This window comes from Neovison vison, chromosome 1, assembly GCF_020171115.1.
Source record: "Neovison vison isolate M4711 chromosome 1, ASM_NN_V1, whole genome shotgun sequence".
In the NCBI taxonomy this organism is placed as follows: Eukaryota; Metazoa; Chordata; class Mammalia; order Carnivora; family Mustelidae; genus Neogale; species Neogale vison.
The window spans coordinates 181,738,490-181,799,437 of NC_058091.1; the positions used below are offsets into that span (position 1 = coordinate 181,738,490).

At 43.4% G+C, this 60,948-nt stretch overlaps 1 protein-coding gene across 1 annotated transcript; it reads right to left on the reverse strand.

Annotated features, from left to right (window-relative positions):
• Positions 1-13,671: 13,671 nt before the first annotated feature.
• Positions 13,672-60,492, reverse strand: ALDH7A1 (aldehyde dehydrogenase 7 family member A1). The gene is made up of 19 exons (XM_044264075.1): positions 60,271-60,492; positions 58,896-58,949; positions 58,271-58,336; positions 50,701-50,781; positions 50,249-50,372; positions 46,801-46,933; positions 44,431-44,475; positions 39,388-39,465; positions 36,464-36,561; positions 31,875-31,916; positions 30,520-30,614; positions 27,951-28,035; positions 26,144-26,250; positions 23,576-23,692; positions 22,182-22,279; positions 21,900-21,973; positions 17,262-17,337; positions 15,817-15,873; positions 13,672-13,904 (listed from the first exon to the last, which is right to left on the reverse strand). Exons 1-18 carry the CDS (start codon positions 60,460-60,462, stop codon positions 15,819-15,821), a joined length of 1,620 nt encoding a protein of 539 aa, XP_044120010.1. The 5' UTR covers positions 60,463-60,492; the 3' UTR covers positions 13,672-13,904; positions 15,817-15,818.
• Positions 60,493-60,948: the final 456 nt, after the last annotated feature.

Sequence of the window (60,948 nt, forward strand, 5' to 3'; positions counted from 1 at the left end):
AAATATTTTGAGCTGAATCCAAGTCAGAATCTTCCTCTAATCTGCCTAAAAGTATAAACTTCCCTTATAAAGGTACCCCCCCTCTCTTGTACCTGGAAAAGAACAAACAACTTCATAACCAGACACAGAGAGACAAAGTGCTGAGATGAGTCTGCATATACCTTACCAGGTAACTTTACCTTCCATTAGTTTCCCTCATATATTCACCTTTCCACAGCCTACCACCCCGAAAGTCCAAACCCCTTTTCCTTTGTCTTGTCATTTCTCAACAATTTATCACCCTCTGTTAAAACAGTATGTAAGCCCCCAAGTTCAACCACTTCTTTTGGTTTTTACTTCATTTTTATGAAAGCATCCGTGCACATAAAAATTAATAATAAATACAATTTGTATTCCTTTTCTCTTGTCAATCTATTTTTTTTTTCAGTTGGATTCACAGGTCCCAATTAATGAACCTAAGAGGGTAGAGTATAATTTTTTTATTCCCCTATACATACAAAAAGAAGCCAAAATCTCCACAAAGCATCCATTTATTTGCTCATTCAAGAAACATATACTGATTCCATACTGTGTACCATGCATCCCATTAGATAACAGGAGAGAGCGAGCTAGACAGGTTCTGCCTAAGAGGGACAAGGTCTTGACCTCAGAGAACTTTCATTTACTGAGGGAAATAAACAGTTGAAAATAACGATGCATTGTACCTGCTGGGGGCAAAAAGAGAGACAAGTCCATTTGACCTTGGAGTGAAGATGCTCATAAAAAGTTTTCTGTAGGGGCGCCTGGGTGGCTCAGTGGGTTAAGCCGCTGCCTTCGGCTCAGGTCATGATCTCAGGGTCCTGGGATCGAGCCCCGCATCGGGCTCTCTGCTCAGCAGGGAGCCTGCTTCCTTCTCTCTCTCTCTCTGCCTGCCTCTCCGTTTACTTGTGATTTCTCTCTGTCAAATAAACAAATAAAATCTTAAAAAAAAAAAAACAAGTTTTCTGTAACCTTCCTTATTGTTAAGGGATACTCACAAGACAAAAGAAATAACAATGAACCAGAAGTAGATCTTGCAAGTGTAAGAAGAATCCTAAAGCAAATTTCCTGTAATGATTATGAGTCACAGCGCGGCGGGCACTATGTTGCTTGATGGTAAACAGGTCAACCGGGGAGTCTTCGCTGGAGGGAATGGTTGGACCAGTTAGAAAGCCCCTTTTCTTTCTGTAAGCTACTAAAAATTCAAGCCCTTCAAGTCATTTAGGCAACTCTGAGGGAACAATTGGGCTTTTGCCCACTTCACAGAAACCATGTTACAGAGAAGCATTCTGTTGGGAGAGAGAGGAAATGACATACTGATGAGGTTATTTATTTATAAAGATGCAAGACAACGATGACTCCAGCCACTTAGCCTGAGAGGCACATGGATGGTAAAATCCTCATGGTGGGGCACCTGCCCTCTTGTAGTGGGGAAGTTCTGGAAGCCAGAGTGGAGAGAGCTGCTGGGAAGGCCGCACCACCTGCAACCCATGTGGCTCTGTGTTTTCTATAAGCAAGAATACTACAAGATCCCTCAAGGAGGAACAGAGGCCGTGTGATCATGAGAAAGTCATAGTTAAATGTGCAGGAGTCAAAAAATACAAATGGGGAATGAGGCTGGGAGGCTCTCAGCTTACCTGAGCTCACAGAAAATACTAGAATGATCTGTCATTTACTTGGTAGCCGAGAATGGCAGAGGGAGGCAGAGTTGGGAAAATGTCTTATGATGTCCGACTCCTTGCATAGAGCAAACTATGAGACTAAAAATTCAAGTCATTTGATTTAGAATCTATAGCCAACAGATTATAGAAATGTCCTGATACTTTTTCTTTAAAGATTCTTTTCCATCTCAGGAGATTAAAATCATTCCATCACTCTTTGGGCATCTGGAGTCAGGGTTAAACACACCACAGAAACACCACAATGATTATGCCCAATTTTTTAAGTTGGAACAGATCATTACTTCAAGGCAAGAAAAAAACTTTTCAGTGAATCATCTTATTTCCAAAATAGTTTGTCATATTTTAAAATTAAAGCTATTGGGGCACCTGGGTGGCTTAGTGGGTTAAAGCCTCTGCCTTTGGCTCAGGTCATGATCTCAGGGTCCTGGGATCGAGCCCCACATCAGGCTCTCTGTTCAGCAGGGAGCCTGCTTCCTCCTCTCTCTGCCTGTCTCTCTGCCTACTTGTAATCTCTGTCTGTCAAATAAATAAATAAAATCTTTTTTAAAAAATTAAATTATATTAAAGCTATTAATACTCAGGAATATAATATAAAATGAAAAACTTATTCTCCAAGCTGCAGTACAAAATACAAGATGCATCCCTGGGACGCGGTCCCCTTCATACTATCCCCAGAAAAGGCAATGTGACTCTTCAGCTCTGAAAAAGGACAGAGGCAAGGCTTCTCTCACATGCATGGTCTAAGTTTGTGAGCAAACCTCACCTTCCTGGCTCACAGTGGAATGTCCTCAGGTTGACCACCCATTCAGATGACATACTATGAAATGCAAAATATCTCATTCCACACAGGAAATTTTCACAGCTAAAAGCCAACCAAGCGAATATGCATCCACTGCCTCAAACCAGGTCAGGAGCAGAGACAACCAGTTCTATGGCTACCTGGCTCTCAGCAATCCAACATCAGTTCAAGCCACACTCCTTGGGCTGCTGCGCCCATCAAAGGCAGCTCTGGGGATCCCACCACAATGCCATTGCCCAGACTAAGGTGTTTCTGACTACACACCTGAGACATGCTCATGTTCTTCTCTACCTTCCCAGACAGGTAACTACTCTGAAGCCCAGGTCCTGAACCTGACAAAGAGGGCCCCAGCCCGTCCAGACCATGCCCTCTCCCCTAGATCCTGTCTGCTGTAGGAATGACCTTTCAATCAGGGTGACCCTCTCTTAACTAAATCCAGGCCCCTGGGTCCACCCAGGCAGGCCTAGATGAATTCCACAGAATGTAGAGAGTTTTACCACATCTCTCAATATCTTTCTATTAGACGTTGTACATACAATTTGCCTATTTGACTGTGCATTTGTATTTCATGATAAGTGTTGGGAAAAGCAGCCTGAAAGGAAAATTGTGCCTACAGAAGACAGTGAGTCCTAGAAGAGATGTGGAATCAACTCTAGCCCTTCTGAAAGCCTCATTGTGACAGATTATGAAACCACGGAGCCCCAGAGCAGGAAATGGGAGCAAAGAGGCCACACTAGTGGAAGCTCCTGTCCTGGTTCCTGGGTTCCCTTCTATTTCCTACTCCTCTTTCACCAGCACCACCTTCTCCCAGGGTTTGCTCTTTCTCTTCAGCCTGGTGTCCCCACAGGGTTTCCCACCCACCTCTGCCAACCCTGGTCCCAGTGTCCGACTTGTCCAGGCTTCTCTGTTCCACCTTCTGCTCTTTCCTAACCAACTTCAAAAGTTCCCTTATCAGCTGCTTTGGGAAGCTCACCCCCTCCACTTCCTACTAAAGGATAAAGGATGGGAAGCCCTCAGGGATGAAGACAGAATCTAAATGCATTCTTAATTGGCAGGGTATCCACATAAAGCAGCAAAATGACATGTGACAGAGAATATTCCAGACAGTAAGCAGAAGGGAGTCTTTTAATAAACACGGAGTTGGAAGGCGTAATTTTCCAATATCCCTTCTGTCCTCTCAACATAATGCCATACCCACGTTTTGACGGGCTATCTGGGTCCCAAGAATAAAGGTCTGGGGGCGCCTGGCTGTCTGAGTCCGTAGAGCGTGCAACCTTTGATCTCAGGGTGGTGAGTTAAAGCATAGTGATTACTTTAAGGGGAAAAACAAAGGAATTAAAGGCTTCTCAACCTCTCATTGGTTGTGTCTGCTGTGTGATTAAGTTCTACTTCTGTAATGTGAGCGGAGAGGACATGTGCAGTGTCTGGGTCACAGGCTTCAACGGAAGAGCGCCTTCCTTGCCCTAACGAGCTGAAATGTGAGGTGGCAATGACCCACCTTTCACTACGTGGAACAACAAAGAAGCCTAAGGCCTGGACCCTGTGGGTCACTGACCTACCCTGGACTATTCACACCTGAATTCTTAAATCAGAGAAAACTATTCTGTTTAGCCTTTCCTCTCGGTAGTCTCTGCTCAAGCAGTTAAAATAACATCCTTAATAATGCCAGGGTCCTAACTTAACTCCAGATAAACTTCTCACTCTTGGTGGAAAACCTGTGCTTAGCCAAGGGCTTTTTGAAGTATGCCTAATTCATCAGAGCTGAAAGAATAAAGCCACTGGGAGTCCCTGGGTGGGAAGAAAATGTATGAAACTGGGTAAGATCATGGTTGTGGCCAACCGCGGTGAATTAGAGTACACCACCTATGCTTTCAAAAAATTTTGAGTTTTATAAAAGCTAAATTCCAAACAAAAGAGGCACCGGGCCAATTCTGGCTCACAAGGCACTACTTTCCAGCCTATTCACTTCATACGAAAGAGTTAGGGCCAGACAGATAAGGAGATTCCTCAGAGCCTTCACCCCACTAGAAACAGAGCTATCCCTAGACATGGACCTTCCGCTTCCAGAGCTTACTTCCCTGGTCGTCCAGTTGAAGCCCCAGGCATTTCTGTTCCCTGGCAGTCAGGCAGGGTGGGGGGCACCTAAATACCATTCGGAATTAGACTCGAAACTGCACATTTAAGAGGAGGTCAGGTCCTCTTTGTCTCTCTTCCTCAACAGTGCAATCCTAAAGCCATTCAGTGGGTAAGAAGGATGTCCTCATGTACGAAGTAGCTGTGGGTAGGTGTCTCGGGCTGAGCTGGGTGAGGAAGATGTCCATGGTGAGGGCAAGTCCAGTGCCCTGAGAAGCAGGGTGAGGTGAGCAGGGTGTCCTTGGGGGAAGAGGGGGTTGGTGAAATCAACCAGAACAAGGATCGAGGGTCCTAGGAAGCAGGTTTCTAACTATTAGAGACAGAAGCAGCAAATCCTGGAAGGGCGAAAACTGAACAAGCACTGTGATGTTGGACTGGTTTGTGAAGTTCTGATGTGACCCCATGGTTGTCCAGATGTAGAAAGGTTGTACGTCCATGTACTTCCCAACTCTGTCCACTGTGAGGACCTGACAGCACTGAAATCTTCATGTTGATACGTCTTGGCTTCTAAATAGGTTTCTTGACTAAATGGCTTGAGAAAATGGCTGATTCCAGGGCTGGGGCAGGTAACTACAAGAACCACCCAGAACATCTTGCTTCAAAAAGGAAAGCAGGGACTGAAGAAGAATGAGAACACATCAAGAGAACACAGAAGCTAGTTTCACGGGTATCCTGCTAGCCAAATCAGGTATCAAAATTTATTCTGAGCATGTAACTTATTGGCTAAAAGAGGAAAACATAAAAACATACAAATGTAAGTAAATAAACATAAAATCTGAGGGAAAAACAGGCCACGTACATAGTTTCAAAGTACCTCCCCACGAAAGACATTCATGTACAAAGGATAAAAGAATTGTTTTACAATGGAGAATGCCAGCAGACAACACCCTGTGAGAGCTACATGGACATCCTCTGTAACAAACAGATGGCAACCACACCCCACCTATTAAGATGCAATGAGGCCACTACTGTGTATTACCCCAAGATACAAATGTAGTAATCCGAAAGGGCACGTGCACCCAAATGTTTACAGCAGCAATGTCCACAATAGCCAAATTATGGAAAGAACCTAGATGTCCATCAACAGATGAATGGATAAAGAAGATGTGGTATATATACACAATGGAATACTATGCAGCCATCAAAAGAAATGAAATCTTGCCATTTGCAATGGCGTGGATGAACTAGAGGGTATTATGTTAAGCAAAATAAGTCAATCAGAGAAAGACAATTATCATATGATCTCCCTGATATCAGCAATTTGAGAAGCAGGGCAGCGGGTTGTGGGGGGTAGGGAAGGAAAAAAATGAAGTAAGATGAGATTGGGAGGGAGACAAACCGTAGAGACTCTTATCTCACAAAACGAACAGAGGGTTGCTGGGGCGAGGAGGGTATGGAGAGGGTGGCTGGGTTATGGACACTGGGGAAGCTATGTTATATGGTGAGTGCTGTAAAATGTGTTAAACCTGACGATTCACAGACCTGTAACCCTGCGGCAAATAATACATTACATGTTAATAAAAGTAATTAAAAAAAAAAAGATGCAGTGAGGCAAACACAGCATCACTTCTGTGATTGTATTGCTCTACCAGTTTTTTTGTATATTTTATTTACTTGTGTGCAAGAGAGAGTACATGAGCAGGGGGAGAGGCAGAGGGAGAAGCAGACACCCTGCTAAGCAGGGAGCCCAATGTGGGGCTTAATTCCAGGACCCCGAGATCATGATCTGAGCCAAAGCAGATGCGTAACCCACTGAGCCACCTAGGCGCCCCTTACAACACAAACCTTAAGCCCAAATATTCTCATGAGCAAACACCAAGTTCAGGGGCATTCTACCAAGTAAGTTGTAATTTCTAAAGCATCATGGTTGGGATGGCTGGGTGGCTCAGTCAGTCAAGTGCCTATCTTCAGCTCCAGTCATCATCTCAGGGTCCCACAATTGAGCCCCCTGTGGGGGCTCTCTGCTCAGTGGGAATCTGCTTCTCCTTCTGTGCTCTTCCTCTCAAATTAATAAAATCTTAAAAAAAAAAAAAAGTGTTGGAGTGCCTGGGTGGCTCAGTGGGTTAAGCCTCTGCATTCGGCTCAGGTCACGATCCCAGGGTCCTGGGATCGAGCCCCACATTGGGCTCTCTGCTCAGCGGGGAGCCTGCTTCCTCCTCTCTCTCTGCCTGCCTCTCTGCCTACTTGTGATCTGTCTCTGCCAAAGAAATAAATAAAATCTTATTTAAAAAAAAAAAGTGTCATGGTTATAAAAGCAAAAAAAAAAAAAACAACCAAAGAAAAAGTAGATAGAATAACACAGTTCCTTTTGGGTATAAAGGAGATTACTGATACAAGGGGCTAAAGTAGAACAGTATCTGAGAACAAGATGTAATGTATCAGTAGTTCCCTGATTTTGATGGTGTGTAACAGTTACATAGGAAAATGTCATTTGTAAAAAATATACACTCAAGGATTTGGGGTGATGGGAGGGGTCAACTACATTGTCTCAAATAGTGAAGGAGAAAGAAGTTCTTTGTATTGTACTCCAATTCTGAAGTTTGTGAAAATATCAAAATAAAAAATAAATAAAATCATAGAAGAAAAAATGAAGGGACAGCGATTAAAAAGAGGTAGGCAAGGAAGGAGAGCATTAATTTTAGATGACTCGTTACTACAGCACTACTAACTCTGGAGCCAGACTGCCTGGGTTCAAATTTCACCCCCACCATTTATCAGCTGGTAGACTTGGGGAAAAGTTACTCACCCCCGTTCCTCCATTTCCACGTTAATAAAATGTGGATTATCAGAGTACCTATTTCATAACTTGTTATGAGAATTAAACGGGTTTCCATTTGTTAAGTGCTTTGAAAAGTGCCTGGAACATAGTAAGTATCATAAAAGTTCATAAAAGTGTAAGTAAAAGAAATAAAATGTCCTCTGGAGTAGTTCAAACTGGAATAACCTCACACATAGGCTCCACTAGGGACAGGCGGGGAGTAGATGGAAAATGAAACTTAATAATGTTTCTTAACTTAAAACAAAAGATAACTCCTGTGCAATTACGGCCCAAATACTATTTTTTCACTGACATTCCAGTGCTCAGATTTTACCCAAAGTCAATCACCCACGGAAGCTCAGGTGATGTGTCATTAGCCGACCAGAGGTAGGAAATGGGGGTTACCAATGGTGCTGGAATGTAAAGCATTTCATACAAGCAGGGCATGGTGCTTAGCACATCCGTCTTCAGAATACAAAACCTTTTCACATGGTGACTCCTGGCTACGACAGTCAACACAACTTCCTTCCCTGCCAAACTAGGGCATTTGCTCTGAGCAGCAGCGCCACCTACAGCTCAACACCGTAAAGACAACTCCATAGTATGAATCCTGGTCAAACCTCCCCAACTCTGGAGTTAGGGGCTAAAAGACCTTCACCAGCCAAGAGCAAATGTAAAGTACTGACAGGATCTGTGTTTCCATTTTTTTTAAATAAAGACTTAATTTATCTAACACAGAGAGAGAGAGCGCGCATGCACAAGCAGGGGAAGAAGACAGAGAGAGGGAGCAGCCAACTGCCACTGAGCAGGAAGCCCCATGTGGGGCTCGATCCCAGAACCCTGGGATCAACCTGAGCTGAAGGCAGACCCTTAATGGCCTGAGCCACCCAGGTGCCCCCATGTTTCCATTTTCAAACCTAATCCACCTTAGAAAGTCAATTCTATGTAATAACTTACACATATGGAAAGGGAACTCTCACCTACAACTGGAATCTTAAAATACACAGGCGGGGCTCCTGGGTGGCCCAGTGGGCTAAAGCCTCTGCCTTCGGCTCAGGTCATGGTCCCAGGGTCCTAGGATCGAGTCCTGCATTGGGCTCCTCTGCTCAATAGGGAGCCTGTTTCCTCCTCTCTCTCTGCCTCCCTCTCTGCCTACTTGTGATCTCTGTCTGTCAAATAAATAAATAAATAAATCTTAAAAAAAAAAAAAAATATATATATATATATATATATACACAGGAATAAACTTAAAAGACAGATGAAATGCATTGCAAAATTTTGTGAGGAGTCATAAATATTTGAACAAATATATACATAACAAGATCACCTGGGTGGCTCAGTGGGTTAAAGCCTCTGCCTTCGGCTCAGGTTATGATCTCAGGGTCCTGGGATGGAGTCCTACATCGGGCTCTCTGCTCAGCAGGGAGCCTGCTTCCTCCTCTCTCTCTGCCTGCCTCTCTGCCTACTTGTGATCTCTGTCAAATAAATAAATAAAATCTTTTAAAAAAATCAATAAAATCTGAGTGCTATGAAGTTGTTCTCTATTTTATTGATAAATTTAGTTCCAACGAAAAGCCCCCCAGAACATCCCTTTTCAAAAACATGAAATATCCTTCTACGTTTCTTTTAGGAAAATATGGAAAACACTCTAATAACAGTGGTCAACATCTACGGAGCCCTCACCATGTGCCAGGCAGTGTTACTTCTTTTTTTTCCTTAAAAATTATGGCAGGAATTATTACCGCCCTGTTGAGTAGAACATATTATTTTAGCAGACCATCACCCACATTTCATTACAAGATAATATCATTATTTCCAAATTCTGGGAATTATGCTTCCTTGATTTCAGCATTCGATTAACACAGTGATTATGCTCTTCCTCAAAACAACGAGCAGATCACATACCTGACAGGCAAAGGATCCACGCCAGCCCAAACACATGCTGCTTCAATATTTTATTTTTTTTAAAGATCTTATTTATTTATTTGACAGACAGAGATTACCAGTAGGCAGAGAGGCAAGCAAAGAGAGAGGGGGAAGCAGGCTCCCTGTTGAGCCAAGAGCCCGATGTGGGGCTCGATCCCAGGGCCCTGAGATCATGACTTGAGCCAAAGGCAGAGTCTTAACCCACTGAGCCACCCAGGCGCCCCAAGATTTTAATTTTTAAGTAAAGGAAAATAGTAATAGTAAAGGAAATAAAAGGCCCCCAAACAGTTGAGGTTCATTCATTCTGGCAGAATGACAAGACAGTTCATTATTATCTGCTTCCCAGTTATGTCTGGGGAATAAGGAATTGAGGAAGGTGACAAACCCAGGAAGCACCAACACAATGCCACTTGCACCTGGAGAACGAAGGGCAAGAAATAGGTACGGTGTTGCCAGAATCCTGTGTCATCACAGCAGAGGGGACACGACAAGGTCTATAGTCACAGAAATAGGACTAAAACCACTGAGAGTAACTATCAAAGGCTGACAGAGAGTGGGGAAATGGATACTCTGACCTCTAAGCTTTGATTTTCTACCACTGGCCAAACAATCAAAAACCAGAACACAAAGAAAGCCCAGGTGAAGGAGTCCAGAGGTCAGCCCTGAGAGACACACTGCCAGGACAATGTTGGAAAATGAATCTGCAGGAGCAAAGTGAGTGTGACCACCGTCCTTTCTAATTTTTGCTAAAGGCAAAATGGTTTATTTTACAGCTTATAACAAAGCAGCCAAACTGGCAGACCCCAGATTATAGTTAAGAAAATTAAGTTCAAATAGGTTAGCTGCTTGCTGAAGGTCACACAAGTTATCTGTATGGGACTCTACAAATAAACAAAAAAAAAAACCTTTAATAACAGAAATTTAAAGGCCTGGCCACAGGAAGAATTGGGCACCTGGATGGCTCAGTCAATTAAGCAACCAACTCTTGATTTCAACTCAGGTCATGCACGATCTCAGGGTAGAGATCAAGCCAGACATTGGTCTCTGCGCTGGGTGGGCTCTGGGGCCTGCTTGAGATTCTCTCCCTTTGCCCCTCCTTCCACTCTCTCCTTCTCTAAAATTAGATAAAGACCACAGGAATTAGATGTATCATATTATAAAAGGCAAGAGTGAGGAAAGGGAAATTCATTCATGAAATCTGGGGTGAGTACTAAATATCTGAAGGGGAAATCAATTTAGATCAAGTCATAACATACACCCTAAGGCCAAATGGATTAAACACCGATAGGCCAATCCCACAAAAACATTTATGGGCCTTTTCCAATGGGTGGGGAAAAAAAGTCTCTGTATTTTTAACCCAGAACACTAGACTGAACCTTCCATTCAACATGGGGAATGCCCTTCCCAAGATTCTGCAAAAACTGCCTCCAAGAGACCCCTGGCTGGCTCAGTGGGTTAAGCCTCTGCCTTTGGCTCAGGTCATGATCCCAGGTCCTGGAATTAAGCCCGGCATTGGGCTCCCTGCTCAGTGGGGAGTCTGCTTCTGCTTCTCCTTCTCCTTCCACTCCCACTCATGCTCTCTGCTCTCTCTCAAATAAATAAAAATGTTAAAAAAAAAAAAAAAAAAAAAAAACCTTCTCTTGGGGCACTTGGGTGGCTCAGTGGGTAAAGCCTCTTGGACTCAGGTCATGGTCTCAGGGTCCTGGGAACAAGCCCCGCATGGGGAAAATCTGTGCTCAGCAGGGAGCCTGCTCCCCTACCTACTTGTGATCTCTCTCTGTGTCAAATAAATAAATAAAATCTTAAAAAAAAATTCTCTTCTCTAAAAATAAAAACAAAACAAAACAAAACAAAAAACTATCTCTGAAATTACCAGTTGGGAAGTTTCCACAGGATGTGCTCCAGCATGACTAGAGTATAAAGCTATAGGACAAAATACATGGGAGCCAGGAAGATCGAGAGTCTCTAATGCAGAAGAGCAGCAAAGGAAAGGGAAATCTGCAGATGTCATTTGTATGCTAACCAGGAGCAGCCCATCTCACTGAAGCAGAGAACAAAGAGCACTGGGACAGGGGATCCCAGGAAGAATAAAAACAGCTTCCTGAGTAACTGGAAAATATTAATAGGCATGTGACAGAATCCAGGCATTTTGAAATAATTAGTAATGGTCTATTTTTATGAAATATCCAGAATAGGCAAACCCTGAGACAAAAGCAGACTGGTTGACAAAAGGGACTGGAGAATAGGGTGAAAAGGGGAGAGTACTGGTCAATAGGTTATGGGGTTCCCTCTGGGGATGATAAAAATGTTCTGGAACCAGTCAGTGGTGACTGCTGCACCAATGAGTGAATGTACCAAATGCCACTGAGCTGCACACTTCAAAAATGGTTATGCCGTAGTTTAACACAATTAGAAAAACAAAACGAAACAAAAAAAACAGATGCAGAGCACATTAAGCAACAAGCGCAATTACAAACTCCAGGAAAAAGACAAGATAAGAAAGCAGGCATGATTTGTTGCCTTTTGCACAGTCGTAATTAAGTCATGACTACAGACTATGACTACAGACTTCACATACACAGTATGTATGAAGAGATGAGAGGAATGCAGGGAAAGCGGCTTTATGTCTGGGGAAATGCTAATAAAAAAGTTAATCCTCACCTACTGCACTGAGAACTCTGCATTTAATATCTGAACTGATTTGCTGAAAAACCACAGTAGGAGCTTATTACTTAGGAATGAGCAACAGCAAAAAAGGTGAGGATGGTCGTTCCAGTCAAGAGTGGGGGGAAAAGAGGAGGGAACAGTGTTTTCAGCATTCTAGGCTCATTGTATTTTTAACTGTGTATAAGTATTTAAAATACACTTAACTTGGGGGCGCCTGGGTGGCTCAGTGGGTTAAGCCACTGCCTTCAGCTCAGGTCATGATCTCAGGGTCCTGGGATCGAGTCCCGCATCAGGCTCTCTGCTCATCGGAGAGCCTGCTTCTCTCTCTCTCTGCCTGCCTCTCCGCCTACTTGTGATTTCTTTCTGTTAAATAAATAAATAATCTTAAAAAAAAATAAAATAAATAAAATACACTTAACAAACAAAAAAAAAGCAGAGGAAAAATTGATAACCTAACTTTCTAAACTTAAGGAGGAAAAAGATCAAGAGATTTGGGGCATCTAGCTGGCTCAGTCAGTAGAGTATATCTCTTGTTCTTGGAGTTAGGAAGTTTGAGCCCCACCTTGGGTACACAGACTACCTAAAATGATTTTTAAAAATTCAACAGATTTGATTGCGTGAGAACTCCAAAACTTCAGTACATCAGAACGTATCAACACTTTCTGGGGCTCAAATGCTGTGGCACCTAATGTCTTCATACAAGCCCTTAAAAACTTTTAAGGCCAACAAACACCTAGGAGAAAACCAAACATGAGCAGTTAAGTGCAAGACAAGAGAAGTGTGAAAAGGATAGAAATTGCGAACAGTTACCAGTGCAAAGGTCTACAGCAAATAGGCAGATAAATAAAATTACAGCAAAGCCAAGAGGAGAAAAGATCTGAAGTGCTGGGGAAGGGGTGAAGAGCAAGCACACGGACTCCTCAGTCCCTTCAGCATTACCAGGGACAAAGTATGCCATTAAGAATATTATGTAGTTGCACAGCATTGAAGAGAGAAGTGGAAAAAGTAACAGCATCCCTATTTGCTTTGAGAAAACTGCCTCATCTCTATTGTGTGAGGTCTTCATCATGAGTGCTTGCCTCCCAAAATGGAGGCCAGGACAATCAAGCATTCCAATGCCTGCCTATGGAACTCCAAGAGTCAGGATCCTGGGGTCAGTCACTGGGATGCTCTCTCCAGAGACTGCAGAAGTACAGGAAGATGCCAAGACACTTAAGATTCACTGTAGCGGTGAAGCTGGCATGCTGACCACAGCTCCCAACGGGGGCTGGGAAATGGCAGTATGGCTACAGTACCAGATGCAAGCAGTCAGGAGGGGCTCGACGGAAACAGTGATCACAAGAAGCAGTACAGGGTCCCTAGCGCCTTAAAATACACAACCCTAACACTACACACAAATGTACATTTCAACTTCCTTGGTTAAAAATACTAATAAGCGGGGCGCCAGGGTGGCTCAGTTGGTTGGACGACTGCCTTCAGCTCAGGTCATGATCCTGGAGTCCTGGGATCGAGTCCCGCATCGGGCTCCCAGCTCCACGGGGAGTCTGCTTCTCCCTCTGACCTTCTCCTCACTCGTGCTCTCTCTCACGGTCTCTCTCTCAAATAAATAAATAAAATCTTTAAAAAAAAAAATACTAATAAGCAATGTTTATTTTTTGATTCACTAAAAAAGAACAGAGAGGGACAACTGTAGCGCAAATTTTTTTAATAAGCATTTTGACAAAAATAGGTCCTCATAATTATTAGAAACATGTAGAAAAATTATGAATTAGTCTCAAAAAAAAAAAAGGCAATCAATCAGTTTTACTCAATTTCTGTATGTTAAGACTAGATCTACCAGTCACCCCAGCATGCTAGAAAATTGGCCACCGTATCATGACTTTACCAGATACACAGGAGGATGGAGAGCCTCCTTAAGAACCTAAAAGAAAGAAATTATAAATGTAAAAAACTTTAAGTTAAAACAAACACAGTGATATAGCTTATATCTTAAAACATTTGTTTAAAAATAATATGCTGGGGAAACCAAGGATTTAAGAAAATATTTCAATCAAAAATCACCTTGAACAATTTCACAAAGTAATAATGGCCTATCAGTATGTGATTCCTCAAAGTGTTTTAAATGGTGCTTTACTTTCTTCAGATAGGACTATAGTCCCTAAGACAGGGCTAAAATACTTAAACAATGAAACGTAAAAAAAGGGAGGGGGGCAAAACAAAGCCATAGCAAGATTTTTAAAGTTAATGTGCAAATTCCATGATCTTCTTAAGGAACCACTTATTTTAAAAGGAAAGATATCGCAATATGGCATAATCCAGCCTATGATAGACTTTAAAAAATGGAGAAAACTTGGTCTTCAGTAGGATCATTTCATGAGATGTTTCAAGGTCACCTAGGTCAATAGAGAGCACAAGTGTGTGTACAACAGAGAGTACATACAAGTGTGTGTGTGTGCTCTGGGCAAGGGGATGGAGGAAAGAAGGTCTGGAAATGAATGATTCCAAGCACCTCGTTCTCCAACATCATTTTTTTTTTTGTGGGTTTTAATTTTTATCAAAGTTATATATTTTCTTGACTTGAAGAATCAAACAGTTCTCTAAGATATGTTCTGATAAACAGCCATCCCTCCTATCTCCACACCTGACCTCCCACTTGCCCTTCTGAGACAATGCTTCTTCCAGAATTTACCTCCCTACCTCCATCAACCTTTGTTACTATTTCTTACTTCCAGGACACAATATGAATACCTTTCTCACCGTGATAAATTTTCAATTGCTTCATTTTTTTCATTTGCTTACTTCTTTGTCATAACTCAACCCAGTCTTTACCAGTTGTCCAAATCTCTCCATACATCCTAATGCATCCGATTACCTACAAATACAATCTTCTTGGAAGGTTTCTGCCCAGGTCTAACCCAGCCGGGCAGTATAGATGGCCAGGAAGACAGGAGACCTTCAAGAGCCAATGTGGGCTCAAGAGGCAACCTTGGGCTGAAATGAACCACTCCAAAGGGCTCAGTTTCCCAAGAGAAGGAAGCAGATTCTGCTTTGCAAGTTCTACATGAGAACTTCCTTTCCTCCTTTCACAAAAACCACACACTGCCACATACATAGTGGTCATTCTCCCAGAAAAAATCCAAGGGCAACCACACAAATATAATAGTTATAAAGAAAATGCCCTAAGATTGTATAAGAAACCCAGATGATACTCTCCATAAACACAGGCAGGTGCAAAACCTATGTCCACCGTGCTGTATCTTTTTTGTGGTGACACAAAGCCAGTACGAGCAAGAGAAGCCATAATGGTGATGAACACCCTTAGTCATTTCAAACACAGCAAGTCATACCATATCGATGCTGTTCTGTGCTAATCTACAGGCAAGGAACACAAACATACTCCCTGCAAACACGCATTAGAGGCTAATGTCAGTCAATACTCACTAAAGCAATCTCTACTCACACTCAGATGTTCCTGCATCTACCGAGACTTCTATTTTCTTCCCTTTTCTATTCTGTGTTTTTCCAATTTCCTCCTATTGCATCTACTCCTTTTTTTAAAAAAAACTGTAATAAAAAATTCAGGAGCTCATCAACTACTAGTAAAAAATTCATCCTACCTTTTATTAAATATGGCTATATCATGACAATTTAGTTTTATTTTTTTAAAAATTAAGTCTCTTGATTTAAGTGGTGCCTAGGGTTAAGAGACTAGCCACCGTCATAATCAAAATGATGCATTTATTCAGGACAAATCTTAACTTCCTTCATCTTCTTCAGAAGAAAGAGGTCCAAGAATACTTATATGATCTGAAGTAATACCAATTTACTGTCACCTTTACTGAAACTTGATTCCTTGAGCCAGAGGAAGGTCCTTACTGTAGTTGATGGTACTAGAAGGAAAAAAAAAATTGAATGAAGGGCAATATATACATAATATAGAATATTTAATGTCATTAAGAAAATCTATTATATACACATACCTGTTATATACACATCTGTGTATATAACAAGGTGCAATGTCCCAAGATACAAGTTGGTAAAGAAAAAAAAGTTAAGATACAAAACAAGGTTAGTACAGATCCAGTTTCAGGAGAGAGAAAAGACAAAGGAGAGAAGAGAATCCGGAAAAACACCTTTCAAATACGTTAGTCATGGTCTTTGGGGCACAATATGGGGATCCACTCTAAATCTCAGGTGTGCAACGAAAGTAAAAGAACGTAACTGACTTTGAAGAACAGGTACCAGGAAACAAACAAAACCCACAACAAAGCACTGGAACCAGGAGAGGGTGCGTATGTCTGAGACTTAAAGCACAGCCGAAAGCTCCTCAGAATTTCTAGACAGACATCAAGTCACTGAAGCTCTAAGGGACTAAGGCTGAGAATCCACCTGAGGTTAGAGGGCTAGTGAGAAGCAATGAGACCAAAATGAGCATCCTGGGATCCTCAACCTTTGCTCTGTAACATCACATGGGCCTGACCCACATATTGTTTTAATACACTTGGTAAAATCATTTCTATCTAAGGGAAAGAAAAAACAGCATAAAAGCAGGGCACTTGGGTGGCTCAGTTGGTCAAGTGTCCAACTCTTGATTTCGGCTCAGGTTGGGATCTTGGGGTCATGAGATCCAGCCCCACACTGGGCTCTGTGCTCAGCTGGAGTCTGCTAGAGTCTCTCTCTCTCCTTCTCCCTCTGCTCCTCCCCCAGCTCGTGTACCCTCTGCCCCCCAAAGTAAGTTTTTAAAAAACATATAAAAAAATAAAAAATAGCATACAAGTAGAAGAACCAACTCCTAGTAAAATCCTCCCTGAAGCAGTCTCCGGCACCAGCCACCAGTGTGTGCTGAGTAAACAAGCTAAGGCACCGTCAAACGCCATGCTCACTACTCTGGCCTGCAAGGGCCCTGCACACTTCCCCTCTGCTGCTGCCCCTACCACCTATAGGGGGGGTGGCCATACCCAAGGAGAAAACCCCAAGTACAGCTTCTCCCACTTTCTCCTACTGGCTGACCCTCCAATGTCCTGCTCTTCTGGTGTCTCCAGACAGAAACCACAACTGAGTTGGTTTCACGGTCGAGCCCTGGGCACTAGCTGAGGTGGGACAACCAAGGGAGACAAGTAACAGTACAGGACAGATGCCCTGGGAGGGGACAGCTGCGTTTCATTACAAAACCAAACTGAAGTGAAGCAGTACGAAGAAAGAGCATACAGTAGAAAAGCAGAAAAGCACGTTCCAATGGCGCAAAGCTCAAACCCACCCTCCCAAAGCCTTTTCTTACCAAGTGGATCTTCTCATGTACTGTTTCCAGGCATCGCTACCGGACTCCCGGCCACCTCCAGTGTGCTTTTCTCCTCCTAGAGAAATACACGAGAAGTTCACAAATCATGAGCAGTTTTTCTGGGTGGAGCACCTACTTGGTAGCATGGAGAGAAACATACCAAAAGGAGACTAGAGCTAGCAGACCAATGAGTTCACATTTAGCTCAGAGTATAGGCCTCCTCTATAAAAAAAGGACAAGAGGGGCACCTGGGTGGCTCAGGGGGTTAAGCCCCTGCTTTCAGCTCAGGTCGTGATCCCAGGGTCCTGGGATCAAGCCCCCCATCAGGCTCCCTGATCAGCAGGGAGGCTGCTTCCCCCCCTTTCTCTGCCTGCCTCTCTGCCTACTTGTGATTTCTCTCTGTCAAATACATAAATAAAATCTTTTTAAAAAAATTAAGAAAGATAAGAGACGAAATAAACAGCAAAAAAGAACTAAGGCGGCAGGGGTGGGGAGTGGGGGGGGGATGACACACAAAAGGCATATAGAGGCAATAAATCTGCCAGAAGCAAAAGAAAACCAACCTTACCACTGGACCAGATATTAAGATGAAAAATTTCGGGACAGTGAAAATATAATTTCACACTTAAGCTCAGCTATATATAATTTTCAATAATAACTATACACAGCTTTTACAATGTTCTGAAAGGTTACATTAATGTCCTTATAACATAAGAAGGTAATGATTCCATAAAATAAGAGAAGGGTATTATGTACAAGTGTGCTATCAAAGCACAAGAAATAAGTCTTGGTAGTGTTTTTAGTAACAGCAGAGGAGAAAACACTTAACAAAAGAGCTACAAGAAAGATCTGAGGGGCGCCTAGGTGGCTCAGTGGGTTGAAGCCTCTGCCTTCGGCTCAGGTCATGATCCTGGGGTCCTGGGATCGAGCCCTGCATCGGGTTCTCTGCTCAGCAGGGAGCCTGCCTCCTCCTCTCTCTCTCTCCGCCTGCCTCTCTGCCTACTTGTAATCTCTGCCTGTCAAATAAAATCTTTTTAAAAAAAAAAAAAAAGAAAGAAAGAAAGATCTGAGTAGGTATCAAGCTGGCTCAGTTGGTGGAGTGTTTGATTCCTGATCTCAAGATTATGAGTTCAAGACCCACACTGGGGATAGAGATTACTTAAAAATAAAATCCTATGGGCACCTGGATAGATCTGCCAGTTAAGCATCCAACTCTTGACTTTTGGCTCAGGTCATGATCTCAAGGTATTGAGATCGAGCCCTGTGTTGGGCTCTGTGCTCAGCGGGGAGTCTCCTTGAGATTCTCTCTCCCCTCTCCCTTTGCCCTTCACCCAGTACACATGTACTCTCTAAAATAGATAGATATTTTTATAAAAATTAAAATATGTGAAAATCTGAGGAAATTGCCCATATTTTAAAAAAAAGATGAAAAATAGAAGGGAAAAGATAACAAAATTAGATGATTCTTGAAGAGATAAGATATTATTCAAATAATAGTTCTAGTCATTAGAAAAAGTGAATAATTGCGGCACCTGGCTGGCTCAGTCCATAGAGCACGTGACTCCTCATCTCGGGACTTTAAGTTTAAGCCGCATACTGGGTACAGAGAGTACTTTAAAAAAAAGGTGGGGGAGGGTGCCTCACTGGCTCAGTCAGTTAAGCATCTGACTCTTGGTTTTGGCTCAGGTCATGATCTCCAGATAGTGAGACTAAGTCCCGAGTCAGCCTCAGCATGGAGTAGAGATTCTCCCTCTCCCTCTCCCTATGCCCCTCTACCTCCACACACACTAAATAAATAAAACCTTAAAGAGAGAGAGAGAGAGAAAGAGAAAGGGGAAAACACTGTCAAAAAAACACCCAGCACTGAAAATTATAAGCCCCAATACTCTAAAGCTAATCACTGGCCCAATGTCTAAGAAAATTTTTTACAAAGATCTCAAACCTAGGAAACCTCGTATTTTTTGAAATAGGAAAAAAAAAAAGAGATCAGAAATTGAAGTGGACTGGGCTCTTCAACCATGACACCAGCCATAATGCAAATGAATTAACAACTTCAAACGTCTGAGGAAAAACTGCTGCAAACTGTGCAGGACAGGCAGAGAAGGTCTGTCGGCAACACTGCAGCATGTAGGAATCCAGCTGCTGAAGAGTGCCCTCCATGGATAGCAAACTGCCCCTCAAGGATTAGTGTCTTACTGGGCCTCAGCTGTTCTGGTACAATGTGGTTTATGTGAAACCCCTCCTTTCCTTCAGGGAGTCTGGAGTTTCAGTATGTGCCAGGGAAAGGAGGCCTCAGCGACCAGCCTCCAACAAAAGCCTGGGATGCAGAGCCTCTCCTAAGTTTTCCTGGTAGAGAACATGTCATGTTTGTCATCCCAACCCGCTGCTGGAAGAAGGAAGCACATCCGGTGTGACTGTGACGGGGAGAACACAGAAGCGTGGTTGCTTCCTCTGGTTTCCTCCTGACCTCACCCGGCAAAACCTCATGCTACACACACAGAAGATGGAGGCTTAAGAAGGTTCACCTATGCTAACAGAGGGTCAACAAACAAAATGTCTACAACGAGAAGAGTAAGCAGCTGAAGCACACTACTTTGAAAGACTAAAGGAGGGGCTCCTGGCTGGCTCAGTCGAGGGATCACGAGGCATTGGGGCACAGAGCTGTGAGTTCCGCCCCGTAGTGGACGGAGATTATTTAAAACTAATAAAAAACAAAACAAAAAAACTACAGTGAATTAAGGTAAATTTCCTTTTAGTAATTTCCAAGTAGCTGCCTCTGGGAATGAAGCCGGAAGAGAAAAGTGGGAGAACCCCCTTTCCCATTTAAAAATTAACTTGTGGGGCGCCTGGGTGGCTCAGTGTGTTACGACTCTGCCTTCGGCTCGGGTCATGATCTCTGGGTCCTGGGATCGAGCTCCTCATCATGCTCTCTGCTCATCAGGGAGCCTGCTTCCTTCTCTCTCTCTCTGCCTGCCTCTCTGCCTACTTGCGATCTCTGTCAAATAAATAAATAAAAATAAAATCTTTAAAGAAAATTTTTAAAATAAAAATTAACTTGTGTGGGCTTCAGGGAGTAAGAGTCAGGTGCACAAAGTAGTGTGGGCCACAAACAGGCACTAAAGCCCTGCAGGGGGAGAGCTGGACACGGGGGCACACAGCCTACTCAAGAGCACAGCGCAGGGGTGAGCCTGAAGGAAAGCAGGAACCTTTCCTCAAAACTGATGTAATGAATAGTAAGTACAGCAAACACTGGTCTGAAAACACTAAAAAGTGCCTCGAATTATTTACAATGTTGGAGGTATTAACACATGCGTGTTCTGCTCTATACATATATAGATATATATGTAAGTATAAACAAGGTAATCTGTTTTTACTATACTTTCACTCATTTTTAGTTGAAATGCTTAAAACCCAACTGCTGGCTGGGTTGACTTCAAGAAAAAACCAAACTACTACTTAATTTAAGCATTAAGAACTCAAGGCTTATTAAGAGAAAATACAAGCAGGGCGCCTGGGTGGCTCAGTGGGTTAAGCCGCTGCCTTCAGCTCAGGTCATGATCTCGGGGTCCTGGGATCAAGTCCCGCATAGGGTTCTCTGCTCAGCTGGGAGCCTGCTTCCCTCTCTCTCTCTCTGCCTGCCTCTCTGCCTCCTTGTGATCTCTGCCTGTCAAATAAATAAATAAATAAACTCTTTAAAAAAAAAAGAGAGAAAATACAAGCAGAACCCAGTGGAAGAAAACACATTAGTGTTTTATCTAAAATAAAAACTAATGTTTAACACCACACCCCTTTGCAACTAAAAACCAGAATTTTTTGTGTGACAAAATCTGGCTTATCTCTAAAGCCAGGGGTTCTTAAATGTTCTTTGGGTCACTGACCGTCTTCCCAAAAAAAGAGATGTCACTGCTTCAAGGGGTCACATATCCTAGGCTAAGGGCCCTGGCTCCAATGTGATGCAGCGTTTGAGAAAAAAAGAGTCAGATTCTGGATCATCACTCTGAATACGGCAGTAAGCTCCTCTCAAGCATGTTAGACCGGACAATTACCAAGTTCTATTATTTCGGTTTCTTTTTTTTTTTTTAAGATTTTATTTATTTGACAGAGAGAGAGAGATCACAAGTAGGCAGAGAGGCAGACAGAGAGAGCCGGAAGCAGGCTCCTTGCTGAGCAGAGAGCCTGATGCGGGGCTCGATCCCAGGACCCTGAGATCATGACCTGAGCTGAAGGCAGAGGCTTAACCCACTGAGCTATCCAGGTGCCCCATTATTTCGGTTTCTTGGTCAAACTTTTCTAACGGCTACTACTCCTTTTCCTTTGCTGCCTGAACTGCGAATGAAGTCATAAGCCAAAGAAAGATGTCACAAAGGTGCAGGCCTGTAACAAAAGGACTGGTGTCCAAGGAAAGGAAGAGGCACCAGGCATGTACAGGCGGGCATGGAGAAAAGGCCACGGAAGGACCCGCGGTCATAAAGAGGGGGCTCAGGAGAAACCAGCACTGCCAACACCTTAACCTTGGACTTACAGCCTCCACAACTGTGAGAACATCAATTTCTGTTGTTCAAGCCACCCACACCATGGCATTTTGTTATGATACCCCAACCGTGTGCCCCCGACGTAGAACAGGAATTCTCTACATACCAAATGCACCTCCGATCTCAGCCCCGCTTGTGGGGATGTTGACGTTCACAATCCCACAGTCTGATCCTTTCGGTCTGTGTGTAGAAAGGGAAGCAAGGTTGAGAGCAACAGATAGGAATTAAGAAATAAAGCAAACTGAAAAAATCCAAGCAAAACCTCTACGACTCTTCATGCTCCAAAATGGGATTTTCAACTACAATGGTTTCTTTCTTTCTTTCTTTTTAAGCCCATTCATGACACAAACTAAGCTTATGTAAATTCTCAAAACAGACAAAGTTATACCCAAGCCAGCGGAAGATTCTGCCCAAATCCTTGGTAAAGATGCTACTGGAAAGCCCCTGTTTTACTTCATTATTCCAGGCGAAGACTTCCTCTTCACTCTAAAAGGACAGTGGACGCTGTTAGAGGATGCAGCAACGGCGTCAAAATTCATAAGAGTCCATTTCATGAGCTGTACCAACGTAATCTCCACGCACAGAAGTTAACTAAAACCTCAGTAGCATACTAATTCTGTTTCTCTCATGCACAGCTTTGTGGGGGTTTTCCCTGAGTTGTACTCTGAGAAACAGATGAGGACATGCTTCCACTCAAGCTGCTACATCTAAGACCTATTACTCACTGAGCTCTTCTTCTCTGCAACCCCCTGACCGAAGCACTTGGCACACATTTAAGTATTTAATCCTCATCCAACGATACAGGTTTTTTATTACCCCCAATTTACAGATTAAGCAAGACACACTAAATAATTTACTTAAGAATTCACTCACATACACAAAATACAAAACAGGAAATTATCCTCTGTCACAAGACATGAACTAAAATGACAATTTAAATCAAGATTTTTGAAAAACAATCCTTTAAGGGGCACCAGGGTGGCTCAGTCAGTTAAGCATCTGCTTAGGCTCAGGTCATGATCCCAGAGTCCTGGGATCAAGCCCCGCATCAGGCTCCCTGCTTAGGGGGAAGCCTGTTTCTCCCTCTCCCACTCCCCCTGCTTGTGTTCCCTCTCTCGCTGTATCGCTCTGTGTCAAATAAATAAAATCTTTAAAATAAGTAAGTAAGGGCGCCTGGGTGGCTCAGTGGGTTAAGCCGCTGCCTTCGGCTCAGGTCATGATCTCAGTTTCCTGGGATCGAGTCCCGCGTCGGGCTCTCTGCTCAGCAGGGAGCCTGCTTCCCTTCCTCTCTCTCTGCCTGCCTCTCTGCCTACTTGTGATCTCTGTCAAATAAGTAAATAAAATCTTTTAAAAAATAAATAAATAAGATAAGTAAGTAAAAATAAAAAGTAATCCTTTAACCGCAGTAAGATATGATTCTTGTTAATATTTTCTTAAACTATTAATCATGGCATAGTCAAACCTTGATTTGATCACTAAGTATTGGCTGGCATGGCTCCAGTCTGTCTGGGGAAGGAGAAGGTGGGGTGGGGAAGGAGACCCTCCAGCTTTTACCATCTGCTAAAACCTCCACAGGCTGTCCACAGATACAGGTTACAACTGTAGTAGGTCTTAAGACTGCATGCAGCTTGTCACTTGTCTGCTGATGCTCAGCACTGAGGCTATGGGACGGTCTGGTCCCTTCCATGTGGAAGCTGACCACAAGGCCTACATAGCTCAGAGCAGATGACACACAAAGGCAGCCATCAAACTCGAGAAATGGGAAACAGAATCCATTTTTACCTTGAATTTAAAGACATAAAGAATCGGAGCAAACGTCTCTGTGTGTGCAATGGACGCGTTGTGGGCCAGACCTGTCACAATTGTTGGTTCTACGTAATTGCCAGGGCGATCCATGACCTTCAGTAGAGAAATAAAGTAGAAAGAATGAAGGTGTTTTGTTTTTTGGTACTTAGGGTCAGAGGACACAACCTTTCCCTATACTTTGGAGAAAAAAAATAAACACCATTTATACATATGAATCATTTCCCCAAAGTAACTTCCCATCATGAATAAAAATAACCTTTGCCTTGGTTGGTCAGAGAAAAACAGAAAAGGAAGTGAAGGAGCAAAACCTGTCACAGGTGACACAACCAAGTGACACTGAAAAAAAAAGCAGTTATAGGTGGCTTTTTATCAAGTTTATATAATGTAAAAATAGGACTACATGGCGTCTGAAGACCGTATCATATCCCCATCCCCAAATTCCTATGGGGAAGCCTTAACCCCCACAGTGTGACTGAAACTGGAAACAGAAGCTTTTAATAAGTAATTAAGTTAAGGGTGCCTGGGTGGCTCAGTGGGTTAAGCCTCTGCTTTCGGCTCAGGTCATGATCTCAGGGTCCTGGGATCGAGTCCCGCATCGGGCTCTCTGCTCACCGGGGAGCCTGCTTCCTCCTCTTTCTCTCTGCCTGCCTCTCTGCCTATTTGTAATCTCTCTCTGTCAAATAAATAAATAAAAATCTTTAAAAAAAAAAAAAAAAGTAATTAAGTTAAAAGAGGTCACACAGGTGGGGCCTGAATCTGGAAGAACTGAAGACCTTACAAAAAGAGGAAGAGATACCAGAGACCTATTTTCTCCACACTCAAGGCAAAGGCCGTATGAGGACACTGAGAAGATGGGAGTCTGCGTGGTCTGTGTGCCAGCAACAGAGGCCTCACCAGAAACCAACCCTGCCAGCACCATACTTTAGACTCAGCCCCAAGAACTGTGAGCAAAGTAAATTTCTATTGCTTAAAGGACCCAGTGGGGGGACGCCTGCGTGGCTCAGTTGGTTAAGCAGCTGCCTTCGGCTCAGGTCATGATCCCAGCGTCCTGGGATCGAGTCCCGCATCGGGCTCCTTGCTCGGCAGGGAGCCTGCTTCTCCCTCTGCCTCTGCCTGCCTCTCTGCCTGTGCTCACTCTCTCTCCCTCTCTCTCTGACAAATAAATAAATAAAATCTCTAAAAAAAAAAAAAAAAAAAAAAAAGGACCCAGTGGGTGGCTCAGCTGGTTAAGTATCGGCCTTAGGCTTAGGTTATGATCTGGGTCCTGAGAGAGTGGGGCTCCCTGCTCAGTGGGGAGTCTGCTTCTCCCTCTCCTGCACTTCTCCCTGCTTGTGCTCTTTTTCTCCCTCTCTGAAAAAAACAAAATCTTAAAAAAAAAAAAAAGGAAAAAAAAACTGTAGGTCAATACTGTTCAAATAATTGATTCTGTGGATTGTACATAATTACTTGTTTTCAAAATCTCTCACTTATAGTATTACACATTTTCTTGCTTGTTGATTTGACTCCTTGTTTGACATCATACTTTTTCTTTTTTTGCTACAATTTCTTCCTTTGTTAAAAAAGGCATCAGGAGCGCTTGGGTGGCTCAGTGGGTTAAGCTGCTGCCTTCGGCTCAGGTCATGATCTCAGGGTCCTGGGATCGAGTCCCGCATCGGGTTCTCTGCTCAGCAGGGAGCCTGCTTCCCTCTCTCTCTCTCTCTCTGCCTGACTCTCTGTCTACTTGTGATTTCTCTCTGTCAAATAAATAAATAAAATCTTTAAAAAAAAAAGAGGCATCAGTTTCCAAACACTAGGATGCGTATTTCTAATTGAGCTTTGTTCTGCACTGTGAACGCCTCTGCCTTGTTTGCGCTTGGCATGTTCTCACATGTCTGTTGACAGACATTTCAAGGTTCTGTGGGAAATGCAAAGTCCACAGTTCTGTGGAAAATCGGTTCCAAACTCTGCACCACTGCACAGACCTTCACGAGGGCTAAGATTTACATAGTATAAAAATGGAAAACTACATCAATGGAGAAATGAAACCTAACAGTCAACCCAATGATTAGGCCAATATAGTGGCCAACCAACCAGCCAACCGGTTATGTTCATTATTTTCATTACCCTTTATGCCAAAATTGCCTTTATAACCAATCAGTTAAGCAATAATAATGTTTCTGGTGAAAATGCTAGCAGCAAAGATGCCTATTATGGCATCCTAGTATCCCGTTTTTGATACCCTGCCTTTTAAAAATAGCCACTAAATACGGATTCTGACTGTTCTAAATACAAAGTCTTATACTATCCCAGGAAAAGGAGGTGTCCCTTCCATACAAAATCCCAGGGACTCAATTCAAAAGCAACCATGGCCCTGAGTTTCCTGTGTGTCCTCCAGAAGTGTTCCATGCATTTTACTTTGTCACTCACCAAAACACTGATTTCCCCCTTATAAAAGTATGATGGAGAAAAACAAAGACAGCAGTAGGAGACCCTTCACCCATCTGCCCAGAGCCCTGCTTATGCTAAGGAAGCAAAATGTGTCACTACTGGGCTCAGTGTCATTACCTTGCCACCATAGACCACGGTGCCACCTTCTTTCTTTGCTTCCTCCACTGCTCCCAGAAACATGCTCACAGCCTGTTTGGTGTGGAGTGGCCCATAGAGAACATTAGCTGCAGAGAAAAAGGAATGCTCTCAATCTCACCCTGAATGGCATCACCTTCTTGTTAGAAGAGCCCTTCCAATGAACAGCCCTATGTCTTCATACAGCGCCCCAGTCAGGCAACCTTTCCCAGTGAAAGCACAGGAAATAGGGAATGCTCTGCAGGACACATGGACACCATCACCACCACTCGTCTCTGCGAGGGGAGCAAGAGTAACCGCAGAAGACACAGACACCAGCAGGTGGGACTGTGTCCTGAAAAAGCTGCTCTATGTGAACAGGGGGAAGGCCAAATCTGTCAACCCCTGAGTTAAAGGAATGGCTATCAGTGAATCAGAGCACTGCATTAAAAATGCAAGATCCTGGGGCACCTGGGTGGCTCAGTGGGTTAAGCCGCTGCCTTCAGCTCAGGTCATGGTCCTGGGGTCCTGGGATCGAGTCCCGCATCGGGCTCTCTGCTCAGCCGGGAGCCTGCTTCCTTCTCTCTCTCTCTGCCTGCCTCTCTGCCTACTTGTGATCTCTCTGCCTGCTTGTGATCTCTCTCTGCCAAATAAATAAATAAAATCTTAAAAAAAAAAAAAAATGCAAGATCCTTGCTTGGGGGAGGGGGGTTGGGAGAAGGGGGATGGGGTTATGGACATTGGGGAGGGTATGTGCTTTGAAAAAAAAAAAAAAAAAAATGCAAGATCCATTGATTCATGACCATGGAATCACTCTCTAGAAACTTCACAGGTTTGGAAGCTGGTGTGAAATCTAGCCAGCAGAGATGGATGCTGCTGGAATCCAGAGCCTTAAAGGTGACCAGGGGGCAAAGGAAGAAGGGAGACACAGGTACGCCTCGGTGAGGAGGTGGCATCTTACAGTATCAGGCATGAGGAAAGTGGGTAACGAGAATTTCCAATGGAAAGGGTAGTGGGACGGAGCCTGGGACACTGGAGCTCTGTGAGAAGGACAAGCTGGAGCTCAGGGAGTAGGTCCACAGAAGTCGTGGTGGGGGTTGGTAAACAGAAGAGGCAGAAGTCACATCATGAAAGAGCATGAGCAGATCCAGAGGGACTGGGAAGGAATCCAGGTTTTAGCTGAAGAGCAATTAGGAGTCACTAGAGTGCAGGAAGCAGGCATGTGATTTGTCATCTAATTACATCTTTTAAAAAAATCACTCTGGGGGCGCCTGAGTGGCTCAGTGGGTTGATGCCTCTGCCTTCAGTTCAGGTCATGATCTCAGGGTCCTGGGATCGAGCCCTGCATCGGGTTCTCTGCTCAGCGGGGAGCCTGCTTCCTCCTCTCTCTCTGCCTGCCTTCTCTGTCTACTCGGATCTCTGTATGTCAAATAAATAAATAAAATCTTTGGGGGAAAAAAAAATCACTCTGGCTTCTCTGGAAGGCAGAAATGAAAGCAGGAAAGTCAGCTAGGTGCCTCCTGCAGCCTTCCACGAGGATGGTGGTGGCTTCCATGAGCATAAGAGTGAAGAGAGAAAAGCTCATCCAAGTCATCCTGCCTGAACACCAAGACCTAAGCTCACCCACCAGCTGCCATCAAGCACTCACAATCCTAAACTAGGAGCAGATGTGATACCCGAAGTGCCCAATGACCCTGCTTCTTATGCCCTCAGGCCTCTCAGGAAAGGAAAAACAGAAAATATAAGATCAGAAACACTGTTAAGACCAGTTGTTAAAAGCAAACATCTTTGAAATAAACCAGATACTCACAGTCCCATGGGTTCCCCACACGAATCTGTGCATAGGCCTTTTTAAGTCTATTTACAACTTCATCATGGATGCTTTCATGTAAAAACTAAGTGAAAAAAGGAAACATTCAAGGGAACAGTAAAAATGCACAAATTAACAATGTGCAATTTTCCTTAGTAGTCCTGACTTACAACTCATAATGGTTTTTAAACACTGTGACCTCTGAAAACATAAGCAAATTAAGTATTAGATAATTTCTAATTTTAATATTAACTACATTAAGGCAGTAATTCCCACTCAGTAGAGGTTAGAAAAAAATTGTAAGCCATGTGTTTAGCAAGATTCTAAGGACTTATGTGGCCAAGCTTCACACATCAATTAAAGCCTATTTTTTGTTCTAGAGCACTTGATATCTTAATTACCAGAGAACCTCAAGTTTATCTAGGCTAATCATGGTGAACACACACCATAGCTGTGCGGTCAGCCTGGGGCTGCTGCTGTGTTACATGCCCTTAGCTCTCAGGCCAAGCAGGGCTCCAGAGGGAGACCTCAACCAGGAGCACGGCCCTTGGGCTCATTCAGGTAGGATGTAATAACATCCTGTGCTACACTCCCACGGATAGAGATGAACTTGTCAAGCCATCCACTCTCTGGGTTGGTCTCCATGTAGCAAATGGACTGACAGTCATGGAGAGCTGTGGGATGGATTTTTTCTACATATCACTAACTGTCCCTACGGAAACCAATCTGGGCAGTGACTAATAGCATCCTCTAACATTTAACACTAAATACAGAGCCTGATTATGTACACTTGCCCCAAGACACAAAGGAAAAATAAAACTCAGCTGAATAGACAAATGCTTGACTTCCATCTCATTTTTTGGAGTACTGATTTCTTCTCAGCATTAGTGTAGTAAATGTTTAAAGCAAACAAATTCAATAAATTGTTAACTATTCTATGAACATCACATCTCAGATTTTTTTTTTTTTTTGAGAACTTCAACTAATGGAACAACTATGGAACAAATGATTACAGATAATCAATTGTCGTATACAGGGGAAAAAATAAATACGAAAAGTTACAGAAAAAGGAGATTTACTTTCTAGGGATCTTTCAGTCTAATTAATTTATATTATGTCAACCTTATAAAGAATTGGTTCATACTCACCATGGGTGAAAATAAAAACAAAAAGCCAATTCCTCTAATTCAACGGCAAAATTTTTTTAGTTAAAGGAGGAAAAGTCAGTAATTTTTTAAATGTCAAATGTACAAGCACCTGTGTGGCTCATTCAGTTAAGGGACCAACTCCCAATTTCACCTCAGGTCATGATCTCCAGCCCTACATCAGGCTCCACAATGGGCATGGAAACTGCCTTGGTTAAGATTCTCTTTCTCCCTCTCCCTCTGCCCCACCTGCTCTGTTCTTTCTCACTATCAAAAAAAAAAAAAAAAGAAGAAGAAGAAGAAGTCAATAATGTAGCCAGATCTTACACCTCATCAAAACTTGTTTGGGGGGTGCCTGGGTGGCTCAGTGGGTTAAGCCTCTGCCCTGGGCTCAGGTCATGATCTCAGGTTCCTGGGATCAAGCCCCGCATCAGGCTCTCTGCTCAGCAGGGAGCCTGCTTCCTCCTCCTCTCTCTCTGCCTGCCTCTCTGCCTCCTTGTGATCTCTCTCTCTGTCAAGTAAATAAATAAAATTAAAAAAAAATACTTGTTTGGTAGTAGCAGAGTTTTCAGCACCATGAAAATCAGGGTTGTATCCCACACAGAAGTGAAATCTAGCTAAAATCTAAGTATGGAGATTAAAACTTCCAAACTCCACACATGGATGCTAACCCATAACTCCATATATGCACTTAATACCAATGTGGTCTATATTTGTATGCAGACTATATATTTATCCAGAGACAAAAAACAAAGTCATTTCCTTTTCAATAAACCATGCAGAATCAAGTCTAGATTTAATACCAGACTTTCAGGCCCCAAATTAAAATCTTTCTAACAGTTTATTACTTAAAATGTTTTTATGAAAAAAAACTAAAGCTGGGGCGCCTGGGTGGCTCAGTGGGTTAAAGCCTCTGCCTTCGGCTCAGGTCATGATCCCAGGTTCCTGGGATAGAGCCCCGCATTGGGTTCTCTGCTCAGCAGGAAGCCTGCTTCCTCCTCTCTCCGCCTACTTGTGATCTCTGTCTGTCAAATAAATAAATAAAATCTTTAAAAAAAAAAAAAAAGAAAAAAAAAACTAAAGCTATCTTTAAGCAAATGATTTGCAAATTCTCTGAACTCTGACCTGACTTTATTCTCTAAGTGACACTGGACTCTGTCCAGATCGTTCTAGGTTTAAGACTGAAAACAGTCCCAATCAAATTCTAATCAATGAGTGTGAGTCTGCTTTTAGTTTGAGTGGAGGGTGAGGCTGAGACCCCAGCTGATCAGCACCACCACCCTGAGCAAGGACCACAGATGTGCCAACCATATCTGCAGAATACAGGTCTCTAGCAATACTTCTACAATGTGTCCTAACAGTACAATGTGATACTAAGGGACTGAATGTCACTCAACGTCATGTGCCCTCACAGACACACTCACCAGGCGCCTCGCAGTGGTACACCTCTGGCCAGCTGTCCCCACAGCAGCAAAGAGGGCTGATGGAACGACTAAGCTGAGGTCTGCATCTTCAAAGGCTTAGAGAGACAAAACAGATACCCATCAGTGTCACCAAGGAGACGTGCTAAGCGGGACTAAATGATGCTCTCAGAAAGCTCTGTAAGAGAGCACTAGCATTTCCTCTGCGACAGAAGCATGCTCACATCACAGGGCAACTTTTCTTCCAGGGAGGATTTCATAAGAGCATAATAATGAGCTCTAAGGTCTTTACCCCAGTACAGATGTCAAAGGAGATTAATAATGTCATCTACCTCACGGGATTACGTGGGGATTAAAGGAAATAACTCAGATCAAACAGCTGTACACAGTACCTGTGAATACCCAGTGTCACTAAATGTTAACTGTATTTTTGAATACACACTCTTTAACTAGATGGGTTCAACCAGAATAAAGCCATCACTACAAACTTTTTACATTTCTGGTATACACCACAAATATACAGGCATTTACACATGATGATAATGATGGCAATATAAAAATTACCAAATTTGGTTTTTATCACAAAATCCATGTTTCCAGCAAGCAATCATCCTCCTAATGTTCGTTATCCAGAACAGGCTGGTGCCCTATTTCCTTGTGTGGCCAAAACCAAAAAAAAAAGAATCACGTCAACTCCGAGCCTACAGGTAAACGATACAAAATGCTTTAAGGGCGGGCTCTTTCCCGGCATAAAAGAACTCAGTATCCATTACAAACAAGCAAATATTTTAAAATATAAAGGAATCAGGAAGTCGTGTAAGAATTACTCACTTATTCTAGAGAAACGTGGCCAGTTCTCTTGAAGTAGGAGAAAAGTAAGAAATCATGCCACACTATAAAGTCTCAGGTGTAAGCTCTAAGCCCCAGGTAGCACTTCCTAACATGAACACCTGTCCTTCCTAGTCATCTCTGCCTCACACCTTTACATCATATCTCCCAATAAAACCTGAAAACTAAAATTACATCTTAGGCGCATACAACACAGGAGGGATGAGTTTCTATTCAAGTTCTGTATGTTTATCTGAGCTACCGAAGCTATTCTGAACAGAAAATAAATGAAAGGCAGGCAGGGGTGTATGGGTGGCTCAGTCGTTAAGCATCTGTATTCAGCTCAAGTCATGATCCCAGAGTCCTGGGATCAAATCTCACATTGAGGTCCCTGCTCAGCAGGAAGCCTGCTTCTCCCTCTCACTCCCCCTGCTTCTGTTCCCTCTCTTGCTCTTTCTCCATCAAATAAATAAATTAGAAAAAAAAAGAAAGAAAGAGAAAGAAGGAAAATAAACGAAAGGCAACCTTACCAATAATGGCATTGTTTCCTCCAAGTTCTAACAAACTTCTCCCTTTAAAAACACAAACACACTTTAAAGCCCATTTCAGTATTTAACACACATTGCAAGAAAGCCTGAAATCACAGTTTATTTCAATTATGTCTTAATTTATTTTCAGATTCCAAATGTAGTATGAGCATTGCATCCACATCAAACATCTTGCTTTTGTTAACTGTACCATGGTTTTATGGCACAATGTCTGTACTCGTAAGATATACACCAAAATATTTAGTGGTAAAGAAACACGATGTTTTCAACATATCTTCAAAGGTTTAAAAAAAAACGAATACGCACTCACAGTTTATGTGCATGCATGCATGTTGCTAGAGAGAAAACGATAAATGGGCCAACACGTAAGCCACTGAGTGAATTTCATTAAGGGCGTACAGGAATCCCTGTGTTAGTTTTGGAACTTTTCTCTCAATGTGAAAGCTCTACTCCTTGAAACTCCTTTTAAGTCTGGGAAATTTTGTAATCTGCCAAGATATTAAACAGTGAATTACCATACAATCTAACAATCCACTTCTGGGTCCTTCACCAGTAGCTAAAAGGTGGAAACAACCCAAGGGTCCATCAAAAAATGAGAAAATAAACAAATTATTATCCAGTTCTAAAAAGGAAGGTGGTTCTGACACATGCCACCACCTTTAAGACATACGATGTAAGGTCAGCAGGGACTGAGTGGTCACGCTACTCATAGGAAGTTCTTGGACTGGTCAAACCCATGAAGAAAGTGAGCAGAATAATGGTAGCCAAGAGCTGGAGGATAGCAGAAACGGGGAGCTTGCTTTTAATGGGGATACAACTGGGAAAACAAAGTTCTGGAGAGGGAGGGTGATGATGGTTTCACAGCAATGGAAATGTGCTTAGTGACATAGAAGTGTACACTTAAAATGATTAAAATGATAAATTTTGTTATATACATACACACACACACATATATACACACAAATTTCTTTTACCACAATAAAAAAAAGAAACTGAACAACAAAAATCTTTTTTTAAATCAGAAGGTATCAAATAGGCAAAAAGCTATGGTTCGTAAGTCACCATAATCTGATACAGCGCCTTCAAATCTCTTTCCTGTTCATTTGTATTTTCCTGACATCACAGGATCTAATGTGCTCTTACACCTCTGCCCTAAGTTGTTAAGAGCTGCTTGAAAAATCACTGCACACCATTTCAACATGATGATGGAACAAATTTTACTTAGCTCCTGCTCTAGCGTTGAATAATCTATTGATGATCTACCTCCTGATTATCTACTTCAGTCAAGGCCATAGGGTAAGTCTATTAGAGCTCCTGATACACACTGCCAACTTACATTCCAGGAAGTCACACAGCAGGCTATGAACACCACTCTTACCTTACACACATCAGCAATAAAGAACAGAGATGTGCCTCGATTTCAGAGCTATGTTTACGGCTCATCTTTTGAGTATGTTTCCTTAAATGCCCTTTAAAATCAGCTTCTATGTAAATAAATACTACTGATTTGTGCTACCAGGAGCACATGTGCCAGCCAGAGACGTTCTCTCCAATGCCAACAGTTAAGCACCCAGGGGACATTAGAAAGAGATAGGCCTGCTATAACCGGAAGTCCCTGTTACTATTAGCTGTAGTCTTTGCTACAACAGAGGACTTAATGATAACCTGGCTGGCTACAGCAGAGGACAATGCTACCTGCTGAGAAAAGGAAAGCAACAGCAGATTCTACACCTAACATGGGCTCCTGCTGCCCAGCTTCAAGGGACACACTGCAGAGAAGGGACCCACAAATTCCGGATCCTCCGAATTCTCTCTGTGCTCCCTAAATCTACTCATAACCACCAACCCTGTCCAAGAAAAGAACCTGCAACTGACGGCAGATGGATACATGTTTCTAAAGACCGCAATCCTTCTACTAAACAGTACTACTTAAGAGACAGTAACAAACTACGGCTTTAAAGTAATAAGGGGATAGGAAAAGGAAGAGATCAATCTGTTCATGGAAGCAGTAGCATTAATGATCTTGAGCACCCTGGCATAAGCTTCTTGGGGTCATGGTGAATATTCGAACAAGCATCTATTCAAAAGCTTTGCCCATCTTTAAACTGGGTTGTGTTTTATACTGTTGAACTTTAAGAATTCTTTATTTATTCTAGATATGAATCTCTCATCAGAAAAAGGATTTGCAAATACCTTCTCCCATTCTGCGGGTTTTTCTTTCCACTTTTAAGTTTCTTTGGAAGCACAGATGTTTTATTTTTGATGAAGTCTTCTTAATCTTTTACTGTTTCTGCTCTAGGTGTCATGTCGAAAAAAGCACTGCCTCGTCCACAGTCACAAAAACCCATTCCTATGTTTTCTTCTCTAAGTTTGATGGTTCCAGCTCTTATATCCACGTCACTGGAACATTTATTTTTTGTGTACAAGGTGAAGTTGGGGGTCTAATTTCTTACCACGTACATGGATATCTAGTTGTCCCAACACCCTTTGCCCTTTGTTGAAAAGACTACTCCTTCTCCATTGAAATGTCTTGGCACCCTCGTCAAAAATCAAATGACTGGGGGGTGAGAGGTTGGGGTACCAGGTGATGGGTATTATAGAGGGCACGGATTGCATGGAGCACTGGATGTGGTGCAAAAATAATGAATACTGTTATGCTGAAAATAAATAAAAAATAAATTTTAAAAAAATCAAATGACCTAACTGTAAGGGTTTATTTCAGGACTCTCACTGTTATTACACTGATCCTGACATCTATCCTTAGGCCAGTACATCATCTTGATTACTATATTTTTGTATGAAGTTGTGTTATCAGGAAGTATGGGTCCTCGAAATTTGTTCTTTTTCAAGACTGTCTGAGCTGCTTGCGGTCCTCCACAGTTCATCTAAATTTAGCGATTAGCCTGTCGATTTCTGCAAAGAAGCCACGTAACATTATGAAAGGGACCGCAATCTCTGTAGACTACTTGGGCAGTATTGCTCTTAGGCTATAACAATATCAACTTTTCCAAAAAGTGAAAATGGGACATCTTTACATTTACTTAGATCTTCTTTACTTTCTTTCAATGGTATTCTGTAGTATTTTGTGTGAAAGACTTCAACTCCTTTTGTTATTTTTTTTTTTGAAGATTTTATTTTTTAAGAGACCTCCACACCAATGTGGGGCTCCACCTCACAACCCAGAGATGAAGAGTTGCACGCTCTACCCACTGAGCCAGCCAGGTGCCCCTGTTTAATTTACTATTAAGTATTTTATTGTTTTAGGGGTGCCTGGGTGGCTCAGTCGGTTAAGCATTTACCTTGGGCTCAGGTCCTGATCTCGGGGTCCTGGGATCAAGCCTCGAGTTGGGCTCCCTGCTCAGTGGAGAATCTGCTTCTCCCTCTGTTCCTGCCGCTTGCTTGGGCTCTTTCTCTCAAATAAGTAAAAAAAATTTTTTTCAAAAAAAAAAGTATTTTGTTCTTTTCGACACTACTGTGAATGGAATTATCTTCAGAATTCCATTTTCAGGTTGTTCACTGTTGAGGTATAGAAATACAAGTGATTTCTGTATAGTGATCTTGTATCCTGCAACCTAACCTTACTTCTTAGCCCTAATGGTCTGTAAGTCTCCTGTTTAAAAGCAACACCCTGGGGTGCCTGGGTGGCTCTGACAGTTAAGTATCTGACTCTTGATCTTATGGTCTTGAGTTTAAGCCCTGCACTGGGCTCCATGCTGGGAGGGGAGCCTACTTTAAAAAAACAAAACAAAACAGGGGAGGGTATGTGCTTTTGGGTAAATTGGAAGGGGAGGTGAACCATGAGAGACTATGGACTCTGAAAAACAATCTGAGGAATTTGAAGTGGCGGGGGGGGTGGGAGGTTGGGGTACCAGGTGGTGGGTATTATAGAGGACACAGCTTGCATGGAGTACTGGGTGTGGTGAAAAAATAATGAATACTGTTTTTCTGAAAATAAATAAATTGGAAAAACAAACAAACAAACAAACAAAAAAAAAGCCACACCTTCAGGATGGGGAAAATAAGTAAAAGCAATGCCTTTATAGCAAAACAACTGGCAGATTTAGTAGTCAAGCCTCATTTTAGGCTAGGGTTTGTCAAAATTCAGCAAAACCACCAAAAATTGAAAGTCACTATTATTCTTGAAAACGTAACTCTAAGAAGCTGTCCAGTGGAGCACAGAACACTCTGTATACAACTCGTCAGTTGTATATACGTAAAATGTAAAGGAGAACAGACTTAAGATTTCCATTCCTAAATTCACTCCATGTCCTGTCAATCCCTACACCTATTTAATGTATGACTTTTCTGTTTTTAGTTTGCCAAACACTTCTGACAGAAATCAAGAAATGTATTTGATAGGATTTCGCTCTGGTCATTTAGGGGGAAAACGACACGCTTTTCCAAATTACGTTCTTAAACGTGCCATCTCCCCATTGATATCTGTATCCCTTCTCTTTTACTTGGACAGTCAAATAAACATGGCTGGTGTCCCCATAGAAACAATCCAAGAAAAAAACCCAACTTTGAGATTCCCTATCCATCACACTGCTCATGAGAAAGTCAACACTTACCAAACCTCTCCTGCACCATAAGGGCCACCTGTTTTCCCACCTGTGTGCTCCCGGTGAAGGACAGCAGGTTCACCCGCTCATCTTTGGCCATTGCTGTGCTGCAAGGGAACAAACAAGGTCACCCAGGCACAGAAGTCCAGCAACGGCACCACCTACTCGCACCAATCCAGAGAACTGACATGATTCCTCACCACAGAATGGCTCTCAGTCAAAGATACACGTCAGTCTATCCCAAGAGTGCAAAGGAAGGTCTTCATGAAAATGAACTAGATTTTCACAAGCAAAACCATACAGTCCAACAGGCTAATCTGATTTGGGAGCTCTCAATAAACGAAAATCACCTTGAGCACATTGTTAAGGATCAAAGTCCTGGGGCGCCTGAGTGGCTCAGTTCGTTAAACTGCCGACTCTTGGTTTCAGCTCAGGTCATGATCTCAGAGTCCCACATTGGGCTCCACACCCAGCAAGATGCCTGCTTCAGGATTCTCTCTCCTCTGTCCCTCCTCCCACTCACTCTTGAGTGCTCTCTCAAATATTTTTTTTTAAAAAGGATGATATACACTGTAACCTTAGCATTTCCTCTATGAGCATCCCAATTACGTGGCAGACTCCTAAACTATTAATTCTTTTAAGAATTAAAATTCTGGGGCGCCTGGGTGGCTCAGTGGGTTGAAGCCTCTGCATTCAGCTCAGGTCATGATCCCAGGCTCCTGGGATCGAGCCCAGCAATCGGGCTCTCTGCTCGGCAGGGAGCCTGCTTCCTCCTCTCTCTCTGCCTGCCTCTCTGCCTACTTGTGATCTCTGTCTGTCAAATAAATAAAATCTTAAAAAAAAAAAAATTAACAGTCTGGGGGCACCTAGGTGGCTCAGTTGGTTGGACAACTGCCTTCAGCTCAGGTCATGATCCTGGAGTCCCAGAATCGAGTCCCATGTCCAGCTCCCTGCTCGACAGGGAGTCTATTTCTCCCTCCGACCTCTTCCCTTTCATGTTTTCTTTCTCTCATTCTCTCTCTCTCTCAAATAAATAAATAAAATCTTAAAAAAAAAAAAATTAAAAGTCTGAGGGACACCTGGGTAGCTTAGCTGGTTAAGCACCTGCCTTTGGAAGATGCTAGGGTCATGATCCCAGGGTCTTGGGATAGAGCCCTGTGTCCAGCTCTGCTCAGCAGGGAATTTGTCCCTCTCCTTCTGCCAGGTGCTAACCTCGCTTGTGCTGTCAAATAAATAAAATCTTAAGGAAAAAAAGAATTAAAAGTCTGAAGACTACAGGGAAACATCTTAAATATCTCTCATGGAAGCCCACTTAATGAAGACTGTGCTAGGATTTCCAGTTATCTCTAAGAAATATAGACCAGACACTACAGATGCAAATCTCTTGGCTCTTGGTTCAGGGCTCCAAAGGGCTTGGTAGCAGACTAGCAGATCAACCAGCGCAAGAGATAAACTGTAAGGCTAGAACTGCTTGATGGGATTACACACAGAGATGTCCCCAGGTTCAGCAAACCTTAGCACTGATACTCTTAAGTACCGTTACCTAATGCACAAGTAGCTGTTACGTAATGCATGCCTGCAAACACTCCTCCCTCTGAGCCAGTCCAAGACCAATATGAAGGATGGATGCTCAAAGAGCACAAATGTTGTAATGTTATAAACGACATGTAGATAATATTTCACTAGGTACTCTACATGTGTAAGTTGTATTTCCTGCTATTCTCTCATTCTCATCAAAAGACGAATGTATTATTTATTCCTTTCTGAAATGGGCAAGTGGAGCAGTACAGTAAGTGAAGGAGGGAGACCAATGTTTCACCCAAGCCAGTGCGGGCTGTAAGGCCCGACTCCCAGGGGCCTCTGGGGAAAACACACCTAATCAACATCTAAGCCAGCAGTAGTAACTTCGGCTTTCATCACGGATCAGGGCAATTACAGCTCCCGGCTTAGGAAAAGGCTCTGATAGGATGCTGAGTTAAAGAAACCACAAAGCCTGCATGTTGTAGTATTCCACTTACACAAAAGGTTCCCGAAAGGCACACGTACAGAGACAGAGTAGAGAAGTGTTTGTGGGGGAGTAGAGGGGATGCCAAGTGACTGCTAATGAGAATGAGATTCCTTTTTGGTCTAATGAAAATGTTCTAAAAACCATAACGGTAATGGTTGCACAACAATGTGAATCTTCTAAAAACCCCTCAACTGTACCTTTTTAAAGAGCGAATTCTACAGTATGTGAATTATACAGCAATTTTCTAAAAACAATACATTTTTAAAAAGAGGCTACATTCCCAGAAGTCCCTTTTATTGGTCAGCTGAAGAACCTAGACAACAGGACAGGTTCTCAGTTGAGGGATACACCAGACTCCAATTCCACAGCTTTGGTTTTTCTAAGTAAGCACCTCTATGAACTAACTGGCAGAAAGCCATAGACTTCTCAATGTTACAGGAGTTTTTCTTTTTCTTTTTTTATTTTTTTATTTTAAAGACTCTATTTGACACAGAGAGAGAACTAGCAAGAGAAAGAGAGCACAAGCAGGGGGAGTGGCAGACAGAGGCAGAGGGAGAAGCAGGCTCCCTGCTGACCAAGAAGCCCAACATGGGGCTCCATCCCAGGACTCTGGGATCACCACCCCAAATGGAAGGCAGATGCTTAACAGACTGAATCACCCAGGTACCCCGGGAGTTTCTTATTTTAGACTATAAACATCTCACAAAACTAGCTCTGAGCAATTAAAAAGATAATCTTATTCATCCTCCAACAAAGGCTATGTCCTAACAAAGGCAAAGCCCAATAAGGTACAAGATAACAATGATACCCCAAAACCCCTCCCTCCTCCTCAGCTGTCCTGGGTTTCATTACTCTAATAAAGAAGATTCTAACCAATGGACCTGAAGCCCTTCAACAAAAAGCTGCTCTGGGTCCAATGACTTACCCGATGTCTGCTCCACCGCAGGTCAAGGAACAGATCGCACCAGGCAGCTGATTATCCTCCAGAACCTTGGCTATTATTCTAGAAATAGAAAAACAATTATGGAGAAAGGGAACAATTTAGTTTGTCTTTCTTTCTTTCTTTCTTTCTCTTTTTAAGATTTTATTTATCTACTTGACAGAGAGATCAAAAGTAGACATAGAGGCAGGCAGGGTAGAGGGGAAGCAGGCTCCCTGCTGAGCAGGGAGCCGGCTGTGGGGCTTGATCCTAGGACCCTGAGATCATGTCCTAAGCCAAAGGCAGAAGTTTAACCCACTGAGCCATCCAGGCACCCCAACAACTTAGTTTCTAATAGTTTGTTTGTTTGTTTGTTTATTTACAGAGATCACAAGTAGGCAGAGAGGCGGACAGAGAAAGAGGGGGAAAGCAGGCTCCCTGCCGAGCAGAGAGCCCAATGCGAGGCTCGATCCCAGGACCCTGGGACCATGACCTGAGCCGAAGGCAGAGGCTTTAACCCACTAAGCCACTCAGGTGCCCCTCTAATAGTTTTTTTAAAACTAGAATAATTTTGCACCGCCTGACTTTCCTGTTTGAACTCTTTTTACCCCTTAGCCCGAGTCCCAAACACATAGGCCTGGATTTCACCTGACATATCAGACACAAGGATTTCTAACACCTTAAAAGCACGACTTATTTTCCCCTAAAATCTTAAGAAGAAAAATACATGGAGCACCTGGGTGGCTCAGTCCATTAGGTTTCTTCTTTTAAAAAAGATTATTTTAGGAGCACCTGGGTGGCTCAGTGGGTTAAGCTTCTGCCTTCAGCTCGGGTCATGATCCTGGGGTCCTGGGATCGAGCGCCACATCGGGCTCTCCGCTCAGCGGGGAGCCTGCTTTCCCCCCTCTCTCTCTGCCTGCTTGCGATCTCTGTCAAATAATTAAGAAAAAAAAAAATCTTTATTTTAGAGAGAGAAAGAGAGCGTGAGCAAGTGAGCGCACCAGCGAGGTGAGGGGCAGAGGCAGAGGAAGAAGCAGGTTCCTCGATGAGCAGGGAGCCCAACTGGAGGCTCAATCCCAGGACCCTGAGATCATGACCTGAGCCCAAGGCAAATGCCTAACAGACTGAGCCATCCAGGTCCCCTAAGTGTCTTGAGTTCTGACTTCAGCTTGGGTTATCATCCCAGGGTCAGCAGATTCATCCCGGCATTAAGATTGTCCCTCTCCCTCTCTCTGTTACTCCCTCCGCCCTGACCTCTCTCTCTCCCTCCCTCTTAAAAAAAAGAAAAAAGAGGGTGCCTGGGGTGGCTCAGTGAGTTAAGCCTCTGCCCTGGGCATGATCTCAGGGTCCTGGGATCGAGACCCACATCAGGCTCTCTGCTCAGCAGGGAGCCTGCTTCCCCCTCTCTCTCTACCTACTAGTGATCTCTCTCTCTCTCAAATAAATAAAATCTTTAAAAAAAAAAAAAATAAAGAAAGAAAGAAGAAAAATACAGCAAAAAAATAAAAGATACAAAACACTGGCCAGGTAGTTCAAGTGTTCATTGTTTTCAAAGATTTTTTTTCTTTCTTTTTTTTTTAAAGAGTTTATTTCCCCAAATAAATAAGTAAATAAATAATAAAGATTTTACTTATTTGACAGAGAGAGAGAGAGTGCACGAAGTAGGGAGAGCACCAGGCACACGGAGAGGGACAAGCAGACTCCCCACTGAGCAGGGAGCACGATGTGGGACTTGATCCCAGGACCCTGAGATATGAGCCAAAGGCAGATGCTTAACCAACTGAACCACTGATGTGCCCTGTTTTCAAAGATTTTCTGCCCAACTATGACATATGGCTGGGTTCAAGATGAGAAACTGGTCGGAGGGCATTTGTTTGGTCTCTTGCCCCAGGTCCATTAAAATGAAGGAAAGGAATAGAAAGGAGTAAGGACTATAACCTAGAAAAATGAAGAAAAGGAAAGGTAGTTCCCACCAGCAAATGAGAAGTTCAACCCATCTCTGCAAAAAGACACCAGCCAGGGAAGTATCAAGGATGAAATGGGGAAGAGGCCCCAAACTTAGTGCTGCTAAGAAGACAGGGCAGAGGGAGCTGGACCTGCCAGCAGAATCTAAGCAAATTCGAGACTAGTGTCCACTGGTGTCGCACCAAATCCTTGAGTACAGAAGCATCAGCATCCTCCACTTTAGAGCACTGTGGGCCAATAGAGCGTTTTCTAAAACATTATCCTACAACTTAACATGATTCAAGTTAAGATCATAAATACAGTTCAGTGCCACAATGGGATGTAAAAAAGGGCTCCAGTGATCCTGGTTTCTCTGATGCTGAGTTCCTTCATTCACTGAGCATCCTAGGGCACTCAGGCCCAAAGACAGCCAAGGCTCTTTTCATCCATCACCCTAACTTTCTAGCCACTTCCTAAATTAAAAAAAAAAAAAAAGTCCAGGGGCACCTGGGTGGCTCAGTGGATTAAGCCTCTGCCTTCCACTCAGGTTATGATCTCAGGGTCCTAGGATCGAGCCCCACATCGGGCTCTGCTCGGCGGGGACCCTGTTTCCCCCCACTTTCTCTATCTGCCTCTCTTGCCTACTTGTGATCTCTGTCATATAAATAAACAAAACCTTTAAAAAAATGAAAGTCCAAATTCTATACCTACTTCCATGAAAAACATACTGTTGTTATATTCTCCAGTTGTCCCCCAATATGTCCTTTTTATCGGTTTTCTTTTTTCCTGTCCATCAAGGATCTCAGGTGTAGCTGTCATGTCTGTGACCAAGCATCAGGTTGTACAATTTCTTCCAGGGACTGAGGGTGTATCTACCATCTGCACAAGGAGACACACTATTCTTCAAGGGTGGGGATTCTGGTTTGTGCCTAGGAGCTCACCAAACCCTTTCCTGTACTGCATGAGCCCCTGACACTGGATTAACTCTCTCATTCTCCCACCCTGGTTGCCTGGTAAATGTTGGAGTTATCAACAAGTCTACAGAGACACATCATGACTTATGCGAGAAATGACCCCTGAGCTGGTCAACGCTGAAACCTGGAAATGTGAACCTCACGCGTTTTGGTCGTCCCTGAGCACAGGGACTCTTGGATTTTCATGTCCCTTGTGGGTAGCTAAGAGCTCTGCCTAAGGAACTGTTCCAAGACATTTTGGATCCTGAGAGTCAGGAGGCTTTTATACCAGCCCCCCGCCCGCCCCAAATCTGTCCAAAGCAACTCTCATCTCCCTACTCCTGCATGAGCTGCTACAGAGACACAGAATGAAAAGAAATACTGGATGTTATCCTCCCGGCAAACTAGGACCTTTCCAACATCCTTCTGAAGAGAAACAGGGGCAACGCGTGGCCTTGTCATATATAAATCTGAACGTTTAGCTCAATTTATAAGAACTACTCAATTTATAAGAACATTACGGCACCCTTGGTGAATTCCAGCAAAACCTAGCATCATTTTACTTACTGTCTTCTGTGACAAAAACAGGTAACACCCTCAATTATGTCAAGAACAGGCCATGTTCCCCTATGAACATTTCAAATCCTTCAGTCTGTTTAGAGCAAATACATAAATAAGCTCAAAACAGCAATCACCTAGAACATTTGAAACTACTATCAAAATATGTATTTTAAACCAGCTGCTTAATAACAACTGGCAAGTCTGGTTCACTATGTTGAGAGAACTGTCTTGGGTTTTTTTTTTTTAAACTCCCTGGGAGGCAGCTCTTTCTGTCCGCAGGTCCTATCGCTGTGCTTTAATAAATCCAAATTTTTACACAGAAAACAAAACAAAACCCCAAAACAAAAAACCCAACAACAAAAACCAAACCAAAAAACCCCAAAAAACTAAAAAACTGCCTGGGAACCTCATCATTTTTATAGATATGTTCTGTCTCGTTTATTTTACAGATTATCACTGTCTATAATACTTAATTATAATTTAAGTATAATTACAATTGAATTTTAATTATGGTAAGCCAATAATTATTTAATTACTCAATTTAATTATTTTGCCTTGGAGGATGAAGTTTCCTCAATATCACCACACATTCCTTTCAAGTAAATACTAACACACACACTACTCTCTTTTTCAGCCCACGTTTCAATTCCTAAACCGCTGTCCCTAAGTGAACTTTTCACATTAAGGACCCTCTTCCACAGAAACTCCACATGCTTTCTCCGAGCAATCCTTCTATCAGAGAAGGCAGACCATGCAACCAATGGAACATGAGGGACAGTCAACAACTACCACTCTACATGGGAAGGCATCCTCTTCTATACAGTCTCCAAATTCCACAATGACAGATTAGTAACACTAATTTTATGACCTAACCAGAATTGTCAAGTTCTCAAAAATGAGTAAAAAAAAAAAAAAAGAGTAATCCAAAGATGAAATACATTTTAGACACTGTAAGTATCAATAGAACAGTATTATCATTTCTATTTTGCTAATCACTTATTAAACAAAAGCAATAAAGTATTAGCTGGGTAGAAATCAAAAACCATGAACATGTTCAGCAGTTACTAAATACCGCTCCTAAATTGCACGACTTCCTTTCCACTGGATTTGTTTGTATTTCCCAAGTGACGTAAGGTTTGCTAAGAGCTCAGCTTCAGTACGTTAATCAATATTTGGCATGTTTCCAAAGAGCTATGAAAGAGCTCTATATACTGTAAAATGATTACCAAAATGTTATTACAATCAAAGGAGAAAGAGGTTATACAAATTTCCTGCTTAAGTAAATGTGACTCTTCCACTGAATTAAAAATCAGTGCCACCCGGGCACCTGGGTGGCTCAGTGGGTTAAGGTCTCTGCCTTCAGCTCTGGTTGTGATCTCGGGGTCCTGGGATCAAGTCCCGCATCCAGCTCTCTGCTCAGTAGGGAGCCTGCCCCCCCACCCGCCTGCCTCTCTGCCTACTTGTGATCTCAGTCTGTCAAATAAATAAATAAATTCTTTAAATTTTTTTTAAAATAAATAAATAAATAAAAATAAGTGCCACCCTTTGAGATTATGCAACACTCAGGAAAAAGCAAGCCACACATACTTACTTTGTGACAGCTACACTAATGAGCGAAGTTGTTGGAGCTCCTTTCCTTGAGAGGGTTAAAAAAATGAAAAATGCAACTTAATTTGGTGGAAATCATAAATACCTTTTACTGTCAAGCAGAACCAAAAGTCTGTGTGACAAATTCTGTCCCAATCAGACCACAGAACCTGATAACTGAAATAAAAATCTGTCCTTCTTCAGCTTTGTGTCTCTGGGACCCAAGGGACTATAAAACTTCAAGAAACATAAAATGGCAATTCTGAACCTGTCCGCTGCACTGAACACAGGGACTGTTATATTAACCTTTGTCAATTATGGAAATGGAACTCTATCAACATGAACTTCAGAAGTTCCCCAGAAGGCACGCAGAGCTGAGAAAAACCATACAACTAGTCTTTATGGACTCAAACACCGGAAAGCGTGGGGCTCTTTGGCAAGATGGTGTCAAATCATTAATATCCCAGCGATGCCTGGCTTTTGTAGACGGTCTGTGAATATAGTCAACCGAACACAACACTACAGTTAAGTAAGTAACTAGTGAGACAGATGCCAAGCAGGCCAAGACAACTCTCTGGGCTTTCCTGACCTCACCATGGAAGCTAAAAACAGGAAAGTGTTTTGCCATCTGCAAATAGGCATTTCCCAACTAACTTCTACTATCACATATTTTATGAAGTTGTAAAAGTTAACATATCAATGGGAACACTGGCCAAGGACCGAAGAATCACTTGGGAATTCACTATGAAATTTTTATGGAAAGGAGGGGAAAAAAGTCAAAATTTCACGAGGAAGGTTGTGACTCTTCCCAAGTTCTTTTCTTCTCCAACTTTTTAACATAGTTTTATTCTTAGAGGGTGGTATAAAGGCTACATCCAGGTCTTTCTTCCCAGTTTCTGAAAGTGTAACAGAATCCTCTGGAATAACCCCCAGAGTATGTGTTATGCTAACAGAGAGTTATGTTAACAAGGTGATTTGGGGAGGGGGAGTGCTAGACAGGGATGCAATGGGGGCTGGTCACTGGTCACCATAACATCCAAGGCCGTGATCGAACTATCGGCCCTCCAGAACTCCATCTATGGGGACGGGAGGAGGGCTGAGAAAGTCCAAACACATGGCCAACGATTTAATCAACTGTGCCTTCGTAAGGAACCCCCAAGAGAAACTGCAGACACCAAAGATCAGTGTGGCTCCTTGGTAGGTAGGGTGCCGTGCCCCAGCTCAACTGGGAGGAGGCACAGAAGCTCTGCATCTGGGACCTTTCTACACCTTACCCTAGGTGTATCCTTTAAAATCAAACTATAATCAAGTGTCTGGCTAGCTCAGTCGGTAGAGGATGAGACTTTTAAAATCAAACTGTAATCATCATTAAATAGAGCATTTTCTTGAGCTCCGTGGGTCATTCTAGTGAATTAATGCAACTGAGGATTCACGGGTACCTCCTAATTTATACAAGACTGGCCAGAACTGCAGATGTCCTGGGTGACCTGGGACACTTGTGGCTTACATCTAAGCCTTGAGGAGGACTGAGCCCATAAACCTGTAGAGCCTGTAACTAACTCTTACAGTATATCCACTTGGGGTGGAAAGAGCTGGAAGCAAGAGTGGGGACAAGCCATTTGCCAAAAAAAGTAAGGCAAAAAAAGTATTGTTACCAATGGCAAAATACGCGGTAATAAAAAAATCAGCACCATACAATTAGCAGGTGTGACTTATATGTCCATTAAAGAGTAGGATATTAGAAAGCATTTCAATACATTTAAAATCCTTCAGGTTGTTATGCCCCAGTAATGGGTCCACGATTAAAGGAGCGAGATTGATACAAAGCCAAGGTCAAGCAAAGCTTTATTTCATGCCAAGCATTAAGAACTAACCGAAGGTTCGGGGCCGCACCTCTCACAAGAGAGGGCGACCCTTCTCTGTTTCACAGACTAGTTTTTAAGGGCAAAGGCCATGCGGTCGGGCCTGGCCACGCACAGGTAGCCAATGAGATTGTAACACACATAGGAAACTCCACAGTGATGCTAGGTGACCAAATGAGTTACAATTTACCCTAGTAGACATTTGAAGCAGCCTATTACACTTTGATTGGGATTGGCACCCAAAAGGCGGGGCCCATATTCCTTGGTAACCAGGGAGACAGTATGCAATCCCCGCCCCTCCCTACCCCCCCACTGATCGGATATCTCCACCTGGCCTGACCCACCTTTGTACCTGGGCTTTGTTACCTGAAGCTGGTTTCAGGGACTTGTCTCCAAGTAAATCCCCTGGGGGAAGGGGAGCAGGGACAGTTTCTAAATAGGTCCTTACAAGGCAGTCCCTGAAAACAGCTACTTTTATCATCTTACTACCACTTAAGAAAGTGAGATCTTACCAAAGGCAGACATTCCCACAGATCATTGCGATGGCATTGTTCCAGCCATATACTGCCACAGGGAAGTTGAATGCAGTGATGATCCCAACCAGGCCTACAGGATTCCACTGTTCAATGAGGGCGTGGCCAGGTCCTGGGGACACAGCATGGGGCAGAACACTTAAGCTAGTATCTTAATGCATTTGATGGTACTAAGAGTCTGAAATCTTTCATTATGAGAAAGAAGGTGCACCAGACCCAGGGCGGGACTCCCGGGGCCTTACAGTGGCTCACTTTACACAGGTACATTAATTACCATACAATAAAGCTGTTGTTACTACACTAGGTTATAAAGGGTACTGATCTTGTGCCTCTGATCTTATAGGATCTCTGTATGGAACAGGCAGCATCAGCACCCTCTGAAAGACAAAGAAAACACCAAGAGGTGATGAGAGGTGCCCTGGGGGATGTGAATGCCAAGGGCACGACCCCAGAGCTGTGATTCCTGTTCTTTACATTGTCTGTCAAGTCCTCGGCTAACCTCTTCAAAGAGAGAAAAGGTGGCTTATTTATATGAAAAAAAGAACAGCTCTAAGAATAAATGAATGAAGTGCACAAGTCTGAGTTCATGAGAAATGAACTCATTATCATTATCATGATAAATGATAAATACAAAGAAATATATGTATTCTATATACAAATTTTAAATATACTGTCACCCACAGTCCCACAAAGGGTGTATTTTTTCTTTTAAGATTTATTCATTTAACAGAGAGAGATAGCTAGAGCAGGAACACAAGCAAAGGGAAAGGCAGAGGGAGAAGCAGGCTCCCCACTGAGCAGGGAGCCTGATGCTGGGCTCAGTCCCAGGACCCGGAGATCATGACCTGAGCCGAAGGCAGTCACTCACCAACTGAGCCACCCAGGTGCCCCAAGCAGTATATTTTAATCAAAGGAAGCCAGAGCAGTGAACTGAAGCAAGAAAGGTCACAAACTGAGTTAAAACCACAGACCAACTAGGAAGGTGGGGCTCCCAGCTGTCCATCTTTGTGGCCAAATTCACTGAAGAACATGGAACCCAGCAGTAGCTATCCTGCCTCCCTGACCCTCCTTTAGTTGAGCTCAATCCCCCTGGAAATGATGTACTGACACAGCCTCTTCCTGGCCCCTCCCCTCGTTGTCGTCCTCCCCAGGAAGGCTAGCGCAGCCCTGATGCCCTCTGTCCTCTGCTTACAAGCCTGTGGTGTCTGGATGGCTACTGCAGGTGCCCTCAGGACAAAGTCCGAGCTCCTGACCAGGACAGGTCTCTCCCCTCACACGGTGCCCTCAAGCTACACCGAAGCAAGGCAGCTACCCACATAAGCCAGGTCCTCTCATGTTAACTAGCAGACTTCTTCCCAAGGTCAGAGCACCCCTGCCCCAGCACTCTACCCCTCTCGGCCTTGAGGCCTGATCTTGGATTACTGTCTCTCCTAGGGGCGTTTCCTGATTGCCTCACAAGGCTGGCTCAGGGTCACCACCCTCCCCTGCACCCCATCACAGTACCCACCATGCACTTTTACAATTATCCACCATTACTTGTCTCCCACTTCCCTCCCACTCTAAAATGTCAGGTATCTTTAAGCTTTAAACTCTTTCAGGACAGGGTGCCTGGGTGACTCAGTTGCTTAAGGCTCTGACTTGATTTCAACTCAGGTCAAGCCCTCAGGGTCATGAGATCGAGCCCCGTGTGGGGTCTGTGCTGGGCATGGAGTCTGCTTAAGATTCTCTCACTCCCTGTCCCCCTAAACCCTGCCTCACTACTATGCACACTCACTTGCTCAATCAATCAATCCCTTCAGGACAAGGGTAATAATGCCTGACTTGATCAAGTATCACTATCAGTTCACCTGGTACCTGGTGCACACTCAGTAAGCATTTACTACATTAATGAAATTAAAGTCGCCCAAAAGCCTCTACATAGACAGACTAATAACCTACTTTTCTAAAAAATGTGCCTACAGGGGCGCCTGGGTGGCTCAGTCATTAAGCCTCTGCCTTTGGCTCAGATCATGATCCCAGGGTCCTGGGTTCAAGTCCCACATCAGGCTCCTTGCTCAACTGGGAGTCTGCTTCTCTCTCTGCCTCTGCTTGCCACTCTGCCTGCTTATGCTCTCTCTGACAAATAAATAAATAAAATCTTTAAAAAAAAAAAATGTGCCTACAACTGAAAAATATTTTAATTGGTGAGGCAGACATCTCAGGAAATACATCAAAGAAATTCCTTGTTTGCATACATATGCTTCTCCAAACTGACAATTTACTTTTTTAACTCGAAAAGCCTATTGGAAATTATCAGTAATGCGGCATCTGGGTGGCTTAGTCAGCTGGACATCTGCTTTTGGCTCAGATCATGATCCCAGGGTCCTGGGATGGAACCCCACATGGGGTTTCCTGCTCACTGGGGAACCTGCTTCTCCCTCTCGCTCCCTCTCGCTCCCTCCCTCCTCCCCACTTATGCTCTCTTTCTCCTTCAAATAAATAAATATTAAGAAAAATAAAATGATCCGTAACATAAAACATAAAATGCATCTTGGCTAATGGGAATCACTGCTATATACCTAATTAAGGACAGTAAAAAAACAAAAACAAACAAACAAACAAAAACCTCCCAATTTTTTCCACCAATAGGAAATTTACCAAATACGCCAAGAAAAACAGGAAAATTTGCTCTTTAAAAAAACATATTCCTGGGACACCTGGGTGGCTCAGTCAATTAAGCATCTGCCTTTGGCTCAGGTCATGATCCCGGGATCCTGGGATCGAGCCCTACATCGGGCTCCTTGCTCAGTGAGGAGCCTGCTTCTCCCACTGCCTCTCCCTCTTCCACTCCCCCTGCTTGTGCTCCATCAAGTACATAAAATCTTTAAGAAAGAAAAAAAAAACCTAAAGTGTGGGATTAGGGGAGAGCAATCTCCATTAAGTATGACTTTCAAAATATGTTACTAGACTATCAAAATTAGCTTAACATTTGTCATATGATACAGGATTTAGGTCATTTCAGATTTTTCCTAGTGATACTACAGCGAACACCTTTATATACAAACCTTTGTCATATTTCATATTGAATATTTACTCAAATTAGAGTCTTGAATCTGGTATTAAACCTTGGGCCCTTCGGATTTATTTTCAAATTGTTTTTGTTATGGACTGGTGATTCATGTTGCCAAAAGTCCCCATGAAAGAGTGGCTATCTCACCTACAGACTTCCCAAAACGGAGTTTTGGCTTTAAAAACACAAAATTTTAACAAGGATCTTGATCTGATATTTTCACCTATTTTACATTTGTGAGTACAGAGATTAAAGACATTTTCATATGTTTACATGCTACATACAATTCTTCTTCTGCAAACTAGTCATAGCCAGAGCATTTTTTGGAGTATGGTCTAAGAGCACAGAACTCTAAGTTTAACTGACTTCATTGCTTACTTTCAGAAGGCAAGATGGGTCCTCCAATCATCCGTGATAATCCAACAGCATAATCACAAATATCCACGTACTCTTGAACTTCTCCCACACCTTCCACTAAGATTTTCCCCATCTCCAGTGACACCTAAAAGCCAAGAAGCATGCTTACAACACAATTCATGTTTTAAATACTAAATTTATGGGGTGGGAGGGGGCAGGGGGAAGCAAATGGCATTTCTTGTCTATTTTGTCAAAATAAAAACTTCATAAAGTCTGTTATTATCTTAATTTAAAAACCCATGAATTTTCTTTACTCTTCCCTGTTCATCTTGTTCATCTTTCCTCTAAAGACATTTTTTGTATGTATGAACTGACCCCCTTAAGCATCACAATCCTAAAATCTTAAACAAAAACACTCAACAGCCGTAATCCCCAACTCAAAGGAATGTCTATTTACTATGAAAATACTTTACCAAACTTCCTAGTTTTTGGATCTTCTCCCGCAAAGCATCCCCAATCTGTCTTACTATTTCTCCTCGCTTCGGAGCAGGAACCTAAGAAGAGAACAGAATCTTAGCATCTGATTCAACATGTAAACTGGTGTCTGTAACACAGTATTAGAAAAACATGCTCTAAAGGAACTAAATACAAACCCATCAGATGACTTTCTGATCACATCCAAACAGTATTATTGCACATCCCTAACACAGATACCAGAGTCCCAGAAAACATCAACCAGATTATAGATTTTTGGAGAGTAAGGGTCTGTGCCAAGAACAGAGATAAATTATAAGACTAAAAACAATGATGCTTAAAAAGCTTAAAATACCCTGAATACCAATAAACCTTTGGGATTCCCCCTGACATCTTCTTACAGGTCAAAATGACTGCATACCCAAATCCTAGATTCAGCTAATAAGATAGTACTCCATAACCCATTCAAATTATGATCCGCTATTTTCTGAGCACCTACTTACTACGTGACAGGCATCATTCCAGGTACTGGGGCAAAATATAAACAAGGCATTCACAGAACTAATGATCTTACTGAATCTTACTCTAAGTGCAATGGGAAATCTTTAATGGTTTTTAAGGAAATGATTTGCTTCACTTTTTCTTCCCCTCCAAAGATTTGTTTTTTAATTAAGCAAGCTTTACACCCAAACTGGGACTTGCACTCAAGACCCCAATACCCCAAGATCAAGAGTTCCATGCCCTACTGACTGAGCAAGCCAGGTGCCCCTGCTTTGCCTTTTATAAGACCACCATGCAGAGAGCACCTGGGTGGCTCAATTAACCGTCCAAGTGTCCATGTCCAACTCTTGATTTTGGCTCAAGTCGTGGGAATGAGCCCAGAGCCAGGCTCTGCACTCAGCACAGAGTCTACCTGTCCTATTTCCTCTGTTCCTCTCCCCACTCTCTCTCTCTCAAAAAAATAAAATAAAATAAAGAGAATCTTTTAAAAAATCAATGTGGTAAAGGTGGAGCATATACTGGAGGGGAAAGAGAAGTAGGGAGGCCAATTAAGAACATACTCTAGTGCCCTAGACCAAAGATTACAGTAACTTAGTTGTAAAACTAGGGACACAAAGCAGACTCAGGATTCATCTGAAAACAGAACAGACAGGACACCCTAATGGAATAGGTGTGGGAAATGAGGGGGGTGCAAGAACCACGGATGGAGCCCAGGTCTGTGGCTTGAACAGCTGGGTGGATGGAAGTACAATTCCTGAGACAAGACAGAAGTGTCAGGGGTTTATGGAGGCAAAGAGTACAGGCTGGGTCACGTGAAGTTTGTGATGTGCTTCACCTATGGAGACATGACTTCCTCAACTGTGATCGCCACTCCTTTCTTCTCTCCCCTCCAGCTCTTCCCAATTAACTCAGCCTCTCCTTCAGAGGCAACTGTAAGGATGGCTTCCCCCAGGCTGGGGCCTGCCCACACCCGCTCTTAGAGAGGGCTATCACAGCACTGCTCAAAGGCTGCCGCCTCCCAGAGCCTGACCCAGAATTCAGGGTTCATCTTCGTGTTCTTCTTCCCAGAGAGATCACCGGGTCAGGAGAGAGCTTTTCCGGAAGGTAACCTGGCATCCTACTAACATTTAAACCATTCCCCCCCTTTGACTACGTAATTCCATTCCCAGATACCAAGCATACACGTTAAGTGTACAGAGGGATAGGTACCACACTTAACCACAATGCCACTTCTAGCGGAGACAAACCAACCACCCTAATGTCCATCAACACATGACTAGTTAATATAGGAACAGCTATAAAATTGAACACTTCACACTCTCCAAATAGGAAGACAGACTCATAAGGAAAAACTTTCAAGAGTTTTAACAGGATAACAGAAAATAGCAAAATAATATACACAATAACTAAACTTTCGCTTATATTTGAAGAAATATACATTAAGATGTTAATGGTCATTTCTGGGGAATAGGATTTTTTTTGGTGGGGGAGAGGGGAGGAGATGCTAACAGACTTCCAGTCCCCATATTTTCTATGTCTACAGCATTTGCCATTTTTACAATACATACAACTCTTCTGAAAACAATAAACAAAATTTGCAATGCTACATGAATCAGCACAGATCTACATACTTTCTAGAACATGGGGTGGGCTCATTAATGTTTCAAATGAATTTAGCCTACAGGCTTCTAAGTTCAGCGAACTGGTTAATATCAACCCAAAATGGCTAATACACATTTACATTATATTCTGTGTATATATTATTCGGTCTCTAACCAGTAATTATTGCACACTTTCTATGTGCCAGATATTCTGATCTTCCCCAGGGACACCAGGAAGACAGCTACAATTCAAGCCCACTAGAACCAACACCCCAATGGGGTGGTGGAAACAACAAACAGGTGATTTCAATCTCATGTGGTGAGTGCTATTCTGGAGAAGCCAGACTGTACAAGGAGAGAACCTAGCAGTGTTAACTGAGTGTTGCTTGGGGTTAGCAAGCAGGGAAGAAGGCAGCTTTCCGACGAAGTTTAAAGTAGGGATCTAAGACCTCAAGCATGATTGCTGGTTGCCAAGTAAAGAGGTAGAGAAAGTAGAGGGAAATTATGGGTAACAGGAAACGAAGCATATGCAGAGGCCAAAAGTCAAGAGAGGATATGGAGGATTTTTTGAAAATTTAGGTTTAAAGGAACCAGGAGATAAAATTAGGGGCCATAGTGCAAAGGACCTTATAAAGGATGCTTCAAAAAATAGTGGGAAAATCAGCAGAGTATTAAATGGTAGGGGGAAATTATAGCACCTTCTAAATATCATTCCAGGAGCACCTGCTGGGCCAGTCTGTAGAGTATACAACTCTTGATCATGGGGTCATGAGTTTGAGTTCCACATTGGGCTTAGAGCTTATTTAAACAAACAAACAAAAAAAAATCACTCCAGTTATGGTCTAGAAAATAGATCAGAGATTCACACTGGGAGACCAGTAGGTTAGACAAAGATGGTGACTTGTCTCAATTATAAAAACAGCAAAAGAGATAAATGTAATATAAAATATTCAAGACTTGGTAACTGACAGTAACTAACAGATTCTCAACCCTGGGTATATAGCAGAATCACCACCCATAAAACTTCTGGGCTAGATTCCATGCAAGACCATTCAAATGTGGCCTCTGCATTTTTGTTCCATCCTCGCAAATGACAGGACAAAGTATATGAGCTGAGAAAGCCAGGATTAGGTCTGGGGACAGGAAAATGAGGGCAGAGTAGGCAACAAGACAGCCCCACCTCCCAGGTGAGCTTGACTGGCCCCAGCGTGACAGGCCATTCAAAACCTCATGCCCTCCTGAGATGGGCAACAAGACACCTCATCTCTGCACGCTGTAATAAAAGAGCTTCCACGTAAGTGGTCCTCCTTTATGCCCTTACAGATAGCTCATTACCAGTTGCCTGTCCTCACTCTGGCTCTTCCTCACCAGAGATGGGAGGGGGAAAGGACACACTGGGGATGCAGAGGAGCCTAACAGTGGCATTCTGGGCTGAAACCAGTTCATGAGAGCAACAGAGCCAGTACTCCTGACCAGGTTCTCTGTGCTCAGGTGTAGTTAGGAGAAAGAAATTATGTATATAAATGATCCTCCTATATGTTTTTATTTTTGCCTTCAAGGAAACCACTCCCACTGAAAAACTGCAAGCCTAACACCAATGAACTCACTGAAACACACAAGGCCAGCCGAAACCATCACGGCAAAGCAGAAGCAGCCTGACGCCAGAAAGGAGCCTGGAGGGTTAAGTGCATAGACCAGGAGGGAATGAGCTTTGCTCTGTTCTTGTCTGAGGCACCAGTAGCCTCTAAGTAACTGCTCCACTGGCAGGAGTCCCAGAGGCAGTTAGGTAAGGCTATGCCACTTCCTCAACTTTGAACTCAATTGCTTAGCTCAAATTCTAACAAGTGGGATCCCCTACTGACTCCACCATGATCCTGCACAAGCCATTCCCACTCAGCAACCTCATTCTACTAGGAGATCTAAGAGTCCAAGAACTAGGATAAAGCATGGTAGGTGCAGAGGTGGGCACTGTTCAGGCAGAGCAGACTGCCAAATGCAAGCCTCAACAGGAAAAGAGCATAACAAAAAAGTATAGCACCCTATTAAGGAAAGGCCAATACAGTATCAGCTGCCAGCTCTAGGGCAGAGCCAAGACTAACCTAAAAGCCACTTTGGGAAAGGCAAGATCATGAATCATACATGCCTGAGTAAATACACACACATGTTAAGAGATGTTTCATTCCAAACAGTGTATGCAAACAGCGAATCCGAACGCAAATTATGGACATTATTAATAATAATTGATCAACACTGGTTCTCCCACTGTAACAAATACATGGCACTAACATAAGATGGTGGTAAGAGGGAAACATGCCAAGTACGCTAAGGAGGTAGAGGGCCCCCCCACCCCCATTTACCACTCATCACTCCAGTGACAGGGCTCAGACTGAGCCAAAACGTGCCACTTTGGCACGAGGATTATTTTGAGCTGAAGCCAACCAAGGTCCACCAGACTTGGGAAAAGCCTTTTTCTTCCCCCCCTTAAGTTTCTGAAAGAATTACAAAGGGGATCTCTGCCAAGGAGCAAGTTATTACCAGAGATCACTTTGATAAGGAGATACCTAGCTGCATGGCAGGAAAAACATTTGTGTACCAAACATTTACTCCTCTCACCTTCCTGTGAACTGCCTTCCTCCACAAGGAGCCCCAGAGCTCTGGATTCACAGAAGCCTGGGTGTGTGGCTGCCCCTGGGTCTTGGATCTTTCCTCACTGCCACCCTTCCCCGATCCACACCAGAAATTAAATTGTTTTTCTCCTGTGATCTGTTTTATGCCAATTACTGGACCAGATACAGTACACAGAAGTGAAAAGCAAGATTCTTCTTTCTTGGGCACCTGGGTGGCTCAGTGGGTTAAGCCTCTGCCTTTGGCTCAGGTCATGATTTCAGGGTCCTGGGATCAAGGCCCATATCAGGCTCTCTGCTCAGCAGCAAGCCTGCTCCCCGGCCCCCCCAACGCACCTCCCGCCTGTTTCTCTGCCTACTTGTGATCGCTCTCTGTCAAATAAATAAATAAAATCTTAAAAAAAAAAAAATTCTTTCTTCTCATACTATAAACCTAAAATTGCCCCCCACACACACAAAAAGAAGTCTGTTAATTTTTCTGTAAATAGCTTATATATAGGAAACCAATGTTTTTTTAAAAATTACGCAGTAAACTTAGGCTGGTATGCAGTGCCACCGTAAGTCAAAAATTTTACACACGCCCTGTATAATAATTACAACTATGAAACACGTAAAGATGAAGGAAATGCACAAAATCTAACTCTAATAAACTATTCTGTATAGAAGAGGACGAATTAAGAGGATACAATGTCATTATCTTAGTGTCTCATCCAATTTTTAGTAAAGATGTATTACTTTTTTTAATATTGTATTTATTTATTTGGTACAGAGTGCATGAGGGTGTGGGGGGGGGGGAGCAGAGGGAGAAGCAGACTCCCTGAAGAGCAGGGAGACACCAGCGCCTCCCCCACCCTACCCCATCATGACCTGAGGTGAAGGTAGCCACTTTACAGACTGAGCCACCCAGGTACCTCAAATACGTATTACTTTTACATCAAAAAGAAAACAAAATTATTTTGCAAACAATTAATGACACTGCTCCGGGTACCTTTCTCTATGCAGGGTGAACTGAGCATACCGTTTGCTTTTGGAAGTGGCCTTTTACTGCTCAAGGACATTTTTCATTGCGCATAATGGAACCCTACGCCAACTTACAGCCAGATTTGGTTCAAGTACAGGAAATATGTTTTTCCTGCTTTGCACTGAGGCGGCCTCCTGCCTGACAACTAAGGGGCATCCAACTCAGGGCTCTCTGGGAAAACATGCCCCTTCCCCCAAGTCACCCTAGCAACATTGGATTCAGAGAAAACAGTGGCTCAGCAATCCCAAACCCAGCAGCACGTGGTGTTTGTAGCTCAGGCAGACGTCTGCAAAGGTAGGGTCCTGCCACAAGCAATTCCAACGATTAACTCATTTAACCCTTACCATAACCCCAGGAGGCAGGCAGACCCAGTCTCCTCTATTTACAAGACAAAGCGCACAGAAAGAAATTCATTTACCCAGTAGTGCTGGCTTAAACCTTCCAGGACCTCAAGCCTATAATCTTGGGGAGGTGGGGGGGACGGCAAATGGGATATTCAGAGTGGGGGAGAGGAAGGAGAAAGTCTACCTTAACATATAAAAATTCCTTTGGAGGGACGCCTGGGTGGCTCAGTGGGTTAAGCAGCTGCCTTCGGCTCAGGTCATGATCCCAGGGTCCTGGGATCGAGTCCCACATCGGGCTCCTTGCTTGGCAGGGAGCCTGCTTCTCCCTCTGCCTCTGCCTGCCTCTTTGTCTGCCTGTACTTACTCGCTCTCTCTCCCTCTGTCTCTGGCAAATAAATAAATAAAATCTTAAAAAAAAAAAAAATTCCTTTGGAAAATTCCTTTATCTCTAAACCCTCCAAGACACGTGTTGGCAACCATCCCCCAAGCAGATATGGCCCACCGATATATACCTGAAGGGTCTCATGACTAAGGTTTTATTAGATGGTAATAGATAACTTTGTGCTAAGAATAGTTAGCCCCCTCAAGGTCCTGGAAACCTTGCTTCCAAAATTCCTTAGAGACTTACGGTCTCCCTAATCCCCTTCCAACCTAAAGTCCTCATGACCCCAGTGCAGCTTTCTGCCCACCAGTCCCCTCCCCATGCTTTAACAAAACAACCTTTTTGCACCAAAGACGTCTCAAGAATTCTTTCTTGGTTGTCAGCTTCAAACCCTACTGTTCTTTCCTACATCACAGATAGATGGAGGAGGAACCACCAGCTTGACCAGACCGCAGAACTCAAGACCCTGCCCTGTGAATTGGGACTATCAACCAACTGCAGAGATGCTCCCTCCCACACCCCAGCCCCCACCCCTGCATGAAGCGGTCTGGAAGGAGTAGGGAGAAGCAGGAAAAAGGGTGTTTGTAACAGATGGTCCTTTCTTTTTGTCCAGTGAGAAACTTGAGAAACTTCAATTGGAAATAGTATTCACAGCTGAGGTATATGCTACTTCAGTACAGACTTTAAATCCACTTAAAATCACCATTTACTGAAGGCACATATAGAAAAGGCACTATCGGGGCGCCTGGGTGGCTCAGTGGGTTAAGTCTCTGCTTTCAACTCGGGTCAAGATCTCAGGGTCCGCAGATCGAGCCCCGCATTGGGCTCTCTGCTCAGCGGGGAGCCTGCTTCCCCCTCTCTGCCTGCCTCTCTGCCTGCTTATGATCTCTCTCTCTGTCAAGTGAATAAATAAAATCTTTGGGGGGAAAAAAAAAAAAAAAAAGAAAGAAAAGGCACTATCCTGGGACTGCAGCAGAGGGAGATTATCACAGCCCCAGAGCAACTCCCACTGCATGGAGCACCGACTGCTTGGAAGATTTTTCTCTTATCTCCCTGCAGTCACCAGAGGTCATCGTGCTATGACCTTCACACTCACCTCTGCCCAGACTCTCCATGCTTCCCTCGCTTTCTTCACCGTTTCTTCATAGTCGGCCACACTAGCCTAAATTACCAATTAGGGGGAGACAAAGAGAAAAACAAAGGGAAGTGATGATTCCCCTTTTGAGAACATCCAAGATTTCTGGAGAAGAACTGGCGTATCTCTAGGTGACCCTCAGATCTGTAGCTTAAAATGAATTTCACAGTCTGCGCTTCCCAACACTTGTGATAACCCAGTAAGACAGCTTAGAATCTAGCTATACTTTTTAAAACACTGCTTCTAGAGGCAAGGTCCATTAACCTCATCTGGGGACAACACCTGAGATGTCAGAAATTCAGAACCATGGGCTCCAACATAGACTTCACAAGAACAGGTGATTCAGAAACGTGGTGATTCAGAAACGTGGCCTTAAATGGAACCCCCCCACAGACACAACTTTTCTGTTTCACCTTTCCTGAGACACCCCAACCCAAAGAGTGGGCTGTCTCTCTCAGATATTTTTCAATGTCCTATGCAAAAGAAACACTTTATTCTTGGACTGTGAGACTCCGTACTGCTCTTCATCACTGGCACATACCCCATGGGCAGTTTGTATTAATAAAAGCAAAACCAAAAAACTTACCTGTCGGACTCTTGCTATCGGTTCATTGTTAGCAGGACAATAGGTGGTGATAACCTTAAAACAAAACAAACAAAAAGATGAATGCTATCGATAGAAAATGTAATCCCTTCCAAAATGGGGGAACAGACCAAATGGGGGTTGTAAGGAAAAGAAGAAACTGAACTTAGATACCATATCCAAACTTGGAAGTTTTACATTAACTTTTACTACAAATAGGTCACTTAACAGAGCTCTTTTTCATTTTTGACCTAAACGTGCAGAATCATTTTGCAAAACTCAGCCTTGCCACCTAAACACTCGGTATAAAAGCAACAGTCTAACGTAACCCGTTACTTCGCCTCTTTTTCCACAAATAACAGACCAATCTGACGAGATTTGCTTACTCTTCTTCTCTGCCCTAGTCAGAAGGTCAAAGAACCAACAGTGAACAAATATGGAAAAAGCCTATCTCCACACAAACGGCAGAGATTAGTAAGAAAAAAAAAAAAGTCAAGGCATATCTAAAAGATTTTCAGGAGAGTAATTTATCCAGGAACCTAGTATCATGCCACAGGAAAAACAGGATCAAAGTGAAAACAGAAAGGGATTCAGAGGATAATTAAAAAAAGCACCTGAATCTCCTACAGTCACAGGTAACCATGAGAACTGTTCCCTCTAACAAAGCAAGTTCATTATATCACACTCGAAAAACTTCGTGGCATGTTATGTAACATTTCCTTTTTGGGTTTTTTTGGTAACATCTTGTAAAAGCTTTCTTTTGTATGCAGCTTTCAAAAAAAATCTGAGCGGTAATAACCTTACCTTTCCATGATGTTCTGTTAATCAACTTAATTGAGCTTTCACTGAGGGCCAGTTAATGGTGCCTGGCTCTGGAAATAAAGAAATGCTTAAAATCCTGTCCTCCAGGAAGCTCAGCGCCCAGTAATTTTAACAGGATTTCAGCAAATCCGGACTTGCAAACTCCAACAAAGGATTTCAGAAAAGACAGTATAAAACTAAGGCAAAACACAGGCCGACCCGTGGAGCCAGAGTCAAGCACAAAACTGAGATAATTTCCCAATGCTAAGCGTGTGGCCTGTCTCTCTACACATCGAGAACTCTTGGGCTGTAAGCCTGCGTGGAAGTTCAAGCTCGACCAGCTCCAAAATGACGCTGATTTCTCCAAAGCACACAAAGACCTAATAATCTAAACGCATTTTTAAGGCACCCTACACAAGCACACGTTTACTCTGTCGCTTCCAAACTTGCCCCCCAGTACAACCGCCCACAACGGCAGCGGGGGTGGGGAGTGGAAAATGCGGGGGGGGGGGGTCGGGGGATCCGGTTGGTCAGAGACCGCACTGAGGCAGCACAGATTTCCCGCACACCCGCATACCTCTCCCCGGCCTCCCCAGCTTCCATTGTATACGCCCTCGTTTTCCTCGCGGAGCCCGAGCTCCTTCAGCCAAGCGTACTGGGCCTGATTGATGAGTAAAGTGGACATGAAGGCGGCAGGCCTATTCCAAGGACCAGAGAGCCTGCTTCCCCTCGCAAAGTGCACACACAGCTGGCGAGGAACGCGCCACATACTGAGCCCCGGACGCGCGGCGCGCCCGCGCCCCGCGGGAGCGGCTAAAATAGCGCCCCGCCCCCTGCCCGGGGGAGACCATTGGGCAGGCCGGGCCCCGCCCTCCGGAGCATGCTCCCGCCGCCGCCGCCGCCGCCTCGGCGGAGGCCAGTCTGGGTCTTCCGGAGGCGCGCGGGGCTCGCCCTTGCCTGGCACAGTGGGGTGCCGCTAGGAGGACGTGGGCGAGCTGCTGCCATCTGGTGCAAGACGCGGCGTATTGCGGCTGCAGCCTCAGCAAAATATTGGTTCTACAGTACCCTAGCTTAGAGCGGGGCTTCTTGGGCTTTCTCGTGCATGGAATCACCTGGCCATCACATTAAGTGCACATTCTGATTCGGCGACTCTGGCCTGGAGTCTGAGAAGCGCCGGTTCTAACCAGCCCCCAGGAGGTGGTGAGGTGGCTGCTACCTGGAGTAGCCAAAGAAGGTTTCTTGGTGGAGGGAGAGA

Coding starts and splice junctions, on each gene's coding strand:
- ALDH7A1 (XM_044264075.1), bottom strand. CDS start 60,462: ATGTGGCGCGTTCCTCGCCAGCTGTGTGTGCACTTTGCGAGGGGAAGC. Junction 50,373..50,700: donor TCCAAAAACTAGGAAGTTTG/GTAAAGTATTTT, acceptor CTTGGCTTTTAG/GTGTCACTGGAGATGGGGAA. Junction 39,466..44,430: donor ATTAGTGTAGCTGTCACAAA/GTAAGTATGTGT, acceptor TTCTATTTCTAG/AATAATAGCCAAGGTTCTGG.